Here is a 72089-nt window from a genome sequence, read left to right as displayed (position 1 = left end):
ATATGTGAAGACAGGGAATTTGTGCTGACATGTAGCTTTAGGTTTTATTTTGGAATGGGAAAAACCCCATTGGGCAAATAAGTGAAAATGTTCGATTGGGAGCTGCTTACACCATAGAAAACTGGTTACAGCAAAACAAAAACAATGGGCCACTACTCCTACGAATGGCCATCGCCTGAAACGTCGGTCTACATGTCATACACAGCACATCTGTGCGCATCGCGGAGATTACGTTCTTGAAAATCGCCGCAATCGGCGTATCCGCGATCCGCAAACTCGAAGGCAAATGGGTTTTAGGGGCCGTCCATAAATGACGTCACGCAATTTTGGACGATTTTTAACCCCCCCCCCCCCCTTCGTCACACGGCGTTACAAAAAGTCAGACCCCACCTCAAATATGATGTCACAAAGCTCTGCCCCCCCCCCAAATCGCGTTAAACTATTGTCATTGTAGTGCGTATTTAATGTGGCGCTGCACTCTGATGTTGTAGGAGAAAACATTTATTAAAAAGTCTATTTAATTATGTAGAGCGTGTTGTCTATATTCATTTAAAGTTGCGCATTTTGAGGTGACGTCACATTTCTCACCCCCCCCCCCCTCGTCACACATCGTCCCAAATGTCTGACCCCCCCCCCCCCAGGTGCGTGACGTCATTTATGGACGGCCCCTTATGTTACCCTACACCAACCCAACACATTAAACTGAAAGCATCTTAAATGTAAAATATAATTAATATTTACGAGTGTTAAATATAACTGCTACGGTAAATGTATAGAATGAAAAAAACATAAACATATACATATAACGACGGGAAGAGAAATCGCTGGCGGCTGAACCTCACTGCGTCCTGGCTGGAGGCTGGGAACACCGCGTGGCCTGGGACTCGCGTTGGGCCGTACGAGAGAGACGAGATGTGAAACGAGACGCCGCCGTGTGGAATCTCGCGGTCAACGGCGAATCGTCGAGTCACGGGGGGCAGTGGCGAGGGGGGGGGGCAATCGGCGAACTGTACCTCAATAGATTTGGTGAGAGACCGCGATGGATAAACCCGCGAGAGGGAAGGGTTGGCTGTATTTTATATTATCTTTCGTTATCAGCAGCTGGATGAAGGCATCCGCAAAGATAGCGACATCTCTCACAGCCTTGCCGTCCAAAAGATCCACCTAGCACCTCAAGTGACCTCATTTCACCACTCCATCTCTGCCGCAGCTGTGCTAATGATATGTTGATGATATGTTGAGTAGAGTTCATGTTGTTGCTGCTCCCCGCTCACCATCGCCAGAGCGTAGAGGCGAGGCATAGCGACTCACATATGTTTTGGGAAACTCACAAACCCGCTGGTCTGCAAGGTGGCCAGTGGATTGAATCCATCGGTGTGGAGCTTTGTGTGTGTTATCCCCTTATATCTGTGGTGGGTTTTCTCTGTGCACTTCCTCTCAAATACCACACGCTCTGTTAATAGAATTGGCTAAACATCCCAATGCAGGACCCGACTGAAGAAAAAAGAGCATTCGAACTCAGTGACACTTTCTGGATTGATCAAATTACATTATAAAATATATTATTATTATTATTTATCAATCATTTTGTCCGTTATCAGAGCAGAGTTAGGGACCAATTTGTGGTGGAGTATGTTTAGGATGAGCCAGTTTATACATACGTACGATCGCTCTTAAGTGAATTAAGTTGTAGTTTGCGAATCATTTGGACTTGCACAGCTCTTACACGGACCGATACTCAAGCGAAGGGTGGAACATTTGTATTAAAAAAAATAATATGTAAAAAAATGTTGTTACGCTTGGGGTTAAGAGAGGCTGCCAAGAAATCTATTACAAAAAAAATGAACATAAAAAATTAAACAAACACATTTTGCCAAACCCCCCCCCCGCCAATGTCCACAGCAAGAGGTTCAAGGCAGTCACGTGATGTGCCCAGAACATATTTTTGATGGTTAAACCGAATAAATAATCAGGCAATATATCTCCTTCATATATCTGTATCCCTCCATGTAAAAAAACAAAAACACATAAAAGTACGTTTTTACACTTCCCGTCAACGGCAAGCCCTTTTGGAAGTGCACGGCTTGGACCCATATCTTAAAGAGAGGGATCTTACTGACAAACATCTGCTAGTTCGACAACATTGGTTCAAGTAAAGGCTGACTCTGCCGATGAGACAATGCTGTTGAAATTATGCGCTCCCAGAAGGCCGTGGGGCCGATGGGTTTCGTCAAGAATACTTGTATTTATTTTGTTCATCTGGAGGGAGGGATATATTTACTTTGGTGGAAATAACGAAACGCGTTGCTATGGCAGAGATCAGTCTTTACAAAAATGAGCCTTCAAACAAAGTATGGCAGCCTCATTTTAGGTGCCGCTCATTTTATCCACCCCGTAGGACTCATGTACCCGATTGCCAGGTCGCATGCGATGGAGTAAAGCGTCGGTGCTCCCACCTTCGAAAACGACTGGCCAACGTGGAAAAGTAGGTCAATTAGGCCTGGGGTGGAAGAGGCCCTTCCACCAGCGGTGGCGTGAGTAAGAAATTGCAGGGCCGCGCCTTTACCCGCAGGGATGATGCTTGAGCTGAGATTGGTTTAAAATATTCCCTTGCGGTGTTAGATTTGGAAGATTATAGCCCTTTGTTAACACCCACGACTGAGAAATAATAACTTAATCTTTTGGTAATCGCTAGGAGTGAGAATATTCGAGTCCTCTGCTCATTGGCGGCGTGTAACCGTGTGATTCCGAGTGAAGCGACACTGATTCAGCAAGACCTGTGTGCGTTTCAACTTGTCACGGGGAGGAGGAGGAGGGTGGCTAACACCGCAATCACCGAGATCTTGCCTTTCGAATCCAAGTCTCGGCGACCAAAGCAGGGTTCAGAATCAGAATGTGTATTTATACTGGAGGAATCCGATGAGCTATGAAGCTCTTTTTCACAGACGTGCAGTAGTTTCCACGGATATCCAGTAGAAAGCGAGTTTGATGGTCTCATCCCAGTCCACACCACCACCACCACCAATCAGTCATGATCGGTCGCCTTCCCCATGGGCCTGCCGTGCAACGATTCTCTGAGAGCTCCGACGCGCGAGACGATTGTGTGTGCGCGCAATCATCACATTGTGTACATAAATAATCACTTGTACACGTGCAGCCCGTTTGTCAATCCACTTCCGGCTGAGTGCCTCCCTACGGGTCGTGACAGTTACTGTCCCGCACTTCACTGCGCTGGTTAATAGTGCCGGTTTGTGATGGCGATGAGCATAGGCGTGTGAGTAGAGTGCAGTACAACAATGTATTTTAATGCACTGCTCTCTACTGTCCACAACAGAGCCTATAGCACCTGTTGCATGGATGGAAGTCGTCCATCCAAAAACCAATGTGATGGCGTCAGCCCAGCATAGCTGCTGAGATCACAGGCAAGATTTTCACTTCAAACTATGAAACATGTTTTTTTCTATTTTATCAGGTAAGGCCCACTGAGCTATTGACCTATTTTTCAGAAGCGACCTGGCCACAAATGATACCCCAATTAAGTCGCTTATCGTGTGGACAGCTATTGCAGCAAAAAACTCTAAACACATGTTTCTTAATGTGCAGGGAAAACCCGGAGGACCCGGAGAAAAGTCCATGCGATCACAAAGAGAACATGCAAATTCCAAATATACAGGCGTGAGGGTTGTGATCGAACCCACGACCTCATGTATACCAGGTGAGGTAGTTAACATCTTACACCCCCGGCAACAACAACAACAACACATCACTAGCACCCACTCTCTTGCCTCTCTCCGTCTCTCTCATTAGCGTCCGTGCTTTCGAGACAACGATAGTTTGTAGTGCGTTAGGGATGAGCATGGCGGGAGAGTGTAGGTCGGCGTTCTTCATTGCAAGGCCCGCTGGCCACCTCTGGCGGCCCCTGACAATACACAAAGAGTGAGAACACCACATCATCATCATCATCGTGCTGCTGTCAAACCCCCCATGGTTTCAAATGAGTGGCGGCCCTCACACTGGTGATGTCTTATCGGCGAAAGTGGCCCCCTCCGAAAATGAGTGAAGAGCGCTGGTGCAGATGCTGAGTGGGATTTCGAGGGATGCGATTGGCGCGTGTGTGCTCCGGATGTGCCGCCGCCGAGTGTAGGTCGGAGTGATGTCGATTCGACGACGATTTCCCGTCACGTGCCGAGAAGCTTCTTCAGTTCACAAGAACGAGGCTCGTGGCCCACCCTAAATCGCATCCACACAAACCGTGGCAGGCGCTGAAACCCGATGCACAAATGGAAAATAAATTTTAAAAACTATCCAGTGTGCGACTGTGGTCATCCAGAACAGACCGTGCGACGTATAACGACGCAATGTCCCATCCACAAATACGAAGGAGACATTACAGCGATACACTCTCTACTCCTGACGCGGCTATCGGGCTTAGACCACCTGAATGTGAAACTGCAGTCGCTGCTCTGCATCTACATCAGCGGCGGACGAAAGAAGGCGAAGAAGATGGAATCAAAGAGCGTAGAATAACAAGAGTTCTCCCAGAACGTAGAGGCGAAAACGTCGGACATCATGCCGAACGACAGCCCGATTCAACCCGAAATAGCCATCGCAAAGGCTCGCTGTGTTGAGAGAGCGGCACTGCGAGCTGGCGATGGGGCCCGCGTGGCTCTTTGGCACGGGGGTGTCCTGATATCGGCAGCGTCTGCACCGCGCTGTGTCTGGAAGAGGAGATAAAGCCCGGGCCGCGTTTTTTTTCCCCGACAACACAGGAAGAAGGAGAAGGCGGGAGCCGTGTCGTTGTCACGCTTCAGTGGTTTCAACCGTAGCGATATTTAATTGGCCGGATAAATTACTCGGCAAATTTTAGGCCAATCAGTCCGGCATTAAGGTCATCGCGAGCAATTGCCGTTTTCAGAAAATGTCTCGAGTATAATAAGGGAAGTGCTGTGGCACTGCAGTGCACCGCCTGGGATCTCAATTTTACGCTAATATATATCGGGTGGCTTGCTTGGCTGGCCTCAAGTAAATTCGTTTATTTGTTGCTACCCCTTGCGGTTCAAAGGTTCAAGCTACGGGCGCCTGCGTTACTGGGGCCTTTAGGGCGAACGTTGTTTGTGCGTGCGCAGTGTCAACACGAGGCGGCCACTAAACATTGGGAGGGGGGGAGGAGGAGGAAACATTAAACCCGGCCGGCTTTGGCCAAGTCGCGCGTGGCAGCTTGCCCAGAGAACAAGGGCGATACGTGCACTAATTCAATTGAGGACAATCAGCGGCCTTTATTTAACCACGTGGAGCGGACCGTTGGGATTTCTTTATCTGCGTGTGTTTTTTTGTTGCAGACAATATATTAAGTAAGGGTGATTACGTGGCTCCAGTTACTGTCTTGTTTTTGGAGAGATGCAATCGCGGGCAATGCTTTTTTTACTATTTGAAGCTAGGCTTCAAATAGTAAGGGTTGGTGGATACGCACACCTGTTATACAGCCCCTGTGGAGGCAAGGGTTGGTGGATCAGGTAGACGTTTGCAAAAACTCCCAACCCAGCTGGGCTTTTATTGTTTGATTGTATTCGTTGATAAGACGCGTTCAGCCGTCAGCTGTTTTACAAGAATGAACCACGGAAGACCCTGGTGAAAATGTAAAAAAAAGTTACAGCAAATAAGTCATGAACATTGCAGACACCGGGTCACATAGTAAGTGGATTCGTGAACCCATCTGTGCGGACCTGTCAGTGTTATTATCCTCTCGCACATGAAGTTGAGGTTTCTATGGGCACCGCACGGCAGCTTTCTTGCACACGAAGCAAAATAACCCGTTAAGAGGAATTGGAAAAACATCACCCAGTGCAGGACACTCCGAGCAACGAAGCATGGGACTATTGACGCTTTCCTGGATAAATAAGTTACACTATAATGATCATGAATAGCAAATATCTAATTAAATATCACATTGCCTTTAGCTTCCCCTTTGGAGGTACAACAGTTAAATGGGTGTCTCCTGCATAATTCCACCCCTCTCCCTTCTTTGTAGGCCGGTGCTCCAGGCCACCCCTAATCTTTTTCCACTGGCACATCCGAGCCGAGCCAGCGCGGGACCCTGACGGTAACGATGGTTTTTCCACTGGCTACTTCCAAGCCAAGCCGGGCACCAAACCTCGATAGGATGTCATCACAAGACATCCCGCACATCGCATTAGCACTGTTTGCTAGGAAGTTCAACGTACATGCATACACATACACACACCGAATCTGATACGGGGTCAGCTAGGGCCAGGATTTACTGAGAACACCACCGTCCCCACGTCATTTACGTGCCACATCGACTCGCCTTCTTCGTTGCAACACAACCCGTGCCTCCTGTTGCCGCTCCGGTCTGGCTCGGCGCGGCCCCGGTACGGCTCGGTAGTACACAGGAGGGGAAGACAAGAAAGAACAAGAACTGCGCAGTTGCAGTTGCACCGCCTGCACCACACCCGATAGCGACGCCGTTTGTCGCCCACACAAGCCAGCGATCTCAACTCCCACGGGTTGCGCGCGTACCCTCGCGGCCCTCTGGCCCGCGCTGTGGAAGGTTGCTGGGAGGGGGGGGGGCTCCGTGGAGAGGTGAAGGCAGCGCCGGCGCTGGGAGGGGTGTGATCGGTTCCGACGTGGGGCCCTGCACCACGAAATGTCCGTTCGGCCGACCGAGGTTCACTCTCCTCCTGTGCGCGGTACATCACTGTTGTGATGTCCCACCGCACCACCACCCGTCAACAGCGCTTGTGCCGTGTAACACCTAGCGACAGGCTTTCGCGACCAATATCATCCATAATAGAGGGGGGGGGTTGCTGGGTTAGATCGCGTAAAGATGTATGTGTCGTTAAATATATAATGTGTCGTTCAACCCGCCACCACCCGACACAGCCAACTAGTAAGGGTTGTCACGTAAACATAACGTGGCCAATTCGTCACTAGTACAGCACTAGTGTGTAGTGTAGAGTAGTGTAGTGTATAGTGTAGTGTACTAGTACAGCACTAGTGTGTAGTGTATAGTGTAGAGTAGTGTAGTGTATAGTGTAGTGAACTAGTACAGCACACCGGTGTGTTGGAGAGCCAAGCCACAACGCTGGTGGCGCCGAAGCTGAAGCCGGACCTGCTTGAAGGTCGGACGCGACTCGTATTCTCGCATTCCCTCCCGATTTAGCCACCGCTGGGGCTGCTGCTGCTGCGTGGGCTGCGTGGGCTCGGGTCGGGCCTCCACCACCGCCGATGTTGTGCACGCCGCCTGTAACACGAGCCGGCATCGCGCTGCCTGCCTCCCGCACGCGCCCCCGTCACTTTAACAAGAGCGTCTGAATGAATGCATGCCCGCGCGCGCGTGTGTGTGTGTCCGTGCGTGTGTGTCCGTGCGGTAGTGTAGTGGTTAGCGCGCTGCACTACGAACCTGGCGACCCGAGTTCGAATCCCGCTCACGGCCAACACCAGTGACGATTTTCTGAACCGGTCCCGGGCCTCCCCTAGGTCAACTCAGCCTCAAATGCGTACCTAGTGCGGTGTGTAAACATCACCACTAGGGAGACAAAGGCGGTCGGGCGTGGTGCTGGCCACCCACCCCCTCGTGTGCCGTTGCGGCCTTCATAGGTGCTCGCTAACAGCACTTGCCCCTACAGTCTGTTAAGGCTATACGGGGGATCTTTGTCTTTGTCCGTGCATGTGTGTCTTCGCAGTGTGGGGAGCGGTAGTGGAGCCGTCATCGCACTGCGTTACGAAAGCCGGGCGCCCCGAGTTCGAGTCCCGCTCACGGCCTACATGAGTGACGATTATCGGAACCGCTCCTGGGCCTCCGCTAGGTCGATTCAGCCTCAAATGAGTACCTGGTGCGGTGTGTAAAAATCATCGTCACTGGGGAGACAAAGGCGGCCGGGGGTGGCGATGGCCACCCAACCTCTCGTATGCCGTGCCGACCTTCATAGGTGATCGCTAACAGCACCTGCCCCTACAGTCTAGTAAGGCTATACGGGGGATCTTTGTGTGCAGTGTAGTGGCACCGTAGCGAGCACAGGGAGTGGTGCCGCTGCCAGTCCGTCAATCCCATGGCACCTGCGTCTGTCCCGTGACCTGCCAGGGAGCCTTCCACACTTCACGTGATAACCTCAAGGTGCACCAAGCCTGGCACAGGCGTCTGTCCCGTGACCTGCCAGGGAGCCTTCCACACATCACGTGATAACCTCAAGGTGCACCAAGCCTGGCACCTGCCTTTGTCCCGTGACCTGCCAGGGAGCCTTCCACACATCACGTGATAACCTCAAGGTGCACCAAGCCTGGCACAGGCGCTGTGGTGACATCGTTCACCACTCAGTGGCGAAGGTAGCAGCGTTGCGCTACGAACCCGGCTACCCGAGTTCGATTCTCGCTCAGTGGCGCATATTCGAACCGATGTCTTCGTCCCCAACACAAGTGGTTGGTGGTTTAGAGAAGTGCGACTCATACGGTGAAATCGCCGCGCTCGCTAAGGGTGTGGGCAATAGTTCGTATCAACCAGGCCCACCGCAGCGCAACGACGGTGGAAACCGGAGCACCCAGAGACACCCATGCGTGCGAGGGGATAAACACTCCATCCCATACAGAGAGAACAGGAGGCGTCCACATCGCTTGCTGCACTCCCTTCCCCTGCTACGGCGCCCTCTTGACGCCCATGGGAAGAGAGTTTCACAACATTCGTGTGATCCACCAACCATCGCCTCCACAGCCACCACCACCACCGCCGAGCTAATGCATGATGGACGATCTTTTATGGACCCCATGGACATCTCCTACAGGGTCCTCCTCCTTGATAAGATTCCTCAGCTTCAAACGAATCCTCTGCGTGGTTCGCCTCGCCACCGTGGGCGACACCGCATATCTGTCCCCGCGACCCCATTCGTTGTGTCGATAGCTGGGTGGCCTTTAATAGGTGCTCGCAAACAAGCGTGTGGCCCAGCGGTGTTGGTGGCTCTAGCCGGAGTGGCCGTGGCTCCCTTGTGTCTTTGCGCCTGTGTGTGCATGCGTGTGAGTGTTTACATGCGTTTCAAACTCGGGTCGCGAGTCAATCAATCATGGAGCCTGCAGTTAAAGCGGCCGGGCGGCGTGGGTTCGTTTGCTATTTTTATTTGAGATGGGAGCGGGCAGTTGGGGGGGGGGGTGGTTGCGGTGGGAGCAGTGGTGGGCGAGTGCACTCAACTCTTGACTACAGCCGCCCGAGTTTGATTCCCAGGCATGGTTAACACGCCAATCGCCCCCATTTAGGGGCCATCCATTTAGTACGTACGCATGGAGGGGGAAGGGGGGGGGGTAAACCTAAATGTGTACGCTTGCGTATGGGGGGGTCTACTGACAATGTGCGTATAGGAAACGGAGGGGGGGGTGAAGCCTCTAGAATAATTTGTCTACATTGGCCTTCAAATGAGTTAGATAGTCCGGCGGTGGACTGTCTGTTTGCTTAAACACGTGAATATTATGAATCCTTGATCGTTTCTGCGTGGATTAAATATCGGCCGTACTATATTCGGAGGGGGGTGTAGAAAGTACATTTGCGTACAGGGAGGGGGGGGGGTCAAGTTTTGACATATTTTTGCGTACCTACTAAATGGATGGCCCCTTACCCGGTCCTCGTTTCAGGCTGAAGAGAGCGAGAGTCGGTGGTGAACAGATGTCCATGTCGGTCAGAGTCAACCTCGATGGAAGTTCTCACCATCTACAATTGCAGGCTGAGTCAACGAGCTTGTCCGCCTTTCTCGAGACGCTATCCGTGCACTGCGACCCCGCTTCCGGCTGAGTTGACCCGGAGTAGCACCTCACCAGATGTACACTTGGAGACACCAATAAAAAAAAGATCAACCTTCGAATAGATTCGTGACGATTTATCATCATCGCATCGTGTCCGGAGGGTGAACGTGAACATGCCGACTACATACTGTAAACGTTAGCTGCCACTAGTGACTGCATGAACCACACGAACCCATTACATCTACCAGTTAAACACCCCGCCACACACACACAACTCTGCCCTGGTTTTATCCCAGTGTTGCTCATGGCCTCGTGTGATGATACGAAGAGGAATCCGCTCTGAACCCTCCTCGAAGTGCAGCCCTTCGTGTTAGAGAAGGGCCCGAAGAAGCAGCTACCACAGAACTGCTTCTGAGATGCCTCCAGGTGACCTCTTGTCCGTAAAGCGAGGGGGCAGCGAGAACAAACGTCGATTATCTCCCACGCGATTCGATGCGCGAATCTTTAGCTAAAGTATCAATAATAATATTAGTAGATGCATCGTTAACCTCCTGCAACCACCATTTCCCTGAATATATACTATACACCATCTCCCTGTTTAACACCAAGTAGCAGGCTTTCGCGACCAATGCCATCCATAATAGAGGTTGTTTTGGTTAGATCGCGTAAATATATAAATGTGTCGTTAAAACCCGCCACCACCCGACACAGCCAACTAGTCAGGGTTGTCTGTTTACGTGACAACCCTAACTAGTTGGCTGTGTCGGGTGGTGGCGGGTTTTAACGACACATTTATATATTTACGCGATATAACCCCAAAAAGAAACTCTACTAACACCATCTCCCAACAACGAAGTCTGCACTCCCCTCCCCCTTCCTCCTTTCCTCCCCCACCACGGTCTCTCTCTCTCCCCCCATCCCCAGACGCCGTCTCCTGCCCCTCCACCCACAACCGCACACCACCACCGGCACCACCACCACGCCATATTGTATCATTTAACGAGAGAACCACATCCAGGCCTCTCTCTCTCTCGTGTTTGTCTCTGTGGACTGAGCCACAAAACGGGCGTGTGGGAAACCATCCACAGCACCACAGATCAGCGAACGGTGCCACGGGGTGGGGTAGTGAACGGTGTGCGAGAGGGGATGGGGGTGGGTAGGTGTGTGGGTGGGGGGGTAGTGAGTTGGGCAGGGTGGGAGGTTGGTGGGCGACGTGGGACGGATGGGTGGTGAGTGCTGGCCGACGCGGTGTTGAAGTGTCGGAGTTGGGGCGGCGCAAAGAGTTGAGCGCGGTGAGAGGTGGTGCGTTGGAGGGGAGTGGTTATGGGGGTGAGAGGGGTGGCGGGTGAGTGGTGTGGTGGGTTTGGCAGTGTGCGAGGTGGGGGTGTGTGGTGGGTGGGGTGGTTTTGAAAGTGGCAAGTTGGTGTTGTCGTGTGAGAGGGGAGTGGTGGGTGACGTGGGTGGTGTGGTGTGGAGTGGGAGCCGGGTGGTGTGTGGAGGGTTGGTGGTTTGGAAGGTGGGTGGAGTGGGAGGTGGGTGGGGTGGTGTGGAGTGGGAGATGGGTGGAGTGGGAGGTGGGTGGGGTGGTGTGGAGTGGGAGATGGGTGGAGTGGGAGGTGGGTGGGGTGGTGTGGAGTGGGAGATGGGTGGAGTGGGAGGTGGGTGGGGTGGTGTGGAGTGGGAGGTGAATGGAGCGGAGGCTGGGTGGTATGGGAGATGTGTGCAGTGGGAGGTGGATGGTGTGGGAGGACGGTGGGAAGGGGTGATGAGGTGTAAATAGCTACAGCTGGTGTAGCTGATGTGTGTTTCCTGTATGTCGGCTTGGCCTAAAATTCGGAATATTTATCAGATAACTGAGGGATTCCTCTAGGTTGGCTCAGCCTAAAAGTAGGACCTGGGAAAAAGCCTCTCCCAGAAGAGGAGGACCTCTTTTCTTTCTTCTCTTTTTTTTTGGATAACCACCGAACAAAGGCGCATCGCGTGCGTTCAGATGCGGCCGTCTGGAACGCTCTTCTTTCCGCGATCAGGAAGCCATTGGAGCTATCCCCTTTTACATTGTCTGGATTGAAAACTAATTTCTTTCGAACTGCTTTTTGTGCTTCCTTTGTTGGCCTTCCCCCCGCATCTCCGATTAGCACGGTTGGCTACGTACGGTGCGAAAGAAGTTCAGTATACGTACTCACATACGTTAATTTCGCTTCTATACGTTTAGTTCCCTTCGAGACGATGGGGCCCAATGAGATCGCTCCATCTCGCCGTGTCTCGCACCAGCCTCACGGCTCCCTTTACTCTTTGCCCTCTTGGATCGAGATCGTTCTTCACCGAGCCAATCCCAGCAGATATTTTTTCTTCCTCTATTCTGTTTTTGTTCCACGTATCTTTTTTTTGGTACGGAACACCATGTTTGGACCTGCGCTAGGTCAACTCAACCTCAAATGTGTTCCGCAGGGCACAAAGGGAGCGCGGGGGGGGGGTCAAGCACACATTCCAAGAAGCAGCGGCTATGGCCTTGCCAGTTTTGCGAATTTGAATCGGACGCTTCTTCTTCTTCTAACAATTCCAATGCATCTCGCTCGCGTTTTCGTTTTTGACCGAGTTCCTCCCTGCCATGCCGCCCGCATGTCATCCTCACTCGCTCCCTCCTCCCCAGAGTGGGCGAGCGGCAAAGCAGAGCGAAAGAACGAGCGAGACGGAGCGAGAGGGAGAGAGAAAGGGAGCGAGCGAGCGGGTGAGCAAACAGGGCGGCAGCGAGCAAGGGCACGAGAGATGAGAATGGCCGGAAGGAAAGGCCCCGTCCCCACGTGCGCTCAGCGCGATAACCGACGCCGCCCGCCGTCGTGGCAGCCACCGCCTCCAAACTCTCGCGACCCTGACGACTGCTGCTAACCTCCACGTGTTCCCCTCCGCATCTAGAGACACGCATTGACGTTCTTTTGATTATTCTGGTGCGATAAATGTCCAAACGATGGGCCACTTTGTTGAGCTATCTCATTCGTGGCCAGGTGGCTTCTGAAAAACGAGTTAATAACTCGGTGGGCTTTTATAATCGAGAGTTTTATTGGATTAGATCGCGTAAATATATAAATGTGTCGGTAAAACCCGCCACCACCCGACACAGCCAACTAGTAAGGTTTGTCACGTAAACAGAACGTGCCAATTCGGTTTTGACCTGCTGGGGTCCCGGTGTGTTGGAGAGCCAACACACCGGTGTGCTGTACTAGTGACGAATTGGCCACGTTCTGTTTACGTGACAACCCTTACTAGTTGGCTGTGTTGGGTGGTGGCGGGTTTAGCGACACATTTTTATTTACGCGATCTAACCCCCCATAAAATACTCTATTATGGAATGTATGTAACATTGCTATAAAAAATAAATATCCTTCCAAACCAACGTTTTGGTCCAGGAACAGTCGCTTCTGCAAGACAGAATGAAGGCGTGGAATACGTCGGCTATGTTTTTTTTGCATTGCTGTTCGTCAAAGTGATCTGTTGAGGTGTTTGCGGTCACGCGCCCCGTCGAGTCGCCGGCGATTGAGGGAGGAGCGGCTCGCAATGAACCTGGCAAAAAAAACAGGAATTCCGCAAGCACGCTAATCCACGGACACATCGCGACTGCCGACTGTGGAGAGATCACTCGATTCTTTGTGGAAACGTGGCCCGTCACCCGTGGCTTTGCAGCGGCCACGAACTTCAGCGACGTTGAACGAGCGCTAAGGGCGTCAACATCTCATCCGCAGCGAAGAAAGCCACCGCTCTGTTATGGCGAGACATGGACTGGGGTCTGTTATACAGGCACCAGTGACGCAATAAGAAGCAGAAATAAAATACCATTTCTTAATTCGAGGAAGATTATCTTCCGCCAAACAGGCGCTAGTCCTCGACAATCGAATTTGACCGAGGTCATGTTTAAATACGTCTGAGTTAAGGCTGCTATTTGTTTCCATCACTTATTTATTTTATTTGCTGGGGCTTATCTGACCTTTGTTAAGCCTCACCTCAAACGCTGACACATCGCTTCGCTTGAGTCGGTCTGTGAGCTCCTCTGGCATGGGACGAGGAGGCTGCAATCTCTCCTGACCACCCAGCTCTCAATCAACTTCCTTTCCCTAAGAAGTCTATTCTCTTTTCTTTGTATCAGCACGGACGTTTATATATATGTGTGTAATGTTCCTTTTTCGATGTGTGTTTTATGCAGTGTGTGCTCATAAGCACTAGGAAGACAAAGGCGGACATGCGTTAGTTCCGGCCACGTCACTCTCTCTCTCTCTCATGTCCTGTTTCCACTACTGCAGCTATTACACCCCAAAATGCAATATGCCCGCAACATTTTAAAATGTACTTGTCATACAAAATAGTTGAACTAGTAATGCTTTTTGCATTATTATTATGGAAGAGGTTGTCTGTTACTTAATAGCTACTAATAGCGTAACTATTCCTACAACAACTTAAACAATGTTAATTGTTTTTTTACCCTTTTATCTGGCAACAAAACTGACACCTTTTGTACAAGGAGTCATGTTTGAATTGACCACAATACCTGTAGTCGGAATGCAAACAAAAACATAACTCAGATAATGTATGCATTGTCCTTGAAATTGATTAGGCCACACCCGAGACAGCTTTCCTTAGAGCCTAGTCTCACATGGTGTTGGACCAGATGACGCCAAAAGGTGTCAGTTTTGTTGCCAGATAAAATGGTAAAAAAAACAATTATCATATTTTGCTACTGGCAAATGAGGTTCCAACGGTGTAAACAACTTAAAAACTGTTCATCAGGAAACATTCTAAAATGTCATGCTCATCAGGTCCGCATAGTGTCAACAAATGCAGTCTCCAACTCTTGTAATGAACTCTGTCTCTCTACCGGCCTCTCTAGTTAAGTGTCGTGAAGGACCATTGCCCGAAACGTCGCCTATTATAGATATTTTAGTTTCCCTTGTTAGACCACACACACACACAGTGTGTTATTGACGAATGTGTTGGGTTGTTGTTGTTGTCATTTGTGCTTGTCCATCGCTGCCAACACAGTAGCAGCAGCAGCAGCATCATCACCACCAAATCACGTGTCCTTCCGAATCGCTTGCTAAACAGGAGTCAGAGGACTGTGGAAATCTCTCTACGGGGGGGTGGGGGGGGGGTCTTGTAATGCGTGTTCTCGGTTCTGTTCTTTAGAACTCATGGCCTCCAGGGGGTCGTGGAAGTTGGTGCCACTGGAGTGGGTGGTGGGGTGGGGGGGCGGGAGGCAGTTCTGTTGATATCTTTTCATCGTTGTTGTATGACTCGTCTGGAGCCTCTGACTTGGGGGACAACCGCTGCGCGTTTGAATGGCGTTCAAATCCACGTGCTCGCTCCCGAGTGAAAGGCGCGGGTTGTGTAGCGTGCGTGTGCGCGTGTGTGTTTATGACAGTGTGTGTGTGTTTATGACAGTGTGTGCGTGTGTTTATGACAGTGTGTGCGTGTGTTTATGACGGTGTTTGTGTGAGAAAGTGTGTACGGGGAGCGGAGTGTGTTAGGAGTGGTTTGCGCGCTGCGTTACGAATCCGGCAACCCGAATTTGATTACCGCTCACGGCCAACACCAGTGACGATTATCTGAATCAGTTATGGGCCTCCCCTAGGTCGACTCAGCCTCAGATGGGTACCTGGTACTACTAGGGAAACAAAGGCGGCCGGGCGTGGTGTTGGCCACCCACTCCCTCGTGCGCCTTGCCGACCTTTATAGGTGCTCGCTAACAGTACTTGCCCCTACAGACTGTTAAGGCTATGCGGGGGATCTTTGTCGTTGTGCGAGAGAGTGCGCGTGTGTGCGTGTGCATCGCCACGAGGTGCTGGCCGCCTCACCCTTGGTGAGTCGTATCAGTCTTCATCGGTTGTTCGCTGACGGCACTTGCCCCAGCAGTCAGTTCAGACTTTAAGGAAATCTTTGTATTTGCTTGAACTCGGCGACGCATGCGAATGAACAAACAGCGCGGGTTTTTTTGGGGGGTTTTGTTTACACGAACTGATTGACGTCCGTATTGTGCGTCCCATAATAATTGATTCATGAATGCACGGTTACATTTCCACTGGCCAGGTGAAACGGTGAACACATATACGGCGTGTGAGTGTGCGCGTCAATCCACCGCTGGATGAAGGACGTCGTCACGGTCTGTGCTTACACGTGGGAGCCTTTCGACTTCGCACAAAATTTGACCTTGACCCCAGCACTCTCTGGTCAGTGCGGGAGCATCGTCGCAAAGCCATAGAAGTTGTACTGTACGGCACAATATTTGTTTGCGAAGCTCACTGCCGCCCACTGTTATGTCCGCTGGCAAGCCCGTTCCAAGCACTACGCAGTTTCTCAACCTGCTTAGCTTCAGCGGTGTGACACGCAAAGGGGACACGGGGTTACAGAAAGCCATCGCGCCCCCTTGGGATCAACAGCGCGCGTGCTGACGAGTGTCCGGTAAACACATGGAGATTTCACGAATGCGCGCACGTCAGCGAACGCGCTGATGCGATTCTGCGCATGACATTGACATTCTAACACGTGTTCGCGCTTACATGCGTGTGCTTGCTTGCGTGCGCACGCGCGCGATGCTAAGCATGAGCTGGCGTTGCCCCGTTTACAATTCGCGTGTTCGACCGATTGCGGCGGCGGCAGCAGCAGCAGCAATCCACTGCTGGATGAAGGCCTCCCTCCCCAAACCAACGCCGTCGTCTGTCGCGATCCCGCAATGTTATTATGCCACCTTCATGGACTTGAGCCGATTGCGTCGCTCCGTCTCCTCGGTGGACGTCCTCTAGGACTCGCTCCATTCCCTTTGGGCTGCCACTCTGTCGGTTCGCTTGCCCTTCGGACATAACTCTACCTGGCAATGCCCACTTACTTATTGTTTTACCCACCCTAATGATGTCGTTAAAACCGGCGTATGTTCTCTAAACCACGTGTTCCTCTTTTTCCTTAGTTTAATCGACGAGGAGTTTTTTTTTTAAACCGATGGTTAAAAATGTAAACTTCCATCCAGGAAATGTGTCCTACTCGCGAATACGACGACAACGATGATGACGATGATACTATTGTAGGTGTCCTTCATATTTTGCCGATTAAGTGCGGTTAGTGTGCAGCGAATCAGATTTTCAATTCGCAATAAGCCACATGTGACATCTTCAAATTCAGTCACGGGCAATTATGATCGGTAATTTACAGTGAAATGAAAACAAATTTCGTGAATGGATTCTGTCGAATCACTGTAATTACATCGATGCATTGATCGATGCACGCAAATACTCTGTGGTAGCCATTAAAAGAAACCACATTCTGCTGTTGAAAACTGTCAAAGTTGCTCAACTTAAGCCAGCTAAACGCAGGGCAATGTTGAATCCAATAATAATACCGCAATGTGTTGTGCTACTTCGTAGTCGGAGGCCAGAGTGGTGCGTTTATTGCGGAGCGGTGGTGTAGCGGTTAGCACACCGCACTTCGAACCCGGCGACCCGAGCTCGATTCCCGCTCACGGCCAACACCGGTGACGATGATCTGAACCGGTCATGGGCCTCCCCTAGGTCGACTCAGCCTCAAATCAGTACCTGGTGAGATGTGTAAACATCTTCAGTACCAAGACAAATGCGGCCGGGCGTGGTGCCGGGCCTTACCTTCATAGCTGCTCGCTAACAGCACTTGCCCCAACAGTCTGTTAAGGCTATCCGGGGGATATTTTGTGTTTGTTTTGCAAGGATCGGTAGTTTAGTAGTTAACGCGCTGCGCTACGAACCCGTCGACACGAGTTCGATTCCCACTCAGGTCAACACCAGCGACGATTATCTGAACTAGTTGTGGGCTACACGGGACATCTTTGCACTTTATGTATTTATTGTGCTCGAGCTATAGAACTCAACGTGTTTTCATTGAAGATGGGCTCAACGTTGCAAGAGTGCCTTTGCTCGGTTGTCACGTGGAGCACTCACTGCATGCGACAGAGAGTCAGAGAGAGGAGTGCGTGTGGCCGGTTTGCTTTGCCAGCCCGCGCTCGCTCGCTCACTCACGCTGGAGGGCTTTTAAATTTAACGCGACGAAATATTCGAGCGGTGTTGGCAATGCGCGCGCGCTATATTTATCCCTTTGCGAAGAGCCCCCCCCCCCCCATAACGAGACGCGACTTTGTTCCACCTGACGTTCCACCAGCCCGCTGAGTTCGCGTACTGGACGTCATCGATAGCTTTATCCCGCACGCCCGCGCGTCCACCAGCTGCTCACCGCTCACATCTGTGCTGCTGCCCACCAACTCAACCCACCCACCCCCCCACCTCGACCTGCCAACTTGCAAACACACCTGCACACACCTGCACACACCTGCACACACCTGCACACACCTACCCACCTTACCGCTGTCAACACCCCCGATCACGTGCTCACCCGGAGTTATTTGCTCACCTGTCGGGGCTACAAACCCTCCCAGCTGCCCGCTCACTAATTCATTCATCACGCATCGCCAGCGATGGATCGTTGCGCCAAACGAGTAACATCTTGCGACAGGATTCGTACGCGGACTCCTCTTGGTGCCATGACGGTGTTTCGAGTAAAATGTTTGATCCACACACCACGGGAACCACCCACCCAAGACGCCTATAGCCAACCATGCACGCTTGGGCCCTATTCTCAGTCACAGCTCGGCTCAGGCTGGGGCACTTTCAACGCGGCTCAGCTCGAGATTGCGCGACCTCAGTTGCTTCCGAAAGACGCGCGCGTGGGCGGCTCAGCGGTGGCTCGGCTCAGGTTCAGCCTCACGACTGGGAGCGTACTCAGAGCCGGCTCAGTCGAGTGAGAGCCAAGCGGTGGCCGTGTCTTGAAAGACAAAGGTGCGGGTCTAGGACCGTCGCAAATGAGGCATCGGACAATTCATGAGAGCTCAGCGATTAATGGATCAATTCGCACACTCGCGATGCATGCACATAATTGCTCGCGCGTGAGACTTGATTGTTTACGATTATGTTTAATTGTGGCAATGTGGCCGTGTTGATGCACATCGTCTGAATACCATACACTTACAAAGTGCATCACGCATGCCCATCTATAGCGTCTAAATTGCAATCGCACCTCCAGACGCTTCGCAGCCCAAAAGCATTGATGGAGCTGTCGTGAGGAGCAATCGCGTCTCAGGGGGGTGGACACGAGTGATGTGCACACGCTGTGCAAACGATATGCAGATTACACGCTTTTGATGAATGTGGGCTAATGCAGCAAGCGGAGCAGATGCAGAACCGGACAAGCGACAGAAACAAATAATACGGAATGCGAACGTCATATTTAACAAATTATGGATCCTTCAACTGAAATGTGACCCAAGCATTGTGATAAGTGAGCGTTGTCCTGGGAAACGTGATAAGACAAAGACCGCCTGTGTAGCGTTAACAGAATGTTGGGGCAAGTGCTGTTAGCGAGTAGCACCTGTGAAGGCCGGCACGGCACACGAGGGGGTGGGTGTCCAGCCCCACGCCCGACCGCCTTCGTATCCCTAGTGGCGCTGTTTACTACACAGCGCACCAGGTACTCATTTGAGGCTGAGTCGACCTAGGGGAGGCCCAGGGAATGCTTCAGATAATCGCCACCGATGTTGACCGTGAGCGGGAATCGAACTCGGGTCGGCGGGGTTCGTGGCGCGGCGCGCAAACCGCGATGCCACCGGCTTCACATCCACACACACACATTCATAATGTTATACAATTAAAATAAGTAATCGTCGAATTACTTAACCATAGCCAAGCTTCAGTGGCACACTCTACAATCCACGTACGGTTGTTGTTTTTTTTAAACTGTACAATGTCACCACAGATGGCCGTACAGTTAACGCAATAACTCAGTTTCTCCATCCGCTTAATCCGCCTGCTGTTATCAACAAGAGCTTGGTGGACTGCTTTGTGGGTAACCAGATATTTGTTTCACCAAATTCATCAAACAGCTTCGGTAGGGAGGGGGGGCTGAGTGGGGGGGGGAAGCTGCGGTCCATTAAAACCCCGCGTGACATCATTCGCAAAGAGCAGGGCACCGTGTTCTGACATCGATGCCAAAGCGTTCGTGCAATTGCTCTCAGACACACTCACGGACAATACAAAATGTTTGTCCCCCAACGTGCAATGTTGAGCATCGACATGAGCACAATGTGCGTGCGAGCATCTTCTACTCGATACGAACACGATGCGTACGGCCGTTTGTGTGGCTGGGCGGCAGGTTGAAAGTTCAAAGCATGGTGGTCGGGGGTTTGAATTCGACATCACGTGGCGATCGAGAATGTAACACGTGCTGCGGTGATTCACAGCCATTTGTCAGTCCACTGCTGGATGAAAGTGCCCCCGGTGCGTGTCAGTCGTGGTGGTTGTTTGTCCCCGCTTGAAACCACGCTCGTCAGCCCGGGTTTGGCGGAATGCAGGGCCGCTTTCGACAATCACTCGCCGCTCACGATAGGAATCGAACTCAGGCTCAACGGGTTCGCCGCGCGGCTCGGCGCGCCAACCACCGCGCCACCGCTGCACCCGAGGCGTCGTCGGTGGGATTCTGTTATTGGGTGGCTGAGACGGAGGCTCCGATCGATCAGGATTTCATCTCGGAAGCGAATATTTGAACAAATACGTGGGCCCGGAGCCCCTTGGCTGCAGAGTAATCCACACGGTTCACCACTAATCCCCTTAAACTCACACTCGCGCACCGGCAACATCCGTCTTTGCATCGCCGCGGTTGACGTCGATGGAGCAGAGCACCTGGAAATAGCACGGCCCTCGTGAGCAAGGTGAGCAAGGCCAGCTGTGCTTATATCAGAAGTGCGCTTTCGTCAGATGTCGCCCTAAGCCGTCCCCCCCCCACCAGTGTAATAATACGAGCACGTGTCGCTTATATGAGAACCGTGCTTATATGAGGTGCGCTAATAATGGTTCCGGAGTTTGTCCCGAAGCCACACCGCCCACGGCGTTAGGAGGCAGCCTGCATGCGGCACCACCGTGGGGCGCCGGACTGCGGGGAACACGGCGTCAAAGTGAAGGTCACATCCCGGTGTAGAGGTCGCTGGGGGTGAACTGGCTGGGTAGGCCAGCAGTGGGTAGATCATAGCTGCGGCGCGATGGGCACATTCACGAGATGGCATCCTCACTCTGGGTTTACAGTTGCAAGGAAGGGAAGTAGCTACGCACAGATGATGAAAGTCGACACAATCGGCAGTAGCACTGCCTTATGAAGAAGGACAAATACATATTCAACAGGTGACGTTGGAGGGCAAGGATCCTTCCATATAACACACGAAGAAGGGCCATTGCCCAAAACGTTGCCTATTATATATTTGTTTCCGTTTAAGGCTTCAGCATCATTGACGAATGTGCCGAGTGTTGGTGTTTATTGTGATTGTGCAACACTGTCAACGCAGCAAGCAGCAGCAGCATCAAATACTTTATTTACAAGGCCATGGGGCATGCATTGCGAGGCCTTCATCTAGCAGTTGATAGATGTACCATGATGAAGATGATGACGACGTATGCCCCTATGTGAGCGCCACCGTGGCGAAATGTTAACTACCTCGCCTGGTATACAGGAGGGTCGTGGCTTCGATCCCGACCCTGACGCCCGCTGCTGTATATTTGGGGTTTACGTGTTCTCGCCGTAGTTGCGTGGATTTTTCTCAGGGTCCTCCCGTTTTTCCCTCCACATTTAGAAACATGTGCTTAGAGTTTTTGGCTGATATACATTTTCCACTTGATAAGCCACTTCTTTGAGCTGTCATTTGTGTCCAGGTCGCTTCTGACAAAGAGCTATATAGCTCAGTGGGCCTTACCTGGTGTCATTTAATTTGTTTTTATAATTCAGCGTCTCTCTTGGCAAAGCAAGTTCTTTCATTTGATTCGTGACTACGACATCGGTACATAGATACCCAGAAATCCTCACTGAAATCTCAAGACCCTTGCCCCAGGGAGTGCAAGTAAGGAATCGCCGGTCGCAGTGAGTGGAGGCGTTTGCCGCTCACGGTTGGGAGGCTCTCGATCGGAGATGCTCAGTGCACGGTGGTAGTGGGAGGTGACGTTATTGGATGCACCCGCAGTGGGGGGGGGCAGGCATGGAGGGGCGGGGGTGGGGCACCCATTAAAGAGGAGAGCGCTTAATTCGAATGGAAACCACTGAGCCGGTGATTAGTTGGAAACCTCTGGAGATCGGCGGTCTGCGATCGGCATTCTGGCCACGTGACGATGGGAGCTGGCCCGTTAGATTGTAATCGTTCCGCATGATGCGTTTCAGATTGAACAAAAATTGCAACTCTGGTTTTTTTTTTGTAAATGTGTCTGCTCTTGGGATGTTTTATGTTTGTTTCCGTCCTGGGAAGCAGTGGCCGGGTGACTCAGGGGTTAGAGATGCTGAGTTACTGGGTTTGGATCTGGGTTCGAGGCACTGAGGACCTAGGTTTGAATTCAGGTTTCAGCCACCGGTGAAATTAAACCGAGCTCTCAAGGGTGATGATTCGATGGTCTCAGCCTACATGGTCACTTAATTTGACCAAATTTCAGCTCCGACACTTTACAAATTTCAGTGGTGACGTGTGTTACAACCAATGTTTTGCATGGTCAATAAAAGGTGGGCCTAAAAAATGAATTCTGAGATAATTTCGTGACATTACACCCACGGTACAATTTAAATATAATTTTGGAAGAAAAAATTATACAGTAGTTTGCATTAACGGTAGCGTACTGCCTCATGCAGACATTGACGCTGATGTTGTTGAAATGTCTTATGAGTATAATGATGTATGGGTCATGGGCATGACACACAAAAACTAACCTGTTGATTTTTATTTTTACAGATAAAGCCCACTGAACTATACAGCTCTTTTTTCAGAAGCGACCTGGCCACAACGAAGTGGCTTATCATGTTAAAATGTATAGCAACCAAAACTACTTTATGCGCATGTTGATTCTAAACGTTGAGGGAATAACCGGAGGATCCGGAGAAAAATCCCCGCGACCACGGAGAGAGAGAACGAATATGCAAAGTTTGAGCGATGAGATCTGCCCAATGTGCAGGAGTGAGATGCATTGTGGCATCACCGGACTGTGATGGATGACAACAGTGTTGGAGGAATTAATTTCAACAGCAGATTGATCACGGCCCGTGATGGTGATAACAACGTGATGGACACTGCACAATAAAATAACTCCCACATTTAAGGCAAAAAGAAGCTCTGTATGTTTTTGAACGTTTTTGGCAACCTGAAAAGTTCACCGAATTGGGCGCTGGCTACCAGAAATTGCCCTTAGGGACGACACGACCGAATAATAGTTAATGCGTCTTACACAATATCCGACACATCGGTAGGAACTCCGCCTCTCAGCCGCGCGGCGGGCTACATGTTTACTTTGGTGGAAGAGCGCCTTGCGAGATGCAACGTTGACTTTGGAAGAGGCGCGCGCCTCTCAAAATATCAGAAGAACCAAGCGCTACTGGCCAGTCATAATTAGAAACACGCTTTTGTGTTTTGTTCTCTGGACGCAAGCCCCCGATGCGATTGCAATCGGGTGCTGCTGTGACGCCAACTGCACGCGCGTTGCTGGAGGTGGACCTCTTGACGTTTGGGGGGGGGGGTGTTGGGTGGACGAGGAGAGAGACTCTCGGATCCTTTCTCCGCCGAGTCAGACGGAGCGCGCCGCGGGGGGCGGGCGAGCCGACAGGGTTTGCCGATTCGCATCACAAGCGTCGTGGGCTTTCTTCAGTTTTTTCATAATGAAGGTTGTTGGGGTCTTTTTTTTGGGATGGGGGGGGGGATAGATCGTGTAAATATAAAATGTGTCGTGAACCCACAGCCACGTAAACAACACGTGTCAATTCGTTCCTACTTCAGTGAACCCCCCCCCCCCCCCACAGCATTTACAAATTCGAGTACGACGTTTCGCTGGTGACTAAAACCGAAGTTCGGCAGGCGGTTTGCCAGAATCGTGAAGAAGTCCTCATGTTTCGGTCTTAAATCGAGGGAGCAAAAGGTGATGTCACCGCTGTGAGCCCATCGTGCGCGAAGAGCAACGGGGGGGGGGGGGGGTGAATGCAGTCGAAATTACAATTTCTGCTCTTTGAAATAATTCAGCCGCGGCTCTGCTCCGTATGGGGCGACTGATGCCGACGTAGTGGGGGGGGGGGGGCATGTCGAGTTTCAGTAAGCATACGGCACGGGGGGGGGGTGGCATCAGAGACTTAAAAGATAAATATATATCTCTGAATCATCTTCAAATGCAAACGGTGAAATCATTCATGTTTATACCAACGTCGTTGCCCACAGATGTGCCTGGCTTTATTTAGTGTGTGTGTGTATCTACAACGACATTTGGGACATCAGACGTGCCACATGCGTTTATTTACAGCCTCTTGTCGAGGTACTGCTGGATGAGGTGCCTCGACCTGCCACTGTCGGTCATGACCGTTGTGCGGCCATACTTCACCACCCTGGTCGTTGTGCGTTTGTGAAAATGGGTGGGGGGGCCCAGGGTAGATTCGGATATCGCCTTCCGATGACGTTGGCTGCGGCCAACGCGCGGTGTCGCCAGGTTGCCAAGCGAGGTGCGCTAACCACTGCGCCACCACTCCACCCCTGCGTCCGTATACGCGTGCAGTTCGTCAGCAACGTGTTCAGCGTGGAGAAAGCAAGGGGACAGGTACGGCCGTTGCAGTGGCCCTCCCTCGGAGGTCGGGAAAGATGACAAATAAAAAAACCCCGGAAGGTTGGACGCTGTAAGAGAGGAACTTGAAGGTTGGGTCTCGGCCTTTGCAACACCGAGGAGATCTGACAAAAAGGAAGGAGGCGATGGCGATGTGAGGTGGTGGCAATGGCCTTGCCACGATGAGGCCCCTTTTAATATGACCGTTGTTCTGTGCGCAGATTGCCCACTAATGTGAGATGTTACCATTAATGTGATGTTACCATTAATGTGATGTTACCATTAATGTGATGTGACCACTAATGTGATGTTACCATTAATGTGATGTTACCCCGAGACTCTCTGAGTTACTGGTTGGTTCCTCTGTATTTCGGTCGCGACCCATTGCACTTAGACTCAGCTGTGCGGTGAGACGCATCCTGTTCATGACGGGACATTGCGGACACTTTGACCACTGTGACCACATATAGGCCTCTATATAAGGAACGAAACAGGTGGACTTCTCCACGAATCTGGCTGTCGCCTGATGAAGCCGGTTGTAATTACTGGCGAAACGTCGTACTCAGATTGTAAATGTTGTGGCTTGGCTCTCCAACACACCGGTGTGCTGTACTAGTAAACTACACTATACACTACACTACCCTACACTATACACTACTCTACACTATACACTACTCTACAATATACACTACTCTACACTATACACTACTCTACACTATACACTACACTACTCTACACTATACACTACTCTACACTATACACTACTCTACAATATACACTACTCTACACTATACACTACTCTACACTATACACTACACTCCTCTACACTATACACTACTCTACACTATACACTACTCTACACTATACACTCCTCTACACTATACACTCCTCTACACTATACACTACACTACTCTACACTATACACTACTCTACACGATACACTACACTATACACTACTCTACACTATACACTCCTCTACACTATACACTACTCTACACTATACACTACACACTAGTGCTGTACTAGTACACTACACTATACACTACTCTACACTATACACTACTCTACACTATATACTACTCTACACTATACACTACTCTACACTATACACTACTCTACACTATACACTACACACTAGTGCTGTACTAGTACACTACACTATACACTACACTACTCTACACTATACACTACTATACACTATACACTACTCTACACTACACACTAGTGCTGTACTAGTGACGAATTGGCCACGTTCTGTTTACGTGACAACCCTTACTAGTTGGCTGTGTCGGGTGGTGGCGGGTTTAACGTCACATTTATATCTTTACGCGATCTAACCCAAACAAACCTCTATGATGGACTCTGGCCTCATGACCTCATCAAACCCGAATGCGCCCTCGCTCATCCAATCTCAGAGGCCCGGCAGGTTTTTTTTTCTTGAGCCCCGTTCGTTCTCGCACGAGGGCACCGCCGGGGCTGGTCAGGTGTTATAGGCTTGAGGCGTTGGGGCTGCGAGGTTATCCGGTTTCTTACCGCGCGTAGCTTGTTGACTTAATCGACCGAGCGTCCAAACGTGCCGTGCTCCGCCAAGTCGCTCTCTTGCGATGCCGACGGCGCTACGGGGCTTGCTTTATACTTTGTGTGGGGCACGACAGCAATAAACGACGACGTAGCTCTGTGAGTTTCTTTGTCAACAGTTCCCCCCAAACACCGCGGCATGTTTGAGGTGATTTTCTTTGTTTTGTGTTCTTCTGTTCGCCCGTGACTGCAGCTGCTGCCACAGCGAATTTTTTTTTGGGCCGCGGCAATTCCTGTCACGATGTCCCTCGGCACCGGGGAATATTCTCGCCACGCCTTTTCCTTCCATCGCGAATCACCCATTCTCTCTCTCTCTCGCTCTTTCTCTCATGTTTTTGTTTAAGTTCTGAGCGAGCGAGGGAGCGAGCGATCGACCGCACCTTCCCGCATGTTCCACTAAAAATAAACTCCACAAAGACGAGTCGGTACGACAGGGCAGCTGCTTTCACTGCTCGCGGGAAAGTTATTTTTTTTTGCGATGGTTCCCAGGGCTCACGGCGCGGCCTGGCTAGACACGTGGGTGACCTTATGGCTCTGCAAGATGGAAGACGCAGAGGGGGGGGGTGGTTCTTTGTCTTTCATTTGCGGCGCGTGTGTCTGACCCTACGTGAAGCTTGGCTACGGTTGAGTAATTGGACGATTGCATTTATTTGATTGCATGTTTAATTGTATCACGTTATGAATGCGTTTGTGGACGTGGTTTGCGCGCAGCACCACGAACCACGCCGACCCGAGTTCGATTCCCGCTCAGGTCAACATCGGTGGCGATTATCTGAAGCATTGCTGAGGCCTCCCCTAGGTCGACTCAGCCTCAATTGAGTATCTGGTGCGGTGTGTAAAATCGCCACTAGGGAGACAAAGGCGGCCGGGCGTGGCGCTGGGCAACTCACCCTCTCGTGTGCCGTGCCGGCCTTCATGGGTGCTCGCTAACAGCACTTGCCCCAACGGGATAGGGCATGACATTATTGCGTTTGTGATGGTTAGCACGGTCATTACCATCGTCATCGGTAGTGCCATCTAATCGTGGCACTGCAGCTGCACGGATGCTACTGTCAGTCTTCATTATTTTCTTTGCTGTTTGATTTTTTTTGCCAGCAGATTTAATAACAAAACAATAGTTTGTGTTGCAGATTGATACTCTCTGGTTCTTTCGGTAAAGAAAGCTTCAAATCAAGATTTTACAGGTTGATCTTAATTGTGCTATCGGAAGCATGTGATGAGATTAAGTAATCGTTCGGATATCTCACGGGAGCAGTGAATCACCACCCTGCATTACGGAGTGACCCGTGGAAGCAGATATCACAGAACTACTTTCATACACGCTGTGACCCACACCTGCTCGGGGTGATGCACTTCCCCACGTGACCCCCCCCCCCCCTATGGAGACGTTCATCGCATGGCAGTCAACACAGCTGTTTATAATTTTTTTATTGTCACGGGTGGAATGTTATCAAAATTATTAAACAGAACAAATGTAACATAAATGTTTTTTGTTCTGCTGAATATTGTGGTACAGGCTGTGCCCATCGACTCACTACACTTGGGTCATCTCAGGTGGATGAAAATCAGATTTTAATCCGGGATCTGAGCAGCACTGGATCAGTGCCTTTGCTACGCGGCCCACGGTTTTGACAATGTTCATCTGCATACAACCACCACCACCACCATCATCATATTCACCTACACAGTCCAGCACAAGCCGGGACACGTCGCTGAAAGAGAAATGAGCGGTGGTCGAGACTAATGACGAAGTAGCAGCCAGGATACGAACGGGCAGAGCTGTGGAAAATGGAGCGATAAAATCAGCTCGAGTATGTTGAACTTCTTACACACCGTACGGGGCCAACCGTGCAAATCGGAGGTGTGGAGGAAGGACAACAAACTAAACACAAAAAGCACTTCTAAACAAATTCGTTTTCAATTTAAACTTAAAAGTGCATAGCTCCAGCGGATTGCTAGTATTGGAAGGAAGAGCGTTCCAGACGGTCGCAGGAGCGCATCTGAAAGCGCGGCGCGATGCAGCGGCCGTCTTTGTTCGATGGCTGAGCCAAAATCCGCTGCGACGATGTGCAGGAGCTACATGGCTCTGTGGCATCGCACGACTGTGGACCATGGGAAGGACTTAGATTTGTGGGGGGTGGGGGGTCATCCAGCAGTGGAGAGATCCTGAATGCCGAAGATGACTACGATGATGCTGTTGCCAGTGGGCTCGCATCACCCTCGCATCGCAAGCCACTGGAGGCGCTGCTATTCACAGCCGACGTGTGTGGAATAGAATGAAGTGGCTTTGACAATCTGAGTCGTGACAATTCACCAGAGACCCCAGCGGTGATGGAGAGCGGAGATTCACTGTCTCCCCCCCCCGCCCCGCCCCCCCCGTCTACTCTAAACACGGAGCTCTTGCTAACGACCGTTCCTTACGTCTCACTGACGATGGCTTCATATAAACACGGGGCGCGTCGCGGATCGGTCGTGTTGAACTCTGTTTATTGTTCCTATAATTAGGGCGCCCGCCCGCCGATATTGAGGTAATTTCCTCCAATTACATTTTGTATGCAAATGTTTTCCTTAGCCGACCGAGTGTTTGTTTATGGATGCAATTACACGTCCCTCCGTGCACGCCTCTTCACCCGTGTCTGCACGCAACATCCCCGGCTCCGGCAGGACACCCCCCGCCACCGCCGCCGCCACCACCGCACCAACTTCCACCGCCCCCCCCCTCCTCCCCGCACCTAATTGAGGACTTCCACCGCAGGAGATGGAGCGAGAGAATCGGACCTGCCCGTGACGTTATGAACGCGACCGCGTGCCGCAAGACGGCTCTTGCGCAGCGGATGAGGAGGCGAGAGCGTTCGCCGATCTATTTATTTGTTTTATTCGCTGACTCGTAGCAGTCGGAGGAGAGCGACTTAACAGGGTGATGCGGTGGCTGGGGAGATGTTAACTCCCTCGCCTGCGATGCAGGAGGTCGCGGGTTCGATCCCGACCCTTTTGGAGTATTTGACTGCTATACATTTACGCGTGATAAGGCCACTTCTTTGAGCCGTCGTTCGTGATAGCCAGTTCGCTTATTAAAAAAATACAAAGCTACAAATGGCTCAGTGGGGCCTTACCTGATAAAATAACATAAAAGGTGTTTAGTTTACACCGACGTCACTATCACTCGCGTGACCCTCGTCGCTTGCAGGTGCAGTGTAGCACAAGTCGACGCGATGTCACTCCACAGGTGCTGGGCCGATGTTTGGCATCGCGGGACCATGAGGGGGACAACTCGGAAATGGCTTCATTCAGCGGTGGATTGATCGTGGCCTGATGACGGCCATCAGGCGAGAGCCCTCTGAGATTGTCTCTTTTTCAAGAGTAATTCGGGGGTTTCACGTGAGAACTGAGGTTAGGCGTACAGACTTTGATGTCGATTTAAAGCTTTCGTGACTGCAGGGATTCATATTCTTGGTTCTTTCGGTAAAGTCACGTAGAAGGGAAGTAATAAAATAATAAAAATAAAACATAATAAAATAATTCTCACGACGTTTCGGCCACAACGCAAGAAGCCGTCCTCAGGTGAAGACCATGTCTGTCGGGACCATTATTATGTTTATTTTTATTATTTTATTACTTCCCTTCTACGTGACTTTACCGAAAGAACCAAGAAGAATACTTTGATGTGATCAGTGTTATGAAGAGGGTCAATTATAGGGGTTTAGTTATTATTAAGATTAGTGGAATTAAACAAGAGTTGGGGACATTAACGGGGCAATGTTTATGATAGGGTTCGTGTCAGAAACGTGAGAATGCGAGTTATCTGGGCCGATTGTTGAATCGTGGGGTCACGAGGGATGGCGGCGACTCGTCAGATCGTTCATCCAGAAGCGGATTGAGCATGGCTATTGCTGATGATGATGATCATCCTGAGATTACAAAACGCGGGGACCCAAAGAGAGCAAGTCACGAGAGATATTCCGCAGCTCACTGCGTGTCACTGATGAGGCACTGAGGTTAAAACTCGAGCGGGCATTTCTGAGGCCACGACTAGCCAAGCACTGGACCACAGCCAACCTCTCAGCAACGCGCCCTCCCGTCACCTCGCCTCTCATGCGGACCCTCGGCTGCTGTATACGTCTCCCTCGACCTCGCAACTCCTGCAGCAAAGTGAATTCCCCCCCGGTGCTCTGTTCCCGACAGCGCCGCTGTGGACGCGCGAGATCAACTCGGCATCCCAACTCGTCGGCTGGGCACATTCTGAGCGCGCAGCTCAGAGACGAGAATTTAATTAAATCCGCCCTCGAGCGAGATGAGCACTGCTTTCTTTTATTTTCACGTAATTATTGTCATGACTGTTATTCCAGAAATTAGTTTCAGGGGTTGATTATGTTTTCCCTTGGTCGCTGCGATGGATTGCTGGGTTTAAGCTCTCGTTTCCCTCGTCCAGAAGATGCCGAATGACAAAGTCCAAACAGATGTTCAAACCACGTCAAGACGACGCGCAGAAGAGTTGTTTTTTGTGTCTGTAAACCGTGTCCACTGCGTTTACAATCGACCATCTGCTCTCACAGCCGACGTGAAGTGTGGCTCTGCAGGCAAACGGATGTTCCGTGCTTGCGTCAGTGAGGTTCCACTCAGCTCTGCAGTTAATGAACCATCGCCAGCCATGACTTATCCACTACTGAACGAAGCCCTTTCCAAAGCCGTCGTCATCATCAACATCATCGTTCGCGGTCCCCTAAAAGTGACGATCCACCTTTCAACCGGACGCGCGACTCTCCTGTAGGAGAGTCTGGCTACACGTGATGCTTCGTTTGGGCAAATCAAGGCAATTGCTGATACCGTTGTCATTCCAGACGTGGTTGCGAACGCGTGTTTGGGGAGCATGGCGGGTGGCCTGCGTGTGTGTGCGTGTAAATGGCGGGGAGCGCGTGGACTGAAGCCACGCATCTCGCACGAGCGGCGCATTGTGAGACGTTGCTTTGAAAGCCACTGCGGCGCTTGTCAAAAAACGAGCTGAAGGGGATTAACGCGAAAGGATCCATCTCCGGCTGCTCGCTCTCTCTCGCCTCTCCCCCCCTCTATCTCTCTCTGTGGGTTAATGCCTGGAGTCGAAATCCAAGGTGCAAATCCATTTCCGAAGAAGCAACGGGATGTCAAATTGGTTGGGTTGTTTTTTTTTGTTATTTTACAAACCGAAATGCGAGACGCTGCATTGTGTTGCCGGTCTCCTGCAGGGTTTTATTGTTCGTTTCACACTTTGAAGGGTGGGGGGGGGGAGGACCCCCCTTCCACGTTTCCTGAGAATACGCTGCCTCCACGTCGCGCTGTTGCTGGCTGAATGAAGCTCCGCCAGTGAAGAGAGATGTTTGTTATTGTATTATCCGCACTCGTTATTAGCAGCTTTGACAACAAGAAAAACACGTCTTTCTTTGCTACGTTGGATCGGATTTGGTAGCAAAGTTGTGGAACGAATGACCCGGAAACATTACCAGTCGTCACTTTAAGGCTCAATTAAAGACATGTGTTTCAGATATCGTCCGAATCACTCTAGTTGAAGTGGACACAACGCAGCCAGAGTAGTTTTCAGGCATAGTTGAGCGATTGAGCGTTGTTTGTCCTCGTTGGGTGAGCGTGTGTGTTGTCCACGTGGCGTTGTTTGTATTTGATGGGGAAATGCCCCGTTTGGTTTGGCACCTCCTCGAGACGGACTGCATGGGAGGCTCGGCATCACGACCACATGACTGTATCTACGTTGCTGTTCTTGAGCACCATACGTAGCGAACCGTGCTGATCGGAGGTGCGGGGGAAGGACAACAAAGTAAAACAAAGAACGGTTCTAAAGCAATTCGTTTTCAATCGAGATTAAAAAGTACATGGCTTCCTCATATCCCATCACGGGTGGCTGAACACCAGATTGTGACGACTCTTGCAGAAGAGGTTTGTGTAGCTGTGATGAAATGAGAAACGTAAATAGAGGGTGCTTCAAAACATTTTTACACTTATATGGGACTATCGTTTTTAATGGGAAAATAACGGATAATACACTGTAACATGAAAACACATTCCTGCGGAGGGAGCTGGTAGGAACATTGGATTGCTCGGTCAATGGCCAGGGTCAACGGCGGCGTGGTGTATTCCGCAAATATGCCCGACTGTGAGGGCGGGCACAAGCCGGCGTGAGTAGGTTAAACGTTGAGTTTTAAAAGGGCACCGCGGGGTGACCAGCCCCTCCCCACGCAGCCTCACCCCTTCCACCCCCACCCAGCCCCACCCTCCCCACCCAGCCTCTCTCCACCCTCCCCTCTCCACCCAGCCCCTCCCTCCCCACCCATCCCCTCCCTGGACGACGGACGGACACAATAATCACATGTGGGCTGGTGGAACCAGTGGCTTCCTACCAGTAACAAATGCATGTTAATCGCTTCAAACATTCATAGAGTCTCCACTTGTTCGCCATTATTGTCAACGCGTGCCTGACATCTTCTCCAGTTGGTCTCCAGAGCTCGGAGGCACATTTCTTGTGGTATTGGTGCAAATTCTCCGAAGTGTTAACATTTTTTTGAAGCACACTGTGTGTGTATATATATATTTTTTAATGAAAACAACTTGCACCTTTGTCGAACGGCAACAGCAAAAAAAAAACACACACAGGGCATTTGGCAGGTAGGACCAGTGTCAAGCGATATTATATCCATATTTGTATTCCCAGGAGCGATGCCGAGATGGGCTCAGAGGTCAAGGGAAACTGAGCCAGCACCGTTGAGACCCGAGGTTTGAATCTGGTGTTTCATCCACACGTGAATAGACCGTATCCTCGAGTGCAGCGAGTTAATCGTCTCTGCCTGGTTATCAAACGACTGCTCGGGAGAAAAGAAAAAACAAGTAAACCCGTAAAAACAAAGTTTTTCACTATAAATCCTTTCTATGCGTGGTATCGGGGCGGCTAGAGTCCTCTCGTCCTCTGGCTTGAGATGGCTGCCACCTATGGGTCAGATGATTGTTTGGCAGCATTAAACAATTGGTAATTAAATATTTTTTAAAAATTCCCTAAACAGTGTAAAATTTTGGAATTTTTTTCACGAAAATGCATTGTCACGCACAACGCGTCTGTGTGCAAAATGTCAGCTCGATTGGATCACGGGAAGTGGGTTAAAAAATGACCGAAAAATTTGCACGGTCCTAAGCAAGCAAGCGAATTTAATATAAAGGATTTAAAAAAGCCATCACTTGATTTGGCATGAATTCAAAATGTCGATTTGACTGTCGAGTGACGAACATCTCTCATGGCAGGGCACGTGTCAATGTGCGACACTCGAGAGTAGTTCTGTGGTACCTGCTTCAGCAGGCTGCTCTCTAACACGGAGGGAAGATGCAACTGCCCCGCGGGAGTTCTCGAAGGATTTTTTCAAGTCTCCGACACAATGTCCATAGCACAATCAGGATATAAATGTGAAAAAAAATCACCAATGATATTAAATTCCTTGCATGAAAAAGGTGCGTTATGATTGCTTTCTAACTTTGATTGATAGCTTGTTTGCATTAACTCTGTCCATCCATCCGCGAATCGGGTGGGGGAGGGAGGGGGGGGGAGCAGGGCATGGGGGGGGGGCACTAGATATCTCTCTGTCTCTCTCGTCAAGGTGCCCCAATGCGCACCAAGGCCGTGGTGGATAGTTGCGTTGGTGATTAAAGGAGCTGATTGAAAACCCGGGCCACGTTGATCAAAGGGTTGCGCGCTCAACTCGACGACATCGACCAAGAGCATGAATTACCGTTTGAAAATGTGCAAACGCCGTTTCACCACCCTGAGGGCGTGCACCCATTGGCTTCCACGTTGCCGATGCTTCCGAAGACAAACGCATGCTCGGCAGCGTTACGTAATCCATGTGCACGCACGCACGCTTTTCACGAGCTTGTTTTCACACAGGCTTCTCGATTTTTTTTTATTTCACAATATAAGTTCACCATCAGGCATCGCGTCAAACAAGAAGCATCTGTTTAACAAGGTCCAGAGTGTGCTCGCTTGAACAAACGTTGCTTGACAACATCGTGTTTGGAAAACCAGCAGGCCGATGGGACGAACACATAATTTACTTCATACGTGGGCACGCAAAGACGCAGTTGTGCTGGTACTGTATATTGGCAGCAATAGATCATCATGAGTGTCAGGGCGTTGATGGGTGTTGTGTTGTGTGTGTGTGTGGGGCCTCCGCCTAGGGTCACGAACCACCAGGGAGTTCTGCACTCGAGAGGAAACAGGACGTGAGTGGGAGGTGGCCGCTCCACCTCGGCAAATTGACCGTGGAAGCCAAAGATGACTCCCTACCCTCCCTTAGCGCTCCCGGTCATCATCAGCGGTGGCACGGCCCGCGATGGCGATGACGACGACGATGACGAGGACTGCGGGACGAGTGGAGCCAGCGAGGCGAGGGAAGTTTGCTGTTCATTGTTTCGGTTGCCAATGTTGGGGTTGGGATGGAAGCGCGAGGTTTGCCGGAGGTGTCCTCGTTTATTTTGCGTTTAATGGACGTCGCGACAGCGGTATACCAATAAGAAAAGGGCAATGGTAAAGGCGCAGTTATGCAATTTCTTCTTGACGCCACTGCTCGCGGATGGGCCTCCGCTAGAGGGACTCATAGAGGGCCCTCTCAATCGTGCACTGGTGGCACAGTAGGGGGCACAGGTGGTGCATTGGTCAGTCATCTCAGTCAGTCGACCCGTGGGCACCTGGGTCTGCCCCGTGACCTTCTGCCAGCGAGCGTTCGACACTTCACGTGGGCCTCAACGTGCACGTAGCCTGGCACAAGCGCCGTGGTGACGTCACCGCCACTTAGTGGCGAATGGCGGTTGTTGTTGGTGGATGAAGGCCTTCCCCACGCCACGTCGTTCATTTGAGGTTGTTTGACCATACTTCGCCACGCGGTTGGTGACGGTGGGAAGGGGAGGGGAGGGAGGAAGGGAGGCAGGGAGTGTCCCCAGGACAAGTTCAGATTTAACTTTTCACTGAAATCAGCCCGTGGTCGACAATCAAATGCTGAATGCTGGGTTCACAACACAGTGCGCCTATCATTGTCCCACCACTCTCAACCCCCTCTCCCCCCCCCCCCCCTCAATACAAACGATACATTTCCCAAATAGCTGTACAAATTCCACGCGTGGACGCTGCGGCTGTGTTAATGCCGCACATCGGAAAGCAATAAACGCAATTCCATTGATCTGAATCTCTTCAGTGCCAGACTTGAACATCAAAAGGAAGAATTTTGAACAGCGGATTACGGGCTCCATGATATTCCCTTCAAATGATGCGCGCCGAGCTGAGCGTCGTGGAAGCAGCAACATTCCGTGCCATGGGATAAACCCGGCGGCGTAGCTGTCGGGTGTGTAGGCGGTGCAACTGCACGGGTGCCCACTGGACACATGGATGTCACCTTGCAGGCTTTGGAGAATGGATATAGCCCCGATTTCAGTGTTGTTGCCAAATATATTTATTTTAAAACTGCTTTTTGTGTTGAATTTGTTGTCCTTCTCCCGCACCTCCGGTTGGCTACGTATGGTGCAAACTAAGTTCAACGTACACACATGTATCCTCTTGTCAGATTGTTTTTTCGCAAAATTGTGCCAATGGACGCAAATCATCCAAAAACGCGAAGGCAAAAATGGCAAAAATCGGGTTTTTTTTAGCCAAATTCAAATCTTGAGGACGAGGCCGAAACACTGCTCCTTGGTGATTCGCTTCCAGTCTTGGCGATGGAAACATCATCTCGCGATTCGCCAAAAAAAACTGGACGACAATGTCCACGCATGAATTGGGCCCTTTGTGTTGCGTTTTATTCAGTTTTTTTATCGTAACATTGTAACCTCAAGTGGCTGCAGGGTTGAAATGTATCCATTATATTCAATATATATACTTACTTACTTTACATACCCTTGTCAATACACTGCTGGATGAAGAGTTCCCCCCACGCGGTGGGCTGTGTGGCCATACTTCGCCACGCTGGTCAATGCGGGTTGGTTAAGTGGAGCTCAGGACTGGTTCAGACATCGCTCACCTCTGTTCAGCCAATGGACGGGAGTTGAACTCAGGAGCCCGCTTTTGTTGATGTATTTAGCGCAGTGTGCTAACCACACTTAGGCACGCGATGCAATGCATGTATGATGCAAATCGTGCACCTAAGATTCGATTCCAATCGATGACTCGGTGCATTGTCACACCCCTTGTCTGCACAAACCACACAAGGTATTTGAAGGTGACCGTGTGGGTCAGAGGTCAGAGTGCTGAGCTGACACGGCTTAAAACCTCGATTCGAATCCGGGCAGCCGCCGCCTGTTGTTTAAACTGGGTCCTCAAGGCGTATTAGGGAGTTGATAGTCTCAGCCAGGTCAGAGGTTAATTGAAGATTGGATCTCAATGGTAGCTCTGTATTATCGGCTTCCGTGGCCCGTTCTCGAACACGAACAGCTGCGCTGCTCGGCGAGAGGGTTGTGAATGGATTCGTCATTCATCTCATGATGTGACGCCAACGACACAATTGGGATAAAATCGTGGATTTTATTTAATTGCATTCATTTATCAAGAAGAGTCATCCGAAGAAGAGACTTGCGCATTGCTCTACCATGTGGCTGAAGAAGCTGCGTCCACGCTTTCGTTTCCACGGTCTCAAAACTCCGTAAAAGCTCAAACCTCGTGCGTGGTGGGCGATTCCTTTTCGGGAAGCCACAAGTTTTAATTTAGTTTTTTTTGAGGGAGAATTTTGCGTCCGAGCATCCGAAACTAAATCCGAGGAACACGGCCCCGCGAGACCTCGAGACGGAATATTTGTGCGGTTTGTTTGTTTTCGTCTTTTTTTTGCATCGCGGGCAATTATTTTTAGCGTTTCTCAGTGACAGACGTGTTTTATTTCCTGCCAAGGCAACATGAGCTTTATTTATTTACGTCGAATATATACAACGTAAGTATTTTTTTTCTCTCTCTCTCTCTCTTGCTGCGCTATCCAGAGCCAATCACCTCCCTTGGGTTTCATTTATTTTCTCAATAACTGCCCAGTGACCGCCCCCCCCCGCCGCCCTCCCCCCCCCAGGGCGATTGGGATAATTGCGAAGTAAACTGTGGAAGAAAGTAAATAATAAATAAATATTAAATATTGGCTACAAGAGCGTTTAGGTTTGCTTATATAATTAAGATTTATTAGGGGGACGCAAAAGGCAATTAAAAGTATGCAGTAGCCGTGAATTATGGAACTCCCGTTGTTCACCTTTAACGAGTTCGCGTCACCTCGATCGATTCAAGGTATGCGTTCGTTCTTATCGTGCCGCTGTCTCTTTGTGCTCTCTGTTGCTGTGGGCAGCGGTGGTGTAGCGGTTAGCGCGCTGCGCTACCAACCTGGTGACCCGAGTTCGATTCCCGCTCACAGTCAACACCAGCCACGATTATCTGCACCGGTCATGAGCCTCCCCTAGGTCGACTCAGCCTCAAATGAGTACCTGTTGCGGTGTGTTAACATCACCAGTCGGGAGGTGAAGGCAGTCGGGCATGGTGCTGGCCACCCACCCCCTCGTGTACCGTTTTTGCCTTCATAGGTGCTCGCTAACTGCACTCGCCCCTACAGTCTGTTAAAAAGGCTATACGGGGGATCTTTGTCTTTGCTTTGTAACTCCCTCCTATCAGGTCCACATCATCCCTGCTCACTGTCAGTGGGGCTCTCTCTCTCTGTGGTCTGGCCGCTCCTCTGCATTGACGCTCTGCTGGTCTTAGCTCAGCAAACTTGAAAAGTGGAGTCCAATGACAAGATTTGAAATGTAGTTTAAGGCCCATCAAAAATATCACCCGAAGTGCGACTGAGTTCATCAGAGCTTGAAAGCAAAGCGGCCGTTGAAGCTTGGTTAAGCACTTAGATTATCGTGGATGTGCTACATTCGAGAACCCAGTTTAGTCAGAGGCGGCTGCATCCTTAAATCATAACCCATGAGGATATCAACGGACCCAAGGTCAGAGAATGTTTATTCGGCCCGAATAATCGTTCCCCCAGGAACGGATCGCGTACAGACAAGCAAACTCTGAAGCAAGCCTGTCGCTCATAATCAGACTTGTGCGTGTCTTGAAGTAATGCTGTTGCAATGATACGCTCCCAGAAGGCCGTGCGGCCGCTGCGGCTGCGTAAAGAGACCATTGTTTTTTATTTGTTATGCGGAGAAACGGATTCGCGGCGAGGAAGACATGTCGGCTGCTTATTTAATAAAATAAAATGAACGTTTCCGCGCCAACTCTTTCACATCGATCCGGCCGCGTTTGCGCTCCGCCCCACGTGCGGACAATCGATCCGCAGACTCGACGGCCAGCATCTCCTCGCTCCACTTGCTTTTCGGTAGATGCGTAGTTGCTCGCGGTGCCGTATAACAGATGACAGGAATACATCGACGACCGATTAGCGTGGCGAACAGGGGCACGGCGTAGCTCTACGGTGTGTGTCTTCATGTTCTACCCAGGGGGCACGATTTATCACTCGACTTTTTTTTTTCTTCCCCGGAACGCTACCAGGGCTGGCTTGGAGTAGGCATGATCGGCGTAAGGCACTACCACTAGAGTACAATGTGCGCATCTTCATAGTAATAATCATTCTATATTATTGTACCCTATTTTCCTATAATCTCATGAGCACGGATGAGGCTGAGTGCCAAATACAGGGTGCTTCAAAAAATGTTAACACTCCGGAGATTTTGCACCAGCACCACAAGAAATGTGCCTGTGGGCTCTGGAGACCACCTGGAGAAGATTCCAGGCACGCGTTGACAACGATGGCGAACAAGTTGAGACTCTTTGACTTTTTGAAGCTATTAACAAACATTCGTTATCATGTTACAGTGGATCAACCGTTCTTTTTTCCATTAAAAACGATAGTCCCATAAAAGTGTTAAAACATTTTTGAAGCACCCTAAAATTGTTGAAAGGGCGTTCCGGGAACTGTTCCGGCTGTCATAAATCGCAGGTTGTATGTCACGTGCGGCACGTGACCAGGTTCCATCGCTGAGTCGCTGAAACCTGCGCGGTTGTCAACAAAGCAGCGCGGCTCCGTCGCAGGGGAGTGAGAGCGACAATGGGTTGAGGAACAAAACAACCACCCACCCACACTTCCACCCACACATCCACCCACACACCCATCCACCCACACTCCCACCCACACACACACCCACACATCCACCCACACATCAACCCACCCACACATCAACCCACCCACACATCCACACACACGCCCATCCACGTACACACCCACCCACCCACACGTCCACCCACACACGCACCCCCACATCCACCCACACACACACCTACCTACACACCCATCCACACACCCACCCACCCACCCACACATTTTAATTGAAGACGCGAAATGACGAAAAGCGAAGCGCCGCAAGTCCATGAAAGCACTCCGCTCCACTGCGTTCAAACCCCCGCGTCGTGAAGCGTGCACCGCCGGCGACAGCGTGGGGAGCTGCAGCACCGGCACAGCCGAGGAGTCGGAGGTGCATGGGGCAGCGCAGATCGAATGTCGACCGCTGAACGCTGCACCTGGGACCAAAAAACCACCGTGGCGGTCGTGGGCACCTCGCCTGAGTTGGCTTCAACAACAAAAAAATATTGAGCCTGGGTCAGCGCCCTTCGGTTTCCGTCTCTGCCGTGGCCGGGGAGGCCGCCCAGGGAGTCCGTGCGCCCCGTTACACCCAAGGGTGGTGTCAACATTTTAAAATCGGGGGGGGGGGCAGGGATGGGAGTGGGCTACTGACTCCGTGACAGGAAAAGGCTGTGGGGGGGGGAGGAAGTGGGGGTCTGGGTCTGGGGCCAGGGTTAAGGCAACGCCGCAGACATGTCGTAGGGAACACGAAATGAGTGCATCCTGCGTGGAGGAGCTGTCGGCCGAGTGGATGCAATACGAGCACCCACCCTCGTAGCTTCAGTGTCTCGAGAACTGCTGTGTTCACTACGTTATAATTCACGTGACGTATCTTTTCACAGTAAAGCACAAGCATCATCGTTGGCTCTTTCGCTAAAGTTACGCAGGTATAAATTAACGTGACTTTACCGAAAGAACCAAAGAGTTTAGATTCCTGCGGTCACGAAAGTTTCAAATCAAGACAAGCATTATCAATAAATACTTTGTCCTGCTAGAATCAAGCCAGTTGGCTTCTACCCCCCCTCTCTCCGCGGTGATTATTCAGTGAGAGGCGGAGGGAGGGGGGGGTGTCGTCTATTGTTCTTCTCGGGGGCGGGGCGAGACCCACACTCCCTGCTTCTTCCTCGGCATCGCCTACGGCTGGCTACAAAGACAAAGATCCCCCGTGTAGCCTGTAACAGACTGTTGGGGCAAGTGCTGTTAGCGAGCACCTATGAAGGCCAGTACGGCACACGAGGGGGTGGGTGGCGAGCACCACGCCCGGCCGCCTATGTCTCGCCAGTGGCGATGTTTACACACGCCACCGCACCAGGTGCTCATTTGAGGCTGAGTCGTCCTAGGGGAGGCCCAATGACCCCGGTTCAGATAATCGTCACTGGTGTTGGCCGGGAGCGGGAATCGAACTCGGACGCCGGGTTCGTAGGGGCAGCGTAGCGCTAACCGCTACACCACCGCTCCCCCCTGCGGCTGACTACAACAACAACCGCCATTCGCCACTAAGTGGCGGTGACGTCACCACGACGCTCTGTGCCAGGCCATGTGCACCTTGAGGCCCACGTGAAGTGTCGAACGCCCGCTGGCAGGAAGTCACGGGGCAGACCCCAGGTGTCACGGGGTCGACTGACTGAGATGACCGAGATAACTGGCTGATGCACCACCTGTGCCCCCTACCTGTGACCAACGTGCAGTGCTTTAGCTACCCGGGCGTTCCGCTCGTGTGTTGTGAGCGGTCGCTCCTCCGTTGTGTTAGAGGGCGACTGCCTCAAACTGCCCAGTAGCGTCCTTCACGAGCCTCCTCCACTGAGGCCGATCTTGACACCGCTGGTACCAGTCATCGGCAAGTCCACTCAGCCTCCACGTCCTCCTGACGACATCACACACACACGCACACATCTCCCCGCAGCCCCTGACGACATCACACACACACGCACACATCTCCCCGCAGCCCACCCTCTCCCGCCACGGTCTCCTCTCCACGCCGTCTTGGCAGCTCCGAGTGTGACTAATGTCCGTCGCCCAAACTTGGCCGCAACAAACAAAGACGCGGCGCGCTGCCAATGAGCCATTGAGAGCGGCTCATTTTTCTTGCAAAAATGCAATCTGTGCGGGGAGAGTATTCACGTTGGAGCGTGTCGACCTGATGGGTTTTTTGTTCACTTTTTTATTTAGTTATTGCGTTTCCTTGAAATTGTGAAATAACAATGTGGACGGCGCGTAATGAATTCGTTTACATGTTTTTTTTTCTTTGGCTCTTTCGCTCGCGTATTTTAATAATTACCAAATGTCTGGCTGCTGTCCTACAACGGGCAGGGCATTATAATAGTTTCATATTCGATCTTGATTTCAAGGTTTCACGGCTACACTTAATGATGTTTTTCTTAACTTGTGGCATTTTCGGAACAGCTGTGGCACAAAAAGAGAGATCACTTTATCGTGGACGGAACTCCACCACAACCGCCCGACGACACCGGACTCCCAACACCCTTCCCATTCAGACGACGGCAGAACGTGCCACGAGGTTGTTTGGGGGACACGAGCAATGAGAGCGCGACTTTCTCTCGAGACGTGACAGAACCTGAGGGTAACGTAAAGATCGGTAGACCAGCACCTCCATTACTTTCCATCTGCATCGTCCGACTGTCAATTGCCGGACGGCTGCTGGTGGTGGTGGTGGGGTGAATGTCCACACTTAAGTTGTTTCTCTTTGTACCACGGCTGTACCGAAAATTGACGGTGAAAACGCTTCATATTCGCGAACGCTTTGTAAGCCGTACATATCATCACCACTAGTGCATCCATTATATGAATGCATATTTTTAGAATGCGGGGGGGGTGGGCGTTAAATGATGCATTTCTGATCATTGTATTGTTGTAGACGACTGCTGCTGCCCCGCTGGGGTCCAGCCCCAATCCTTGTAATTGTTCGGAGTGGTGGTGGTGGTGGTGGCAGTTGTGGTGGTGGTGGCAGTTGTGGAGGTGGTGGCAGTTGTGGTGGTGATTGAGACAGTGGTGATGACTGCGTTGGTCGTGGTAACAAGTGCTTACACGTGGTGATGATTTTGGTGACAATTATTTTGGAGATAGTGGTGGTGGTGGTAGTCGTTGATGATGATGATGATGGTGGTGATAATGGGGATGGCTTTAGCTGTGGCGGTGGCAGTGATGGTTGCAATGGTGGTTGTGGAGACAGTAGTGGTGGTGGTGGTAGTGGCAGTTGTGGTGGTGGAACTGGTGATATGTTTATCTCAGTATAATGTTCCTATTTTCCACGTCCCCCACCCCCTCCTCCGCAAAGCTACCTACATCTGCAACAAGCTTTCACAGCTGCTGCTCCTTCCCTTGCTGGAGATTATAGCGCAGCCTACACCATGACAGAGGACAGATGTGGCCTTTCCAAAACACCGTGCCACTTGCCTCCATCACATTATCTGTTCATCAGCAAAGAAAAAAGCCTCCCCTTGAATCATCATCAACAGGAAGCATTCCTCGCAGGAACGTCACGATCTGATTATTAAAATCCATTCCTAAAACTCACTCGCATCGCAGTGTGCATGTTACAATCCATTATTTACGATGCGTACGAAACGGTGTACTCAAACGTTACATTTAGACAACTGGAACAGCCAATAAACAACAGAAGCGAGACGGTACAATACGATGAAATAACAATAAATGTTGAGAATCGAATCGCGATCCCGAATCGTGACCCCGAATCGTGACAATCCATGAAATCACAACAACATTCGGAATCAATTCTCGCATCCACAATTCCTGCTCAGGGTGGAGAGGGGGGGGGGTTATGCAGTGGCTAGCGCACTGCGCTATGAACCGACTCGGCAACCTGAGTTAGATTCCTGGCCACGGCTAATATCAGTGGCAAATCTAAACAGATTCTTCAGATTTATCTAAACAGATTCTTACCCCCCTCGCCCCCCACCACTCTCCCCACCACTCTCCCCACCAACCCCCCTACCCGCCCCCCCACCAAGCCAATCCACACTGCCCAAACAGCAGCATATTGATAAACATCTGCCAGTAATCATTGTATTATTAATGCCTGCTTATTTCAAAGGCCTCTCCATCTCACACTTAAAGCAGATACATATGCATCCTTGGTGAGAATATTTCGTGCTCACAACAAGGACCTCCCCTGCTCACCCCAAGGGGTCACGTGGCCCTGAATGGTCACTAGTTAATAGTGCTTAGCCTCAAGACCCAACATTGTTGACACGTTGCAGGCCCCCGTGTTGATTGGCACGAGCTAACGCCCCAAAGCCAACGGGATTCATTCCACCCTCGTTGTTCGACCGTAATGAGCAGATGGGATGGACCGTAGCGACGAGACAATTTGCACGGAGCAAATCAATGGCTCGATTCCCACAGCCGCCCGTGGATTCCTAACGAGGAATTACCAAAGTGCTCCATGTTTGCAGTAAAGTGGACGATCTTAAAGGCTCCGTGACACGGTCGTTCAAAGTGCGGGCTCATTGTGGGTCGGATCTTGCGCTTCCGAATCGCAAAAAAAAAGTGCTAAAATCACCTCCAACGACTTAAACGAGCCATCCGGATTATCCTGAGCAACGGGATAAGGCAATATGTGTCGATGGATTCTCATTTGCTTATGTAATTCACGTTAATATTCATTGATCTTGATTGATTTTATGAGCGTAATTATTACAGAGGTGGCTGGGTGGCTCAGGCGAGAAATCACTGCGGTGGCACTGCTGAGAACCTCTGGGTTCAGCCGATTGCGATGAAACCTGGTTCTCAAGTGAAACGTGGTTCTCAAGCGAAACGTGGTTCTCCAGTGAAACCTGGTTTTGGTTCTCAGGTGAAACCTGGTTCTCAAGTGAAACCTGGTTCTGGTTCTCAAGTGAAACCTGGTTCTGGTTCTCAAGTGAAAGTGAGCGCAGGCAACGGCTCGACTAAAAAAAATAGACTATATATTTTTTTAAAACGTAATATTAAATATGTTTTTACATTGAATATGCCAAAAAGAAAACCCAGTTCTGATTTCCACGTGGCAATCATCTCGACGGCAAAGAACACTCGTTTCTTTAGAACCGCTTTTTGTGTTAAGTTTTTTTCCCTTGCCCCGCACCTCTGATTATCAACGGTCGGCTACGTACGGTGCGAAAGAAGTTCAACATACGGTGCGCAGACATATACGTACAGTATAAGGACACAATTGGAAAGTACAGCGCCCCAAGTGCGGGCGATAAACCACTGGCATGAATCTCAGAAGTAGATCTGCAATACCTCCCTCCGTATGCTGTTCTCTAACCCACGGTGGGGGAAGGGGAGAGAATTCCGAATGAAAACATGTTTCGTCCCATGACACCGGCGGTCAAAATTGGAATGAAATTGGTAGGGGAGGGGGGGGGGAGAAATAAAACGCAAAAATTGTGGGCTAAAGAAAAGAGCCGCATTATAAAACATCTCTTTGGCATTCGTTCGTTGGAGCACGGCGAGAACGCGCTTTAAATGAGAGCGCACGTGGTCTGGCACGCGGCACTTAAAGTCACGATCGAGCCAGCGTCGTTGACACAGCACGCGGCACGCGGCGGTAGCGGCTCCCGTTGGGGTGTCCGCTCGCACGACGTGTGGGTGCACTGCGGCCGCTCACTGCAAGTCAGGAAGGCACGACTCTAAACTATTTTTTATTTTACCGGGTAAGGTCCACTCGAGCTGTGCAAGCTCTTTGTCCGAAGCGACTTGACTATCACAAACGATAGCTCAACGAAGTGACTTATCGCGTGCAACTTTATAGCAGCCAAATACTCTAAACGCATGATGTTTCATAATCAGAATTTTTCTTTATTTATACTGGATAAATATATGAGCTGTGGAGCTATTTTTTACATATGTCCAGTAGGGACGGGTCAGAGAGTTACAATAACATATGTTAGGGGGAAAGCCGCAGGACCTCGAGAAAAATGCACACAACCACGGGGAGAACACGCCAACTCCAAATATAGAGGCGTCAAGGTTGGGATCGAACCTACGACCTCCTGTATACCAGGCCAGGTAGTTAACATCTCGCCACCGCGGCGCTCCACATGGGCAAGCGGTGTTCTAGAATCCCATGATCCTTGTTGTCTTTGTATAAGTTAATTTGAAACGTGGCTTCCCAATCAAAGTATGGCACGTAAAATAACAAAACACTCTTTCATGATTACCGTTTCTCTCGTCCCCATCATCATCGTCATTCTTCTTTTTAAAGCAAAAATTAAACCGTCACCACTTCATCGTTTCCATCCACAACATCGTTGCAATACTTCCTGTCGCAATTTATAGAAAAACAATGTTTTGTCCGAACAGTTATAAGAAGCAGAAGCGTCCATTTGACCGTGGCAACGGTCCACTTTGGTCACGAGACTCAAACAGTCCCGGACCGCGTGTTCATCTTCCTTGCCCTCCTCCCCACGTGCCACGTGAACTCCACTTAGGGGGGGGTGGGGTTGGGTGCAGCCACCTGGGTCCGTAGGTCATTGCCGATCGCAGCCGTCGATATATAAAGGGCCTTGCCGAGTAAGGCTCGCTATGGTCCCGGTCTGGCCCCCAGAGTGTATCATCATCATCAGCATCATCACCGTCACCGTCGTGATCATAATCATGAAAAAACACAACGCATTACACAGCATCAGCATTGTAGTGAGCAGTGGAGAAGGGCACGAGTTAGTCCAACGTGGAACCTCCGCAGAAAAGTGCCCAATGCTGCGATGTCTTCCCGCACCGATGTCCAACCCGGGGTCGCCTCGCAACAAACCACGACCCCCCCCCCCCGCCGCCATCCCATCACCTCTCTTCATCTCTCGCGTGCTGAGCGCACCTCCTGTCCCACTCACAACCCCATCCCCAGCAGCAGCAGCATCTCCTCCTGCTCCTCCGCCCCATCATCCTCCTCCCGCCCCTCAGTCACCGCCCTCGCTGCGCTTGCTGCACCACACGACGAGGCCTGCGGCCACCGTGGTGAGGACCATGGGAACCGAGATGAAGAGCGCGAGGATCTCCTCGGGCGGGTCGCGCAGGGAGCTCGACTCCGTCACGCAGCCCGACAGCTGCTGGCGGTGGACCTCCACGAAGAAGCTGTCCACCTCGTGATTGGGCCAGAAGCAATGCTGCCACGACGCGGCCCTCTGGGTGCAGTGCGACAGGGACTCGTAGTGGCTGCGGTGGCGGCGACGGGCACACAGAGAGCCGTGAGGGGGGTGGGGCAGAGGGAGCAGGGGGCGGACGGGGTAGGGAAGGTGACCTCTGAGTTAAAGCTCAAGACACGATGCGTTGCTGGAGCCAGGGCTGCCCAGCAGGCTTCTCGGAGGCCCTGGGGGCTGGAGGTGTACGTGGGCCGAACGTTGTTGTCTAGCCCTCCTCTCACAACAACGAGCGCAGTGCCAGGCGGCTAAAACGGAGCAAGTTGACACAGCAGGCGGCACAGGTGATGCATCTGCTAGTCATCTCAGTCAGTCAACCCATGGCCTCTGGGTCTGTCCCGTGACCTGCGAGCGGACATTCGACACTTCACGTGGACTTAAAGTGCACATAGCCTGGCACGAGCGCCGTGGTGATGTCACTGCTGCTTTGTGGCGAATGGCGGTTGTGGTTGTAACCCTATGTGCGTGAGTGCGCGGTTCCGATAATCGCCACTGGTGTCGGACAGCAAATGCCCCAAGAGTCGGTTAAGGCGATGTGGGGGGGGGGTCTTTGCTGTGAAGAGTTTCTCTCCTGGTCAGAGGCCATACACGTCTTTCATCCCTCTGGGGCCGATACTATACGTGCGGTAGTTGTTCCATGGCCAAACTCGATTCTGTCATGGAACTGGTCCCGGGGCACTTAACAGGAGGTGACGAGTGCCACCCCACGCTTGTTTGAGTCGGAAGCCACGGGGGGCTTATTTTTTTTAAATCGGATAAGCTGCGCAAATCTTGCGAGTAAATTGTTTTGAGTTTCGCTCATGTTCCTGTTCCGCGAGAAGTCGCCCGCCTGGCGGGGTTTGCCTTCCTGTTTTTAACGTGCCTTGCACAATCGCGCAAACGCTCACGGTTTTTTGGCGTTTGAAAAGTGTCGTGCTACTGCGCTGGTTTGGCCAGCAAGTTGAGCGTCGTCGTCTCTTCGTCGGCCGCGTGACTCGGTGCGGGAAGCTGTCTGGCCTCGTCGCTCCACACAGAGCTCCAGGTCTTGTAGACCCTGTGATCGTCACATTTGTTTTGGCAACTGTGTCACCCCCTCGTTGAATGTTCTTTCAATCGAGAACCGCCCCCCCAATCCCCCCCCCCCCCCCATTGCCTAGCCCAACATGGTTTCGGATAAATAAATGTTGTAAATAATGAACGGCAACATTTTAACCAAATGTCCATTTCGTCAGGTATCCTAACTGGCTAGCAATTGGTGTGCGTGTGTGCGTGTGCGCGTGCGTGTGCGTGTGTGTGCGTGTTTGGTTGCGCGCGTGTGTGTGCGCGTGTGCGTGTGTGCGCGTGTGTGTTTGTGTGCGTGTGTGTGTGCGTGCGTGTGCATGTGTGTGTGTGCGCGCGCCACGGGCTCCACACCTGTATATCAGAGACCAGTTGCAGCGCTCGAAGCTACTCAAGTTGCGCAGCTCGAACTCGAACTCGGGGAGGCAGAACTCGTCCATGGCGATGATCATACCCGTGGTGTTGCATGCGGCGCTCAGCGCCAGCGACAACACTGCGGCACACGGGAGACATGGGGCACATGGGACATGGGACACGAAGACAAAAAGATTCCACCCCGTAGAAGCCTCTAAAAGACCGTTCGGGGGGCCGGGTGCTGTGAGCGAGCCCCGTAACCTTTGAAGTTCCGTTCAAATATTCGCCGCTGTTGTTGCAGGTCGCGAAGGCAAAGACGCTCCTCACACGCACCGCTACCGCTCCCCACATGCATGTTTATATATATACACACACACAAACCTATGCACGCATGTGCATATATCCATACAAAGACAAAGATCCTCCGTATAGCCTTTAACAGACTGTAGAGGCAAGTGCTGTTAGCGAGCACCTGTAGAGGCTCGAACGGCACACGAGGGGGCGCTTGGGCAGCACAACGCTCGACCACCTTTGTCTCCCCAGTGGCGATGCTTACACACCCCACCAGGTACTCATTTAAGGCTGAGTCGACCTAGAGGAAGCCTAGAACCGGTTCAGATAATCGTCACCGGTGTTGGTGGCCGTGAGCGGGAATCGAACTTAGGTCGCTGGGTTCGTAGCGCAGCGCGTTAACCGTTCCGCCACCGCTCCCCAACCACACGGGACACAGACGTTGGGCACACGACAGGGGACGCGTGGTGCAGGGCAGTGGTCGTCTAGAGATAGGAGAGGGGGTGTGTTCATTTGTAATTGTACTGTGCTCAGTCTATGTGTATGTATGTGTTGAACTTCTTTCGCACCATACATAGCCAACCGTGCTAATCGAAGGTGTGGGGGAAGGACGCCAAACGAAACACAAAAAGCAGTTCCAACGAAATTAGTTTTCCATCCAGTCAAACATTTCTAAGAAATCATCATCTGCCCGAGCCGACTTGTGCCAGAGGGATTTGACGAACGTTGATTTAACATTTTGCAATATTTCTGATTTCGTTTGTCGCGCAGTTGTTTTTGCCCTGATTTATATTTGCTTCATTGCTGAAATTTTATTTTAATTTCGCGTCATTTTGGTGACCCGATTCACTGTTACAAATGAGACTCCTATCGTGATATCTCCAGTTCTCACCCAGTAACACAACAATTAACGTGAACCTGAGAGCTGACAGGCCATGGGACATGGATGGCAGCTAGTAACACGGGTAATATTTCACATATACTATCACCATCACCAGTGAACCATGGTACACCCTAAACCGCATCCGCACAAACCATGGCAGATGCGGATATCTGATGCAGAAATGGAAAAATAAAAACCTTCCAGTATGCGACTGTGGTCATCCACAACTTTCCGTACAGTGTATGACTCCGCAATGCCCCGATCCACAAATAAACGAAGGAGACATCACGGCGACACACTCCGCTGCTCCTGACGCGCTCATCTGTCTGGAACACCTGAACGTGAAACGTGCTCGTTGCTCTGCAGCTACATCGGCAGCCGTGCGAAAGAAGAACAAGTGAAACCAATCTGGATTTGAAGCTTTCGTGACTGCAGGAATCCACACTCTTTGGTTATTTCGGTACAGTCACGTAGGTAGATTTTGTTGTTGTTTTATTTTTCTACCTACGTGACTTTACCGAAAGAACCAAAGAGTAAGTGAAACCAAGCTTGTCGCCTGCCGTGGTGTTTGGCGATAATGCTGATGGGAAGCTGCTGGAACACACCGCCGCGTCAAATGATGTCATATTCCCACGCGTTGTATTCTATCCGCAAATCGTGACTTAGGAGAGTGATTGGTTGATCCAGTTTTTTTTTGAAGGCGACATTGCAATGGTGAATGGAAATCTTTGAATTATCTCGGCGCTCTTTGCTGCACGGTAGTTGGGTGCAGCAGATTGCACAGCCAAGCGCCTTGTCCTGCTGCTTGAGTCGTTAGGCTGAGAGCAGTCGTCTGGCTTTCGTCAACGTTACTAAAGCCTCCTGTAGACTTGGAGTTTGCGTGTCCTCTCTCTCTCTTTCTCCCTGTGATCGCGTGGATTTTTCACCCGGGTCCTCCGGAGTTTTTTCCTCTCCACATTCAGAATCAACGTCACGCGTTCAGAACATTTGGGCTGCAAAACATAACCAGGCGACAAGCCACTTCGTTGAGATGTCATTTGTGGATAGCCAGGTCGCTTCTGAAAAAGAGCAACATTTTCTCAGTGTGCCTTACACCTGGTGAAAAAAAACTAGTTTAGTTTAAAGGGCTTGCAAGTGGTAACTGTGGTGACGCAGCGTGGTTTGCGTGGGCCTTGGGTGCTTCGGCGGTCCAATGTCCCTCGCTCTTCAGAGCCCAGGGCCTGCCCCCCCCGCCCCGGGCACCCCCCCCCGCTCCTTCCGTGCCCCTCCCTCCCGCGCCCCTGCCCCCAGCCGGTGGGTCCCAGTCCAATGTCACGTGCTGCCCACTGAGTCGCAGCGTTTCTCTCCGTACACGCGTAGAGGTCCATTTACGAAACCGGATATATTTTTTATTTGACCAGGTAAGGCCCACTGAGCTATGCAGCTCTTTTTGTCAGAAGCGACCTGGTCACAAATGATCGCTCACCGAAGTGGCTTATCACGTGGAAATGTATTGCAGCCAAATACTCCGAGCGGCATGTTTCTAAGTGTGGAGGGGGAAAAACCGGAGAAAAAAAATCCACGCGACCATGGGGAGAACATGCAAACTCCAAATATACGGCAGGTGTCAGGATCGGGATCGAATCCACGACCTTCGGTGTACCAGGCGAGGTAGTTTACATCTCGCCACCGTGGCGCCCCATATATTAGACGCGTCCACGGAAGCTCTGGGTGGAAACCAGCGCAACACAAACAGCAGATACCTTATAAAGACAGCGAGGCAGATTTGTCAAAACAAATTTAAACTGAGGGCGCAACATAGACTAAACTTAATGTTGAAGTTTAAATTGATGGTTCGATACAGAAAAGAAAACTGTCTTCTCAAAATAAGTTACACATTCCTATATACTGTGTGCAAACCAAAATGCTTAGATGGATAAATGATCTTCAGTTAAACCAGCTGAGAGCCCAAGTTGACTTAAAGTCTCTTATTCCATATCAGTGGCGGCTCCTGCAAAATCTCTCAGGGGGGGCAAATGTCTGGATGATTGATAAGGATAAGGTCCACCTATGCAATGGATAAATTAACAGCTTAAGCATGTAAAGGCAACTTCACTTCTTTAATATTAATGAAAAATAAAGTGACTCTTACAATACATCTTGTTTGTTTCTATACTCACTATATAAACAAACCACTCAAGTTTCTTTTATTAAAGATTCCACTAGGTGGCGACAAATTATATTGTTGGATGAAACGTGCTTACGTATGATGACGTAAGCACGTATGATGCCGTAAGCACGTTAGGGCGAGCCCTCCCGGAAGCCATAGAGAATGCATTGCAGCGCCCCCGTTCGAAAAAAAACATCTTTGAATGTAAGTCTATGGGACCACTCGGGGCGATTCTCAGCTGGAGGGAAATCGCCCAAAAAGAGGCGGTACTCCACAGAACGTAGCATGACGCTGATTGGACTATATCCAGAGGCACAGTGACGGCTAGCGTGACTCTGTGGTTGAATGACATTGGTGGTGCGTCGCCCAATCGCCCTAATGAAGAAACCGCCCCTGTTCCAAATGAAGACACAACCGAGATATAAAGGGTGAAACGCAATGCATACAATGTAAATGCAAGCTCAACTGGACATAGCAGAGCCAATTCAAAATGAGGTACGATTTTAAATGAGATATAAGGCGAGGTAAAATGTTAACAAATGTAATCTAAGAAACCCATGCTACGTTGTGTCCTGCATGTGACAGTATCCTTGCCTGCTGTGGTCGTGTCACAGAGAATACAATGTCGAGCACGGCATCCACAGTCATTGGCGATGTTTTAGGCGATCGCCCTTCTACAAAGTACAAGGGCCCACTAGGTGGCTGTGATTGCACCATGGTGACCGTGCCAGAACATGTGCCATTTGAGGCCACGTAAAGTGTGGGAGGCTTTCTGGCAGGACAGGGCCAGACCCAGGTGTTACGGGTGAACTGAGATGACTGGCAGACGCACCACCTGTGCTCCCCGCCGTGCCAACTGGCTGTGTTTGAGCTCCGCTCGTTACTTTGAGTGTCGCTCGTCTACTCCCAGTTGTTGTTAGAGGGCAAACTACCTCTCTGGCTTCGATCCCTCTGGTCTATCTGCTGTGAAGAAGGGCCAATGCGTAAAACATCACACGTCATAGTTGTTATTGACGAAAGGTGTTCATTTTTTTCGTGTAGTTATTTGTTGATGTGCGCCACTGGCAATTCAGCAGCAGTAGCAGCAACGGATACTTTGCTGAGGACAGGCAAAGGAACAGCATCTCCCTGCTGATGTCGCCAAGGATCATCAACCATCATCACGCGAACTGCGGTCATCCTCGCAGCAGCAGCTGCGGCAGCGGCTTTTGACTGCTGCCCATCGGTCAAAGACGGCGGTCACCGCATTGCGCGCTTGCTGATGCGCTTCTGCGGCCGTCTGGAACGCTCTTCCTTCCGATATTAGGAAGCCGCTGGAGCCGTGCACTTTTACATCAATCAATCTAGCATCGACATCTCATTTCTTTGGAACTGATTGTTGTGTTTATTTTGTTGTCCTTCCCCCGCACATCCAATGAACGTGGTTGGCTATGTACAGCGCAAAATAAGTTCAACATACACGCATGTATGCATACATCTCCACCGTCCGTCCCTATAGGAACGGCTCCAGAAACCCTCGTGCGGAGTGCGATGTGCTGGGGAGGAGACGGTGATGAGATGGAGGAACCTGGAGCTATGGACCGGCCCTCGTGGCAGAGAACGTGAGAGGAAGAGGTCAAATTGTGGGCGATAATCAACAAATGCCTTGGTCAGGAGTGGTGCTATATAACGCAATTAATGAGATTGGGATTTAGATAGCGGCTGAATGAAATTCCGTCTCAAGGCACCGTTCACTGGATAAAATAGGGGCAAATTATTAAATTGTGGACCACCAAAATGGGAGGTATTTTATATATATTAAAAATATTTTACAAAAAATATATTTTACATATTCCGGGGTATCGATAAAGGTGTCACCCACCAATAGGGGCCCACATTAATACAGTAGTATGAGCAGGGTCAGTTAAGACAAAGAACCCCCGTATAGCCTTAACAGAATGTTGGAGCAAGTGCAGTCGTGCGAGTTTCTTGTCTCTAAGCACCCACAAGTCCTGCACACAGCGTTGGTGTACGGTGTTTTTTCTGCAATATTTTGCTGTCTTTTCTTGGATTTTTTGTTTGCACTCAGTCACATATTCACTTTAAGATGTTTTTTTGTTCATGTTTTTGTTTTTTGTTTGTTGCGGTTGCACCCGATTCAAGAGCCGAATGGCTCACATGGCTATACCTAATAAATGAACTTGAACTTGAAGTCCTGCGTGGAGTCTTAGGGCCTAGAGCCAGACACTTCACTCGTCGCTACCACTGAAGGTGGCAAAACTCTCGCGGTTCCTGTTTCTTTACGAGGCCAATAACAGCGAATTGTGTGATGACTCACTGAAGTTAGTGGGATTATCAGATACTTCACACTCTTGTTGACCGTATAAATAAATCGGTGCAACGCGTAGGCTTTCGTGAGCAATGTTATCCAAAATAAAGGGTTAGTTTGGGTTAGATCGCGTGAATATAAATGTGTCGTTAAACCCACCACCACCCGACACAGCCCATTAGTAAGGTTTGTCACGTCAACAAAAGTTACTACTTCGGCACACCGGTGTGTTGGAGAGTAAACCCACAACATTTAACAAATAAACGCGTTCGACTAATGTCTTTGCAACCCTTACGTCGGCTACCGATTATTCTTGCTCTGGCCCGTGGACCGAGTGCTTCGAGAAATTCCCCCGGCGTTCGCCGGCATCGAGAGAGGAGTTAATTGTCGCGAACGCGTCTCTTGACGGAGCCCACTTGAAGCTCTCCTCGAGCTTTTCAGTGGAAGATGAAGAAAAAAAATAGACTCGAGCATATATAAGGTGTCCGTTGTGAGTCATTTCAACCTCAGGGGCTTAAACCGCCGTCTAATTATAACCGCTCAACAATGGAAGGGGACTCCCATGGGATGCCCGCTATTTTCAGGGAGTGCGAGAACAAAGTGACCGATTGAGGGCAGCTCTCGGGAGCACGGAGCGGCGTCTACGCGCCACGGCTCCTCTCAAGACGCGGGACGGAGGCGGTGGGCCACGTGCACCACGAGGTAAGAATGCGATGCCATTGGCCACGTGCACCACGGGGTAAGGATGCGATGCCGTTCTTTTATAAAAAGAGGGCAACGGGTGGTGGGTTTTTTTTCTCTGCATGGTTCCTACGGCTGTTTCTCTCTCTGTCTCTCTACACACAGTTAGAAACATGCATTTCGGGTATTTGGCTGCTGTAGATGTCCACACGATACGCCACTTCGTCGGGCTACCGTTTGTGGCAGCCAAGTCGCATCCGAAGAAGAGCAACGCAAGCTCAGTGGGCCTCACCTGGTAAAATATAATAAAAGTTTTGGGTTGTTTTAGAGTCGTGGGCGAAGGAGAAGTGGAAGTTATTCAGGCCGGACTCGAACGTGACGTGCAGGGAGTTGACAGCGCGGGTGGCTGGTGGAGATGGGTTTCACTTCCAGAGCGTGGGGGTAAAAGTTCCAGGTGGTTATATATTTTTTTTATGTTTTATACCATTCAGAACTTCTCTCCCACGGCACCAACTCTGGAGTGGTTTTGTGACTCGTAAAGTAGCAATGCGGAACTACGAGAATAGAGTCTGTGGCCACGCAGGGGCGTTTACAAAACAGGGGCAAAAGGCGACGTTGGCAAGATAGGCCGCAGTTGATAAATATCCCCTCTGCCATGTGCGTTGTTGTCCCTTTCCCCAGTCGTATGCCGATTGTGCTTTGTCAGCTCGTTACTCGAAGAAGCCATCGGGAACTCTCTCTCTCTCTCTGAGCAGCGCAGAAGCTTCGTGTCAGAGAAGAGTTCACGGACGCTGATATCGTTGAGCTACCTCTGAGATCCCTTCAAGTGACCTCTGGTTGACACAGCAAGGCGGTGGCGTTGGTGGTGGGGGGGGGGCAGCACTCCCCCAACCGTCACACCACTGAGAGTCGTCGTCGCATTACAGTCAAACCGATATGTGCAATTCTCAGAGCTCGGATTGAGCCAATATTAGTGCAGAACCAAATTTAATGTGATGGGGCGGGGGGGTTATTTTTTTTCACTCTTTGGTGACCGGGCTGAGACCATCAACCCACTGCACTCAAGAACCCGAGTTTGACGACAGACGGCTGCCGAAATTTGGCAGAACCCGATATCTCAGCGCTCTGGTCTCTGAATCACCCAGCCATCAATTTGAATTCGTTTATATCAATGGCCTGCGATGAGTGGTCACAAAGCGTTTGGCGGAGCGCGCTATAAACCCATGGCCTGAGATGAATTCCTGATCGTGGAGTGTGCTATCTGAACCGCTCCTGGGGTCCCTCACTTGACCACGTTAGCCAGCGTGGTGAAGTATGGTCAGACAACTCCTGTGAACACCAACAGCTTGGAGAAGCCTCAATGCAGCAGTCGATCGACAAAGAATTGATAATGTCCGATCGATATTTCTGGACTATGTTATTCTTAGCCTCCATATTTTCTATGCCATCGTTTTATTACCTTTAAATGCGCGTCTTCTTTCCGTAACTGCTCTACACTTTGTACTTTACTCACACACAAAAAAACAACATCGCCACATTCATCTTGATCACTGCCTTTACAGCACAAATATTGACACACGTTTAGTCGACGTCTCGGGAAATGGCCCTTCGTCAGCAGAAAGAGGCACATACGGCAGAGGGGGTGACTCATAGCTATAGATCACAGTTTACAGGTTGCGCCTAAGCATTTAAGAAAGTTGATTTAAAAAACTAACACTTTTTAATCGACTTCAAAAACTGCATCGTGGAAGTTTTTTTTATATTTTATAAGTGTGCGCTTGTGCAGCACTGCCCACCGCAATCACTCAACGCAGTGACACTCGGATGAATCTGGGGGGGTGAGAGCGCCGACTCGGGCAACCACTTAGAAACCTGAGTTCGAATCCTGGCGCTCTCAGCCGCCCGCGATTCAACCTCGCGCGGTAGCGAGCTGACGGCGCCGGACTGGTCAGCGAACGGCCGCTTAAAAAAGAGGAATCATCACATGCAGCGTTGGGTTTGGAACCTTCTCGCGCCCAAGTTCCGGGCTCTGAGAAGCACGCGCACACGCGCACGCACAGCAGAGGTCGCTTTGACAAACCGTCTCGCGACAAAGAGTGCATGGTGGGAGTGGTTGTGCCTCGTCGCTGCGCAGAGGGTTCAACGTTGTGCGTTGAACTTCTTTCGCACCGTGCGTTGCCAACCGTGCTAATCGGAATGCTGTGCTGCTACTCGAAGGGTGCTTTGGGATTTAAAAAAAAGAAAATCCCGCGAAGAACATCGTTCTCACAGACGTGAGCGGTACTACATCTGCTCTGTGAGATTTCCGAGTAGATTCCCCTTCTCATTACGCGTTCTCGACGGCACATTCGCAATGTAAATAAAAAAACAACACCAATATTGCACAAGTTGTTGTTGTTTGTACCCCTCCGTGTGTGCGGCACATTGCAGCCTTTAACATCCCAAAGCGTCCAGTAAGTAAAACGGCGCCAGTGCCAATGGGTTCGGGAGCTGGTTATGAAGAATGGCGACTTGGTTAATCGATCACGCGAATGACGCAATTTCACTTGGAAGACATTGAATCGAGGTGCACGTGATGGATATTCACGGCAGGATTTCGCACTCTGAAGTTCCCAGCAGAGCCTCTGCGCTGCATTAGCGAGGCTATTAATAATCCCTGTTGTTGAGTTTCTGTGTCGAGACATCGCTGGGAGTGCATGGCAACTCGCCTTATCTCTCTCGGCAGGTGACTGTAGCTAGGTAGGTGTATGCGAAGAAAGGTAGGCAGGTAAATGGATGTATAGGTCGGTTAGTGGATACGCACATAGGTAGGTGAGTGCGTATGCAGGTAGGTAAGTGTATACGCAGATTGGTAGGTGAGTGGGTATGCAGGTAAGTAAGTGTATACGCAAATTGGTAGGTGAGTGGGTATGCAGGTAAGTAAGTGTATACGCAGATTGGTAGGTGAGTGGGTATGCAGGTAAGTAAGTGTATACGCAGATTGGTAGGTGAGTGGGTATGCAGGTAGGTAAGTGTATACGCAGATTGGTAGGTGAGTGGGTATGCAGGTAAGTAAGTGTATACGCAGATTGGTAGGTGAGTGGGTATGCAGGTAGGTAAGTGTATACGCAGATTGGTAGGTGAGTGGGTATGCAGGTCGGTAAGTGGATACGCAGTAAGGGAGGTAGGTAAATAGTAAGGGAGATAGCCAGGCATGTAGGCAGGTAGTGGTGCAATGCAGCATGGGGAAGAACACACGCTGGGGATGACTCCGGAGGGACAGACAGGTGAGCACGTGGATTTGAGGACAAACGCAACAGATAAGTAAGGCGGGACTTGCGCGGGACACTCCGCGAGAAGAGATGATCGCCCAGGTGGGATAGGCAGGTAAGTGGGTATTGCAGGTAAGTAGGCAGGTAGGCAGATATCAAGGCAGGTAGGTATGTTTATAGGTAGATAGCTAGGCGGTTAGGTAGGGGTGCATGCAGGCATTATAGCTCGGCAGGTGTGTGTTATGTCGACGTGTCGTAATGCAGGTAAGTAGGTACGGTACACTCGTATGTGATCAGGTTACTTTCATGATGTAGAAATGTAGGCGGATAGGTAGGTACACAGGTAGGCAGATATCCAGGCAGGTAGGTATGTCTGTAGGTAGGTATATATGTAGGACGATAGGTAGGCGTAGAGGTAGGTACATAGGCAGGTCGGTAGTAAAGGAATAAGAACTCACCTAGTAGTCCCAGGACGCGAAGAACGTGTGGACCCATATTGCCCAGCAGCAGCAGCAGCAGACTTCTCACCACTCCCGATACAGATCTCCCTCCGTCTCGCTCTCTTGCACTCCACGTGCGTCCTCTGCTGCTCTCTCTGCGTTGAAGAGCAGCAACAGCAGCAACAGCAGCAGCAGGAGCAGCAGGAGCAAGCGAGCGAGAGCCGGAGACTGTGAGAGAGTGTCAGCCCGCGGCTTCCTCCTCTCGCTCAGCGTGCCTCGCGCCGGCCAGAAGTGGAACCAAACACGGCGCTCGCGAAGCCACTTTCAGCTGAATCAAAAGTGTGCCTTGCGTGTGTCTGTGTGTCAACGTGTATGCGTGTGTGTCAGTGTCTGTGTGTGTGTGTCTCTCTCTATTGTGAAGTGCAAAGTCTTGGATTGAGGCAGCTCACAGAGAGGTTCCCAGCGAGACACTGGAGTGGAGGGAGAGCTCTCGGGTCGTGTGAATTAGCCTCGAGTAGAGAGAGTCATGTTTCCTTCGGGGAGGGAGGGAGGGAGGGGAAGGGGCGGTGTGGAGAGCGTAGGGGAGGGAGGTGGGGAGGATGTGGTTGTGGTGGTGACGGCGGCACGAGGGGGTTGGGTGAGTGTCGGTGGGTGGAAGGGGGTGCATGCTATGGGTAGCGAGTGGGTGGTAATATGGGGGAGTGGGTGATATGGGGAGGGAGTGGGTAATATGGGGAGGGAGTGGGTGATATGGGGAGGGAGTGGGTGATATGGGGAGGGAGTGGGTAATATGGGGAGGGAGTGGGTGATATGGGGAGGGAGTGGGTAATATGGGGAGGGAGTGGGTGATATGGGGAGGGAGTGGGTGGTATGGGGAGGGAGTGGGTGATATGAGGGCGTGTGTGATATGGGGAGGGAGTGGATGATTTGGGGGTCTGGATACTATGGGGAAGGAGTGGGTACTTTGAGGGAGTGTGTGATATGGGGACGGAGTGGGTGTTATGCGGAGCGCGTGAGTGCTATGGGGAGAAGAGAGGCGAGTATTGTTCGGAAAATATTCAAAAGAGACGGGGAAGTTGAAACATTGAGTTGTGGTGCGTGTGTGTGACGAGTGCGTGTGACAGTGTGTGTGCATGCGTGCGATGGTGCGTGTGTGGGTGCACGAGATAAAATACCGTATGCCTATTTTGGGGAGCTTTGTGTGTGTGTATACTTGCGTGGGGTGTGTATGTGTGTGTGTGCGTGTTTGTCTGGGGAGCGGTGGTGTAGCGGTTAGCGCGCTGCGTTATGAACCTGGCGACCCGGGTTCGATTCCCGCTCACGGCCAACACCAGTGACGATTATCTGAACCGGTACTGGGCCTCCCCTAGGTCGACTCAGCCTCAAATGAGTACCTGGTGCGGTGTGTAAAAAACATCTCCAAAGGCGGCCGAGCGTGGTGATGGCCACCCACCCCCTCGTGTGACGTTCTGGCCTTCACAGGTGCTCGCTAACATCACTTGCCCCAACAGTCTGTTAAGGCTATATGGGGGATCTTTGTCTTTGTATAAACATGCATGTGGAGAGTGGTAGCGGTGCGGTGAGGAGCGTCGTTGACTTCGCAGCGCACCGCACTACGAACCCAGCCACCCGAGTTTGAATCCCGCTCGCGACCTGCAACAACAGCGGCGAATATTTGAACGAAACTTCATAGTTTACGGTGCTCGCTCACAGCACCCGCCCCCCCAACGTTGAGGTTCTACGGGGGATGTTTGACGCTGCGGCTGAGTGAGGCGGCGTGTGGTGCCGCTCTGTGCTACAATCACCCACGGGCTCCGCGGAGGAACGGTACTATGGGGGCTTTTATGATTTAGGCACACGTGCAGCCACGGGGCTCCACGCACAGGGACCCACACACAGACACACGCGCCACTAAAGACCCCCCCAACTAGTTAAGCCCGGCTACCATCAGTGGCGATTGGCATACTTTAACCAGCCCCCCCCCTCCGCCGTCCCCTTCCTTCACCAACCAGAGCTTAACCGGCTTGGTGAAGTATGGTCAAACAAACCCCGAAGCCGACACGCTGGGTGGGTGGGTGGTGGGGGGGAGGCGGTTAATCCATACTTCACCACACTGGTCAATTGCACGGTGAAGAGGATGGGTGACGGTGTTAGACAATCATCCGGTCACTGGTGGTTAAGCGTTGCCGATAATCTAACTCGGGCAACTGGGTGCCATAAATCCACCCACTTAGACACGCAAGGCGTCGCTCTTTTGCAACGTCCGTTCGATGAGTTACAGACAAAAGGTTCCCGTGGGAGGTTTGTGTTGTTGTAATCTCGTACTGTAATGTCGGGAAATTCGACGGTTTAGAACAGCGAGGCGCCTTTGCCGTGTTCACAAAGGACACGTGTTTAGCAGAAATGTGAGTTTACATCGCGTGTGTTTAGATTTTCACATCAGTTTCACCGCGCCGTGTTCATATTTGACCACCGCAGAATACTCGGCGTCAATGATGTTAAACAAATCCAGTCTCACTCACAACAAACACAAAGACCCCCCGTATAGCCTTAGCAGACTGTTGGGGCAAGTGCTGTTAGCAAGTACCTATGAAGGCCGGCACGGCACACGAGGGGGTGGGTGGCCATCACCGCTTTTGTCTCCCTAGTGTCGATGTTTATACACCGCACTAGGTACTCATTTGAGGCTGAGTCGACCTAGGGGAGACCCTGGAACCGGTTCAGCTAATCGTCATTGATGTTGGCCGTGAGCGGGAATCGAACTCGGGCAGCCGGATTCATAACGCAGCACGCTAACCGCTACACCACCGCTCCCCAGACAAACACGCACACACACACATATACACACTCCACACAAGTACACACACACACAAAAATCTCCCCAACATAGGCATACGGTATTTTATCTCGTGCACCCACACACGCATGCACACACACTGCCACACGCACTCGTCACACGCACCACAAGCGCGCTCACCGCACTCACGAATGTTGCTTTAGAATAGACGGGGGGGGGGGGTTGAAATCGCGTCTTATTAAACGCGATTTCAGTATTATTTTTAATTACTCGACCATCTCTTGAATGAACATCACAGCCCAAACCCTACGCACGACACGTGCCAATTCCCAGGCGTCGTCCCATCAAGCAAGCGCTGAGAACCAGCGGAGAACACGCTTTAGCTTACGAGACGGACGTGAGCTTAGGCGCTTGATGGCATCAGTGTGCACCCCCCCCTCCTCCCCACCATCGCCCATCCATTCGCCACCTAAACACACTGCGAACAATGCCTTAGATAGCGAGCCTGGTTAACGCTGTGATTGTAAACCCTCTTCTGAGCCTTTGTTTGTAAGAAGTCGCGCCAACTCTTAGTAGTTCCCGAGACGAGTTGAGACGTTGCTATTCGTCGCTCTGTGTGTGTGTGCGGCGTTAGCGCGCCACGCTACGAACCCGCACCCCCATTGCAGGTCACGGACAACACCAGTGACGATTAACTGCACCGGTGCGAGGCCTCCTCTAGATCGACTCAGCCTCAAATAATAATATTTAAATGGCGCTTTTCATCGAGGATCTCAAAGCTCTGTTCAGGACACAGCAGCAGACACTCAGCAAAAAAATTAATTATAAATACATTTTTAAAAATACTATAACAACTAACAATGTAATAAGCGGAAGCGTATAAATAGGTTTAAAGGCACATTTTAAACATGTCCACAGAATCAGAGATCATGATACCTCGTGAGAGAGTACCCAGTGCGGTGTGTAGTAAACATCGCCACTGAAGAGACAAAGGCGGCCGGGCGCGGTGCTGGCCACCCACCACCTCGTGTGCCGTGTTGGCTTTCATTGGTGCTCCTCGCTAACGGCACTTGCCCCAACAGTCTGTTAAGGCGATACGAAGGGGTGGGGGGGCCTGGTGGGTTGGAGTGAGTGAGTTAGTTGTGGCTAATGCACGTGTAAAAAAATTCATCTGAAGATTAATCACAAACATCATCATGACAGAATAGCGCACTTCGGAAAACAATTCGTTTCACAAGCACGTGTCAAAGAGCAAAACAAACTCATCACATTTGTCAATAACGCTGCGGCCTTTAAAGGAGGAAAAAAGCCATATATGAGGCGACGTTTCGGGCCCTTCTTCACAGCACACGATGACTATGTTCGAGTTGTTGTCTTTGCCGGAATATGCGAGGAGCAAAAGTAGCTACATATGTAATTACGGGCCCCGCACTTTCAAGGGTCCCGCGCTAAATGCTTTCAAGCTATAAATTCCGGTTCAGTGATTCTGCACTTGCTCTATTACTATAGTACTATACTGCCTTCAACTTTTGTGAACGACGGGGTGTTTAAGGTTAGCGATTTGTCCAATTATCTGACTGTATAGCAAATGCATTTATTTTGTTACTTTACTATGCAAGTAACAAATGTGTGTGTTTTTTAACATTTATGTTTTTTCATTTTATAACATATACTACAGGCCCCGCACTAGCTTAACCCGGCACTGGTTGTTGTAGTCGTAACGTCTCACTTGTCAAGTAAAACGCTAAAAAGGCTCGGCTTACCAAAACGTTTGGCCGGAGCTAATTTATGATGCCACTCGCAAATCTGCGAGGCTCGATTGTGTCCCCAGTGTCAGGGCTCTGTGCAACGACACTTTCCGTTACGTCACTCGGCAATTCAAAAGAGGCAGGGCCAAGGTATTGGTTATACAAGACCAAGTTTAGGGCGCCACGGTGGGTATGAGATGCTAACTGCCTCGTCTGGTGTACAGAAGGTCGTGGGTTCGATCCCGAACCTGACGCCTGTTGTAAATTTGGAGTTTGCGTGTCTCTCTCTCTCTCTCATCATCATCATCATCACGGTGGGTATGAGATGTTAACAACCTCGCCTGGTATGGAGGAGTTCGTTGGTTCGATGCCGACACTGACGCCTGCTGTATATTTGGAGTTTGCGTGTCTCTCTCTCAGTGGTCGCGTGGATTTTTCTCCGGGTCCTCCGGTTTTTCCCCTCCATATTTAGAAACATGCGCTTAGAATATTTGGCTGCTATACATTTCCACATGATAAGCCACTTTGTTGAGCTAGCATTTGTGGCTGGCTCGCTTCTGAAAAAGAGCTACATAGCTCAGTGGGCCTTGCCTAATCAAATAAAAAAAATCGTTAACACGCAGTTTAACTCGATATCAGCTGTAAGTAAACGACAGTTGAAATCCCTCTGGAGTCGATATAAGTGCATACCACTTTTTGGTTTAGTTTGTTGTCTTTCTCCCGCACCTCCGATAAGCACGGCTGGCTACGCAGGGTGCGAAAGAAGTTCAACATGCATACATACACACTAATGGTCGTCTTATGGAAATAATCGCCCCCGACATAGGAATGTGGAATTTCCTTTCCTGGCGCAGGGCTACAAACGAAACATGTGCACTACCCCAATGCTCGTCTGAGCAAGGAAATCACGTCGGACCTTTTGACTGCGGTAGAGTGGAGCTCTCTGGAGCGGAAGCACTTCAGCCAGCAGTGGCGTGAGCAGGCAATTGCAGGGTTGCGCCTGTACCTGCGGTGTGCCTTCATGCACGCCCCTTGTGTATCGATCGACTGCCGGATTAGCGCCACGCTACGGCGCTAGTCGACAATTATTGTGTCGCTCTGTGGCGTAACGCAGGGAGGAGGGGGCAGCTGAGCGCACGGCGAGCCAAGCGGATATACATGTAGTACCTACGGCTGTCACAACACACTGACTGACACACACGCACGCACTCTATGCTATCACTACACATACGCACACTCCCGCCGCCAAAGTTTCCAATTGACTGCGCGTCCCAAAAGTGTGAAGGGGCGACGCGCGGTGCTGAATTCGGGGGTGAACCAGACAGCTGCTCCCTCCAATCCTCCACCCCCCTCCACCGACAAGGTCCCACCACCCCACCCCCTGTACACCCCCCCCCGTTCCCCCGCACCCACCCCTGTACCCTTCCACCCCACGCATTGCCTGGCTCCCACCCAGCTTGTAAGTTTTAAAGGGGCAGCGCATTGTGCGCACGGCCGTGACGGATCGCTCGCATGGAGGTGGTGAAAACAGCGCGGAGCGGTGGCATCGTCAGAATCAGAATACGTATTCGTAGTGGACGAATCCGATGAGCTATGAAGCTCTTTTTGGCGGGTGTCCAGTAGGAGCGGTGGCATTGAAATTGGACAGGCGAAGACGTGGGGCGTCAGTGATGCAGTTGCGCATTGGGAACGAGATCGTCTCGGTTGGGTGGACATCAGTCGAGTCGAACTGTGAGTCTGGTTCCTCTAGTCAGGCAGTGAGCCTGCCCGGCCAACCACTCGGCCAGATCGTCAATATGGCCCATCAGTGAATAAATTCGCAATTCAATAATCCAGTCATTGAGTTAGCCAGCCGGGCAATCGGAGAGCGAATCATCGATTCAGTCGGGAAATTACTCAATCAGTCAGGAGCTCAGTCAGTCAATAGCTAAGTCAGTCAAGTAGGTGAGTCCGACGGTCTTTCAGTAAATCAGTACTGGGGAGACAAAGGCGCTCGGGCGTGATTTTGGCTACCCACCCCCTTGTGCGCCGTGTCGGCCTTCATAGGTGCTCGCGAACAGCACTTGGCCCAAAAAGTATGTGATGGCTTTTTACGGGGGATCTTTGTCTCGTGTTAGAGATAGGGTGTGTGAGTGTGATTGTGTGTGTGAGCGGGTGTGTGAGTGTGAGTGGGTGTGTGAGTGTGAGTGGCTGTGTGAGTGGGTGTGTGAGTGTGTGAGTGGAATTGGGTGTGTGCGTGCGTATGTGTGTGAGTGGGTGTGTGCGTGTGACTGGGTGTGTGAGTGGGTGTGTGAATGGGTGTGCGAGGGGGAGTGTGAGTGGGTGTGTAAGTATGATTGGGTGTGAGTGTGAGTGGGTGTGTGAGTGGGTGTGAGTGTGTGTGTGGGTGTGCGAGTGGGTGTGTAAGTGTGATTGGGTGTGAGTGGGTGTGCGAGTGGGTGTGTGAGTGTGTGTGTGAATGTGTGATTGGGTGTGAGTGGGTGTGTGAGTGTGAGTGGGTGTGTGAGTGTGAGTGGGTGTGAGTGCGAGTGGGTGTGTGAGTGTCAGTGAGTGTGTGAGTGGGTGTGCGAGTGTGTGTGTGAATGTGTGATTGCTATGCCACCACCTCGCGTGACGTTCCATGCCTAATAGGTAGTTGCGAACGGACTTGTCTCAAGAGGTTATGAAGATTAACGGGGTATATATTTGGATGTCACGTGAGTGTGTGTGTATGTCTGGGTCTGAGCGTGGCTACTATGGGCAGCGGAGGCGTATTGCTTGGCGCGCTATGCAACCGAACACAGCAAACCTGAATTATAATCCGGCCCACCGAGTGACAGACTTACACGAGTTCCCAGTGCGGTTGGGTGTGAGGACATCCGCACTGGGAAGACAAAGTGGTGGGGGGGGAGGGGGGAGGTGTTGCTCATACAGTCCCATCAGTCGTCGTCTGTCCTTGACCAGGTGCTCGCTTACACGTCCAGCACCTTGCACAGCAGTCGAGGAATCTCTGCGTCTCGGTATCGCTGAAGTGGTGGCCCCAACGGCTGAGGCATCTCAAATAGTAATCGCACGGCTCGACTGGAACTGCTGTGACAAGCGAATCGACCGCTGTTTGCGAGCACCTATTGAGGCCGGCTATGGGGGCGTACATAAATGTCGTCACGCGATTTTGGACCATTTTTTTATCCCCCCCCCCTCGTCACACGGCGTCACAAAAAGTCAGACCCCCCCCCTCAAATATGACGTCACAAAGCTCTGCCCCCCCCCCCCAACTATATTTCCATTTTGAAAATAAAACATGCTTCAAATCGATTTAAACTATCGTCATTGTAGTGCGTATTTAGTTTGGCGCTGTACTCTCATGTTGTAGGAGAATTTTCTTTTTTAAAGTCTATTTAATTAAGTAGAACGTGTTGTCTATATTTATTGAAAGTTGCGCATTTTGTTGTGACGTCACACATCGTCACAAATGTCTGACCCCACCCCCCCTAGGTGCGTGACGTCATTTATGGACGGCCCGCGAGGCCATCTCATTGACACGTACATGCGGTGCATGCACGTGAACACCATCTTGTCAGTCGACTGCTGGATGAGGTCGTCTCTACACTGCGCGGGCCACACAAAGGGTATTTGTGAGGAGCGGTGGGGCAGTGGTTAGCGCACTGAGCTGCAAATTCGATTCCTGCTCACGACCAATATAACAGTGACGATCGTCTGAACCAGTCCTGGGGCTCTCCTCGGTCGACTCAGCCTCAAATGTGTACCTGGTGCAGTGTGTAAATATCGCCACTAGGGAGACAAAGGCGGCCGGGCGTGGTGCTGGACACCCACCCCTTTCGTGTGCCGTGCCGGCCTTCATAGGCGCTCGCTTACAGCACTTGCCCCGAAAGTCTGCTAAGACTATACGGGTGACCCTTGCCTTTGTTTGTGTATTTGAACATGACCCCAAACAAAAATAAACAACCCGCTGGCACGGACTCAGAGCGAATAAAACACAGTGCAATAAAGATGCTGAAAGCAACTGTTGTTTGTGTGCGTGCACCACACACAGGCGAAGTCGAACTATGGGAAGAGGCCCAGGACCGGTTCAGATAATCGTCTCTGATGTTGGCCGTGAGCGAGAATCGAACTCGGGTCGCCAGGTTCGTAGCGCAGCGCGCTAACCGCCACACCACCGGCTCTCTACAAAGAGTTCCCGCATAGCCTGCAACAGACTGTTGGGGCAAGCGCTGTTAGCGAGTAGCACCTATGAAGGCCGGCACGGTACACGAGGGGGTAGGTGTAGCCAGCAACACGCCCGGCCGCCTTTGTCTCCCCAGTGGTGATGTTTACTACACACCGCACCAGGTACTAATTTGAGGCTGAGTCGACCTAGGGGAGGCCCAGGACCGGTGCAGATAATCGTCACTGGTTGACCGTGAGCGGGAATCGAACTCGGGTCGCCGGGTTCGTAGCGGAGCAGCGTAGTGCTAACCACTACACCACCGCTCCCCGCTCCCTACAACACACACACGTGCACGATGGAAAATGAAAAGACGCTTCAATTCGCAAGTAGTAGCCCTGGTTCACGTCGTGGATGCGCTCCTGGAAGGCGCGACCGACGAATATGGAAACGGGGCTAATGAAAGCGATCGACGGGGTAGGCGAAGGCGACATGAGCGTGTGGGGGTCGAGTGCGACGCAAATCTGGTGGTGAAGTTCACAAAGTGACGGCGTATTTGCGAAAACGACGTAAACGGTGGTGGTGGTGGGTGACGTAAATCGGGGCATCGCTCGACTGTTTTTTGTTACGACGGAGTCAATCTACCAGAGCCCCACTACGCCTGCTATTGTGTTGTATTGTCGGTGAATGGGGGGGAGCATAGATCGTCGCAGCATCGTATAGTAGTACAACAATGAATCTCTTGCCCAGCATTTGCTCTCTGATAACGTAGCCACCACACAGCAGCCTCCGTGCAATGCTCGTTGATGCATTTCAAGCACGCGCCAGACTCAACCCTGCGGAGGCCGTCTGGCAGTTGGAATCGCATGGCCTTAATAGGCGCTTGCTAACAGCACTTGTCCCGGCAGACTTAGTAGAAAGTCCTCACGAGATGGCGTTTTTCTCCCCCCCCCCCCCTCTTCTGCCTTGCGCGTTCAGGTATTTTCCGACCATTTTAATAGCGTCATTAATTTTAAGTAATGTTTCCACCCAGGGACTAAATTGGACTGGCGTTGCCCGCTATGTAGTTTTCTTGGGATCGGATTCAACGCTTTTAATCCATTATCGTTTGCAAGCCCTCATCCCATCCAATATCGCGCGTATATTCTGGGCTAACACTGAGCAAAAGAGACTGGGTTGAATATCTGACACCGTAAAACGACGCAACCAGCGTAGTCAACTTCACGATTCGTGATATGTGTGTCGTTGACACTTTTTTTTACAATAATAATTATTATTATTTGAACTTGTAACGCGCTGCACAGCTCATGCTCGCTTCATGAAGAGAGAGAGAGAGTGGCATACGAAGCGCGAGGAGGAAGCACAGACGGGAAGGCAGCAGCCAAGCGGTGAGCTGGCGCCAACAATTGCCAAAGCTCTGCTGTCCTCTATATATCAGGATGTTTTCAGCCAATTCATGAGTGTTTATATACGTGTTTTTTTACGATTGTTTTTTATTTTACCACGTGAGGTCCACTGAGCTATATCACTCTTTTGCAGAAGCGACCTGGCCACAAATGATAGCTCAACAAAGTGGCTTATCGCGTGAACATTTATCGCAGCCAAACACTCCAAACGCCTGCTTCAAAATGCTACGTTGCAGCCTACGTGTTGTTAACTACCTCGCCTGCTGTATATTTGGAGTTTGAATGGTTTTTTTTTCTCCCGTGATCACGTGGATTTTTCTCCGGCTGCCATACATGTCCACGCCATAAGCCACTTCGTTGAACTATCATTTGTGGTCAGGTCGCTTCTTGCAAAGAAAGATATAGCTCAGTGGGCCTTACCGAGTAAAATAAATATATACCGAATAGTTTTGACAGGGGCCTAAATCCGGCCATGGCCACGTCCATGCGGAAGGGTCGTGAGTTGGACAATGTCGTCCCCTGGTGTACGAATCGGGCATTACCTGAAAACTAAGTAGAGGCGTTTTACCCTGTCTCTCTCACTCTCACGAAGCCATCTCGTCGTGGCTCGCGACAGAGCCTCGACGTCAACATTTAGCTCCTGAACGTATCGCTGCCATACACCAAGAGCGTAACGACAATCTGTCCGGCGTCTGCAACTCTGTGACACACAATTTATTCGCCCGAAGAAAAAAAACGAAACAAAAAGCCACGTTGTTGTGATACTGCGTTGGCAGTGGCGCACAACAATGCCCTAAAAGGGGCAATTATATACATGCTGTATATAATTGGTAACATTTTCAGCAATTGGCCTTCTTCATAGCAGAGAAACATTGGGCCATTACCCACAATATCGCCTATTAGAGGGTTTTTTTTCTCTTCCCCTTCTAAGGCCGCAGTGTCTTTGACGTGTGTGTTGAGATATTCACCTCGGTTGACACCGTCGTAAAAGTGGCGACAACACGATTCTGCAGTGCCACACGAGAGCACATGTTGAAGTTACATCCAATACTGTGTCCATGGTTGCGTGTCCTTCTCTGACTCGATACCTGCTTAAATTTGTGGAAACAACTTGTGTACAGAGCGATAAACAAATGTAGCCCGCGTGTCAACTTTAATTTAACACGTTTTTTGTTTTACCAGGTAATTAATGCCCACTGAGCTACATAGCTGTTCTTCAGAAACGAACCTGGCCACAAGTGATAGCTCAACCAAGTGGCTTATCGCGTGGCGATTTAGAGCAGCCGAAGACTCTAAGCGCGTGACGTTGATTCTAAATGTGGAGGGACAAACCCAGAGGACCCGGAGAAAAGTCCTCGCGACCATGGGGAGAAGATGCAAACTCCAAATACACAGGCGTCAGTGCGCATTCATTAACGTGACCTAAAAACCGCACGTCCCAACATCCCTGATCTCAACTAGGGCCGCGGCTGATGACAAACGTGGCGAGGTTTATGTTTTGTAAATTTTACATTACAGCAGACGGGGTTAGCAATTAAATAACACTGGTCAACAAAAAAATTACATTTTTTTCTGTCCTGGACTTTTGCAGCTGTTTTAGACTGATTCCAGGGTGCTGGTTCCAAATCTGATCTCAGATTTGCTCCTTATATGCTATCGGCATACCCCATTTTCATTGATTTTACCCGAAATTAACTCTGTCACTTATGATTGCAAGTTGTTGCGAGTCAGTGACTGCTTTAGTGTTAAAATATGGTGCTGTATTTTTAGCATAGTGTGTTTATAATATCATTTTATGTAGATATCCACATTTATTTAATATTTTTGTTCTGCAGTTTTTATTGAAAATGCAATATTTGATATCTCAAAAACCCGATGTGATAGACAAAAACTGAAGCCAGATTTGGAATCAGCACCCCAAAATTACCTTAAAACCGTTGGAATACCTTATGCCAGAAAAAGTGTGTTGACCAGTGTAATTAAACGCGTGCGGTAGGCTTTCTTTACTAATTAAGAAATTCCGCTAAACTGCCGGACATATGATCATAACGGAACACCAACGTTCTCACGCGGCCTGCGGGTTTTAATAATGAGAGAGTTTAATCGTCCAACCAACAGACGTAACCATCGTGAGTCGTGCTCTGTCCACTGCTGGCGATGATGTAGTGAGCCGTGCAACATCTTTTGCTGTGGATTAAGACATCACGAGTCTTGCATTGACCACGACCAAGACATCATCACGAGAAGTGCTCTGAATACTGCCAATTAAATTAACACACCGAGCTCTTTCTACTGCGGAATAGAGTCTTTCATTGGACCCCCCGCTGTGACACCATGGCCCATTCATTATCTTAGTTGGGAGCGCACAGAAGCTTATTGAAATTATAATTAACCTCATGATGATGTTTTTTTTATGAAAATCGTATTGATGCTTCCTCTAAACATATCGGTCATAAATTACATTTGACAGAAACTTACCGTATTTTGTTGCCTCGTCAAACTATTGATTTCTGGAAATATTAACGATGTCTTTCATCAAGGTGACTCCTTTTGCTTGCTCCTACTTTGCCTACTTCTCTTATTTCCACTCTGTGTCACGGTGGCTGGGAGATGTTAACTACCTCACCTGGTATACAGGAGATCGTGGGTTCGATCTCGACCCTGACGCCTACTGCTGTACATTTGTAGTTTGCGTGTCTTTCTCTCCACGTTTGCGCGTGATTTTTTTCTCCAGGTCCTCTGCTTTCCCCCTCCACATTTAGAATCAACATCAGTATAGAGTATTTGGTTACTATAAACTTCCACATGATACGCCACTTCATTGGGCTATCATTTGTGGCCAGGTTGTTTCTGAAAAAGAGTTAAAAGCCAAGTGGGCTTCACCTGGTAAAATACAAAATAGTTTAGTTTAGTAGTTTATCATCCCTCTCCTTCAGCATATGCTTTCTTTGTGGCAGCACTACTCAAATCTGTTCTCAAACACTTCCATTGTATCCTGCCTCTTTACGTATTCCTCGCCTCTTTTGAACTCTGCTATATGTTCCCGACATCACTGGCTTTCCCAGAATTCGCCCATTATTCTGTCGGCCTATAAATAGTCGAGAAAAGTGACCATTTATCTTTCCGAAAACATTACAGCACGTTCCATTCTATGCATTCTCTTCTCTTAGCAGGAATATAATATAACATCTGGCCAATTTTTGTTAATCGTCCATCGAATCCCCTACCGAATTGTTCAAATGCCTCCCAGGAGTTAATTCGTTTATAAAAGAGTTTGGCATGGCGCGGAGAAAAATCCGTCGGGGTCTTTGACCGAAACTCGTGGGCTTCACGGTAGAACGCTCACCAAAGCTGCGTCCCGACCTCCTCTGCCGTTCTGAGACACGGTCGACTTAAAACGTCCAGGATTGTACCTCAGGGTACGAGGGCAGCAATGTCTCTTAAGGGTTGGACCGGCCTGCAAGAGGTTGCGGCAGTTGCAATGTATGTTCAAAAGGAATGTATTCTGCCGTCTCCCTTCGCACCATCTCTACACCGAGATTGCCTTGAAACAATTGTGCTAAACGTTGGTCTACCAATGGAAAATCGACCCTTGACCCTGATGTGCTGCTATTGGCTGCCTAATGGTTCTGGTAGAAGCCTGTTTCTGAAGTAAATCATCGCTAAATTTTGACTTAAAACTTTCGTGACTGCAGGAATTCATGTCATTTGGTTATTTCAGTAAAGTAACATAGATAGAAAAAAATAAAATAAATAAAAAAATATTTTTTCATGTTACTTTACTGAAAAAAAACTCCAGAAAACGATCGCTTGTGTTGTGATAGAAACGTTGTGATTTAATATTTGTATTTTATTTTATTATTTTTTCTATCTACGTGACTTTACCGAAAGAACCAAAGAATAAATCATCGCTACTCAACCTAAAGGTGGATTCATTATTGCTGGGGACTTCAATTGGGCCTGGATTGATCACCCACCAGAAGCTTTCCGATTTTTTAATAACGTTAAAAGTTTAATTTCACAATCTATCGGAATTATGTAAAGATTCCTACCCGATCCACAACTTGAGATATTTTTCTCAGTAAATAAATGTCGTTTATTGTTTCATATTAGGTTATCTTTCTACTCATCATCTTCACCATCAGCCATAATCAAGCCACTAGTAAATTAAGGCATCCCAAAGGATTCCGTGGTATTCAGGGGGCTTCGGGTCAATGGTTGTTGCCCATTATTATGCTAAGTGGAGAGACGCAACTGGAAACCAGCAGAATGTGGATTGCTTAAGGGGCCGTCCATAAATGATGTCACGCGATTTTAGACGATT

General features: G+C 50.5%; 1 protein-coding gene across 3 annotated transcripts; it reads right to left on the bottom strand.

Moving 5' to 3' along the window:
• Nucleotides 1-43111: 43111 nt before the first annotated feature.
• On the bottom strand, nucleotides 43112-61422 carry LOC144934569 (receptor activity-modifying protein 1-like). Of its 3 annotated transcripts, none has more exons than XM_078860504.1 (4): nucleotides 61404-61422; nucleotides 57689-57825; nucleotides 47668-47806; nucleotides 43112-46291 (listed from the first exon to the last, which is right to left on the bottom strand). In XM_078860504.1, exons 2-4 carry the CDS (start codon nucleotides 57723-57725, stop codon nucleotides 46036-46038), a joined length of 432 nt encoding a protein of 143 aa, XP_078716630.1. In that variant the 5' UTR covers nucleotides 57726-57825; nucleotides 61404-61422; the 3' UTR covers nucleotides 43112-46035. The 3 variants fall into 3 exon arrangements, with proteins under 3 accessions (XP_078716630.1, XP_078716629.1, XP_078716632.1); XM_078860503.1 differs by lacking the exon at nucleotides 61404-61422 and adding an exon at nucleotides 58120-58266; XM_078860506.1 differs by lacking the exon at nucleotides 61404-61422 and having other exon boundaries at nucleotides 57689-58266.
• Between the last annotated feature and the right edge of the window lie 10667 nt (nucleotides 61423-72089).

The sequence above is a fragment of the Lampetra fluviatilis genome, chromosome 10, assembly GCF_964198595.1.
Source record: "Lampetra fluviatilis chromosome 10, kcLamFluv1.1, whole genome shotgun sequence".
Lineage (NCBI taxonomy): Eukaryota > Metazoa > Chordata > Hyperoartia > Petromyzontiformes > Petromyzontidae > Lampetra > Lampetra fluviatilis.
The sequence above is the reverse complement of the archived record's forward strand: the minus strand, read 5'-3'. Positions and strand labels throughout refer to the sequence as shown.

Excerpts from the sequence above, each read along its gene's own strand:
- LOC144934569 (XM_078860504.1), bottom strand. The coding sequence starts at position 57,725 with ATGGGTCCACACGTTCTTCGCGTCCTGGGACTACTAG. Across the intron at positions 47,807-57,688 it reads TCGCGTCCTGGGACTACTAG|TGTTGTCGCTGGCGCTGAGC; the intron begins GTGAGTTCTTAT and ends CGTGTGCCGCAG. Across the intron at positions 46,292-47,667 it reads AACTGGTCTCTGATATACAG|CCACTACGAGTCCCTGTCGC; the intron begins GTGTGGAGCCCG and ends CCGCCACCGCAG.